Below are 61,851 nucleotides of genomic sequence, written 5' to 3' on the forward strand. Positions count from 1 at the left end.
AACCCCAGGACCCTGCAGCTGTGACAGAGACACCACGGTGCCGCCCTAAAATAATAATAATAATATAGTTTTATTTATATTTGTATTTAAAAATTAGTATTTATTTTCCATGCATAGGACAAAAATATACAGAAATTAGAGTGAATGAATGAATGAATGAATGAATGAATGTTAATTTTTGCATCATCAGGGATGATGTCTGTGTGTGTGTGTGTGTGTGTGTGTGTGTGTGTGTGTGTGTGTGTGGTGGGGTAGGGTTCCGTTTTGGCTGCCTCTCCTGTGTTGTGACTAACCGGCGGCTAATGACAGCAATTAACCAATCAGGGCGTAATTGGCAGGCGCGTGCCAATCGCCCGGTCTTCTCCGGCACGTGACACGGGATTGGGTGGCTGTCAATTCTGCCCAGTTACTACAGGCCACGCCCCCGGGTCACGCCCATCGGTGGAGGCTGTGATGTGTGTGTGTGGTTTATGAGGGGAGCGGATAGGAGAGGGAGGCGTGGACGCGCGCGCGTTCTCGCACACACACACGGACCTGAGAGGCTTGCCTCGGTGTGTGTTCTGCATGAAGCCCTCGGCCTGAAGGCGGGCTCCGGTTCTGAGCTGCTGTCGCCGCTCGAGGCGAGTCTGAGAGGCGTCATGAGGAGCACGAGTTCCCATTGAAGACTTGGAGGCACTCGGCTCTGCTCGGATCGGTTCGGATCAGTTCGGCTCGGTTCTGGATCTGTTTGTTCGCTCAGAGAGGAGCAGCATGGCCAACACGACCAAGTTCAAGAAGGAGAAGGAGATTCTGACGGAGTACGAGAGCCAGGTGAAAGGTGAGGGAGCGGTGTCCGGCCACGAGCTGGCTCCTCGTGCGGTCATCGGCGCACACCTGAGCGCTACCTGAGCTCGTGCTCAGCCGGAGGAAGAGGGAGGGGGTGGTGTCTCCACGGTTGCTCTGATCTGCTGCTGGTGTGTGGATCACAGCTCAGTAACGAGGTTTGTAAGGGTCCGTGTGTCTCGTGCCGTGGATGCTGCGCGCGCCTTCAGCCAGAAAAGCGCAGGGCGGCGCGTTATTTTATCCTCAAAAGCCTTAGCAGCCCCCCCCCAGACAGGTGTGAAAGGGTGTGCAATCGCAGCTGTGTCTATGTGTGTGTGGGTGTGTACCAAGGATATATCACCTCGTGGGGACCAAAACCAGGTGCCACACTAACATTGTGGGGACTTGTCCTCCTTGTGGGGACCCCAGTCAGTCTGAAGGTGAAGGTGTGTGTGAAGGTAAGGCTCAGTGTGAGGTGAGTGGTGATGGTTAAATTGAGATTAATTTCCCACGAAATGAATGGATGTCTATGTAATGTCCCCACAATTCACAGAAACATGCGTGTGTGTGTTTGTTCAGGATGGAATGTGTGCACACGTGTCTCAGTAAGAGTGTGTGAAAATGTGTGATAGTTTAAGTGTGTGTGCCTGTATTGACAATATCTGTATGAGCCAGTGTGTGTTATTGTGTTAGTGTCTATTTTTAATGTGTGTGTGTGTGCACCTCAGTGTGATGATTGTGGGTGGGTGTGTGTGTGAATGAAAGTGAACCTGCCTGCATTTGTGTATGATGAATGTAGCTGTGTGTGCCGCCCACTTGAGTGATGATTGTGTGTGTATGTGTGTGTTTATGAGAAAACATATGTACCTGTGTATTGTGTGATGAGTATCTGTGTGTGTGTGTGTTACTGTTGCAGTGAAAGTATGACGGTGTGTGTGAGCGTGTGTGGTGTGTGTTGGGGTGTGTGGGACCCCCGTTGCGTGTCCATTGTGAGCGGATGCGCCACAGTCTCAGTGTGAAGTTTGCGTGTTTACTGAGGTGCGCATCTTTATTCACAGCGCGAATGTGGAGCTGCGGTACCTGCTGTGTCAGCAGCTATTCATGGGTTTTGTCGCTTGAGCGCGTGAGGGTGGGCTCGGGGGCTCTGTGACACCACCTCACCGCTGGCGTTTAAACAGACAGCATCCCCTGTCTTTGATTGGATGTTTGTGTCCAAAACATTTGTATTATTTCTGAGAACAGTCCACCGACCAAAAACATCCAGCCGACAGCGTCCTGTGTCACTGATGAAGGACTAGAGGACGAGCGACACACACTGTGCAGCGACAGATGAGCTACTGTCTCTGACTCTACATCTACAAGGTGGACCAACGAGGGAGGAGTGTCTCACAGAGTGGACAGAGAGTGGACACAGGGTTTAAAAACTCCAGCAGCACTGCTGTGTCTGATCCACTCTACACCAGCACAACACACACTAACACACCACCACCACGTCAGTGTCACTGCAGCGCTGAGAATGATCCACCACCGCATCACACCTGCTCTGTGGGGGTCCTGAGTATGCAGAGCGACAGATGGACTACAGTCTGTAACTGTAGAACTACAAAGTGGTCAGAGGAGCTGAAAAATGGACAGTGATTGCAGGGAAAAAAGGTGGCTTTAATGTAATGGCTGATAGGGTTACAAGGCCAAATGCCATCAGATCCTCACAGCAATCTTCCAGTGTCTAGTGTAAAGCCAATCTGTATGAATGCCCCTGGTGTCTGGAGACGTGTTGGAGGAGAAGGTGTCTCCTGGGCCTGTGGTGTGTTAGTTGTCTGTAGATAACACACACACCCTGTGTCTGAAATGGCTCCCTGTTCACTATACACTGCACTGTAATAGTGAACAGAATTCAGGAGGGTAGTGAAACATTTCGGACACGACCTCATATGGGTTTTTACCAAACAGCACAGTGCATTATGGGTATACACTATGTACTCATGTGTTAGGTTGTACACAGCCTTTTGTGGTGCATTCCCTTGTGGGGAAAAGTGTACCACTAATGTTTACTAGATCACTACTATTAAGTATTTGAAGTTATATTAAGTTATACTTAATATATATGGAATGTACAAGTCATGTTATTTTGGCCTCTCTTTTAATACAATGGTGTGTTCTCCTTGTGTCTGCGTGGGTTACCTCCGGGTGACTGTCTGTGAGGAGTGTGGTGTGTTCTCTCTGTGTCTGTGTGGGTTTCCTCCGGGTGACTGTCTGTGAGGAGTGTGGTGTGTTCTCTCTGTGTCTGCGTGGGTTTCCTCCAGGTGACTGTCTGTGAGGAGTGTGGTGTGTTCTCTCTGTGTCTGCGTGGGTTTCCTCCGGGTGACTGTCTGTGAGGAGTGTGGTGTGTTCTCCCTGTGTCTGCGTGGGTTTCCTCCAGGTGACTGTCTGTGAGGAGTGTGGTGTGTTCTCCCTGTGTCTGCATGGGTTTCCTCCGGGTGACTGTCTGTGAGGAGTGTGGTGTGTTCTCCCTGTGTCTGCATGGGTTTCCTCCGGGTGCTCCGGTTTCCTCCCATGCTCCAAAAACACACGTTGGTAGGTGGATTGGAGACTCGTGAGTGTGTGTCGTCCTGCGAAGGACTGGCGCCCCCTCCAGGGTGTGTTCCTGCCTTGTGCCCAGTGATTCCGGGTAGACTCCAGACCCGGAACTGAATAAGAGTTACAGACTATGAATGAATGAATGGATGGTTGTTTGTATTAGTAAAATGTATTTTTACATTATATTTTTACAGTAATTTTCCTACACTTTAATGTGTTTTAGGGTTCAGTCGGCAGCTCAGAGAAATACACTTAAGTTGTAGAAGAAGAGTGTATTTTAAGTGAAGATTCATATCATATAAATGACATATTAATAGTGATTTAGTACATATCTCTGATTCCACAGTAACATATTTTAAGCACGTTTGTTTTCCCCATAAGGATTGTGGGATTGTTTGCGTCCACTCAGAATTGTCCGCTCTGTTTTTGGACACTACTACAATGTGGCTGAGCCCCAAGATTGTGCACTATATAGTGAATAGGGCACAGTTTCTGACACATCACTAGATTCACGTGGATTATCCTCACAGTGACACCTTTACTGTCCGCCACACGTCTGCTCGGTGTGATGGCGATGCCATTTGTTCAAGCAGGTGTCTTCCACTACTGATGTGCTTCCGATCTCGTTGTGCATTGTCCCTAACAGCGTCCTCGGCATCACCACGGTCATTAAAACTGTGCGGCGCTCGTCTGTGGAACATAAAGGGAATCTGGCCGCTCCATGTGTCCATCTGTAGTGCGGCGATTTCACTAGACGGCGTGCTCCTTTCTTATAAACGTTAGCAACAGGCTTTTGCTGCACTGTATCCGTTTCCATGGATACCTGGCCACCAGCCAGGCGGTGTGTCTGTCCACAGAGGGACGGAGGGGCTTCAGACAGCGATGTGGACGCGTGTGTGTGTGTGTTTCAGGGAGCACACAAAGAGAGGGAGAGGTTCAGGGAATCCTCTTACTGCAGAGGTAGTGCTGTTTAGTATGAGGTGCACGTTATGGATGGGGTGTGTGTGTGTGTGTGCGCGCACGCATGTCCAGGCAGTGGTGTAAGTACGAGCGGGTCTGAGAGAGATGAGTGATTTATGGTCATAAGGGCAAGCGCTGCTATTTTCAGAAACCACACACTGTCTTACTCACACACTGCAAGCACTTACTCAGTCACCGCTTCATGTGGCTCTGCACTGTTCAGTCATTTTGTGTGTGTGTGTGTGTGTGTGTGTGTGTGTGTTTTAATTTTGCTACTTAGCTGCTGTGCTGTTGACCTTTTCCTTTGTGTTTGCCTCCCTCTGTCTGAAAGCAGATGTGTGTGTGTGTGTGAGGTGAATCCTGCTGGGAGCTGTGAGGTGTTTCCTTAAAGGGAGCCGCCTGTGTCGATTTCCCAGAAGCTTTTAGCATGAAAAGCGTTAGAGAACTAACTCTAACTCTCTCTCTCTCTCTCTCTCTCTCTCTCTCTCTCTCACACACACACAGACATGCTGCCATTTTCTTGTGGTTTAGAGAACAGGAAAGACATATAACAGAGAGGAAGTGGAGAGGAAGGCAAGGAGTATGACCTCTGCACCAATTGCACACACTCACACTTGTTTTCCTGCTTTTGGGGACAATTTAATCGACTTTTGTGTTTTTGAAGACTACCCCTAACTCAGGCCGAGGAAAGCCCTTTCTGATTGGGACAGGGGTTCCCGAGCTTGTTTAAGACGGTGGACTGAACAAGAGTTCCTGGAGTATTTGATGGATCTGTAGATCTGTACATTTCCTTTACCAGTGCATTCTTTACTGGTTTTAATTTTCACTGGTTGAGAACAGCCCCCTCCAGGGTGTGTTCCTTCCCTGCGCCCAATGATTCAATGTAGGCTTCGGACCCACCACCACCCTTAAGAGGATAAGGGCTTAGAGACAATGAATGAACGAATGACTGGTTGATATTCACCCTTTAGTCTCCAGCTTGATTCAACATCAGTATTTTCAGTGTCCTGTGGAGTGGAGCAGAGACAAATATTTACTGTGCTGTGAAAACCCAATTGCAAGCACAAAATGGTTCATGGATAAACTTGTGAGGGAGCGGCCCAGTCTGAGTGTGAACAGTGCAAATCTGAGTGTGAGGGTTGGACATCTCGGTCTGGGACGTGAAAATCTGAGCTTGAGCTGTGCACATGTGAGTGTGAGTGGTGGAAATCTGAGTGTGAACAGTGCAAATCTGAACGTTTGAGGTTCCAGTCCAAGTGTGAACAGTGCTAATCTGTGTGTGAACAGTGCAAATCTGAGCGGGTGCGTTTCCAGTCCAAGTGTGAACAGTGCTAATTTGAGTGTGAACAGTGCGTGTGGTTCAAGTCCAAGTGTGGGTGGTGAAAATCCGAGTGAGAGGGGTGCAATTCTTTACTAATAATAAGGACAGTTACTTTGTGTTTAACTGTAGAAATGAAATCTTATAAAAATACAGAATTAAAAAAAGAATAACGATATTTTTTTAAGAGTTGCAGTACAGTGGGTCTGCTGCTACACCCCCCGTGCTGTAGATGGCAGTTGTTGTGGCTCTGTACCAGTTGACCCATGGCCCTGGACGCTGCCTGTGGTTGGGAACCTTTCTGTTAAGAGCCTCGTGGCCCCAGAGGCTCCACTCCCAGCGCGTTGTGATAAAGGGAAATGTGCACCATCTGTGCGCCCTGATGCTGTGTTTGAGAAGGAGATTGTACTTGTATCTGAGATCAGACCACAGCAAAGAGACCCTCCTGAAAATGTGCTCCCTTTTCTGCTTGGTTCAGCGCGGTCTCCTCCAGCTCGGTCTCGTCTGTGGAAGTGAAGAATGTGTCCGTCTTTATTTCAGAGACGAGAGGTTTTGTTACAGTGAGAAATATCACACAATTGCTGAAAGGTGCTGATTCAGGGAGGGTTCAGATTAGATACTGAAAAATACACACAAGCCCTGTGTGTGTGTGTGTGTGTGTGTGTGTGTGTGTGTGTCAGAGAGCGCTGGGTATTAATTATAAAGACACATTTTTGCCCTATCAGCTAGAAGCAGCACAACAGTGAGAAGGGTATTCAGTAAAAGTGGGGACACATGGGAGTTACTCCCACCCTCATTCTGTCCAAGGAAGTGGAGAGAGAGTCTGTTGTGTGTGTGTGTGTGTGTGTGTGTGTGTGTGTGTGTGTGTGTGTGTGTGTGTGTGTGTGTGTGTGTGTGTGTGTGTGTGTGTGTGTGTGTGTGTGTGTGTGTGTGTGTGTGTGTGTGTGTGTGTGTGTGTGTGTGTGTGTGTGTGTGTGTGTGTGTGTGTGTGTGTGTGTTAGCCAGAGAGTGGGCATGAGAATCAGACAGACTGAAAGCAGTGCGACAGCGCCTTGATGCCCTGTTTTACTGTGCTCAGTTGTATTGAAATTGAATGTTGGTTTGCAGCGCTGGACACGGGCCAGTCCAATAGAGCCACACAAATCACACGTTCCCATTCACAGCTGAGGCTTTCAGAGACACAACACAGACCAGACTGACTATTACATACAAATCCTGGTTCATTTTAAAGTCCTCTTTGTAAAGTTTTTAAGTTTAAAAGTCAGAAAACATGGGATAAAACGAGCACAAAGACGAGGTTAAATGTAGCAGAACAGACGCAACGAGCCCCACAGCAGTGTTCTCCCCCTGTGTAAACAGCCCCTGTTCAGAACGCCCGCTTTCAGCACCTGTTCCTTTAAATGATAATGAGCCGCTCGCTGTTCACCCCGACCCCGAGCGCACAGCAGTGAGGAGCGAGGAGCAGAAGCTCTGGTTTTTAGCCGTTTTCACTCTGTTCTCTTTCTTCTCCGTTTTTACTCAGTGCTCTTATTTCTCCGCGCTCGTTGTGTCTGTTTTGCTGAGTTTAACCTCGTCTTTGCGCTCTCACATAAACACGGGTCCAGCGCTGTGATTGGACAGACTCAGACGAGGGGGCGGGGCCATTCTAAAGTCTCTGCACTTGACACCAGAAGTGGAGCAGAATCAGAACGGCTCCCGTGCTTTCTGTTTTATCAGCAAAGGACGGCGGTGTTTATTCAGTAGAGTGTTCCTGTCACTGCACCCAGGCAGTGGATCCACACAATCAACTAGGACGGGTGTCTTTGGCTTTGTTGCTCATACAGAAACAAAAAGCTGAATTATAGTGTGTTTGCCACGCAATTGGAGTGATTAAAAACTCACACAGTGCATTAGTGTCCCTCAGACGAGTGGCTCTTTAGTCTGCATGTATTAAACGAGCCCCGCCAAGACCCATTAATCAAGTATAAATATTGATCTATTAATCTATTCGTGGCAGAGTGGCCTGCGGTGATCTGCGCGGGGTGTAACTGCTGTACTCGGGATGACGAAGATGAGACTGGCTACTGACCCCTGTTAGATGACTTGGCCTAAATGTGACTACAGAACACACACGTTTCACCGTCGGGTCACAGATTATGGGTCGATATTCTGGGTCGGAAAATATGTAGAAATATAATACATTTAAAAAAAATTAAATTTAAAAAATCCCCAAATGTAAATATACTTGTATAAATCCGGTGGCACGATGGCACACAGCTCCAGGGGCTTGGAGGTTGTGGGTTCGATTCCTGCTCCGGGTGACTGTCTGTAAGGAGTGTGGTGTGTTCTCTCTGTGTCTGCGTGGGTTTCCTCCGGGTGACTGTCTGTGAGGAGTGTGGTGTGTTCTCCCTGTGTCTGCGTGGGTTTCCTCCGGGTGACTGTCTGTGAGGAGTGTGGTGTGTTCTCCTTGTGTCTGCGTGGGTTTCCTCCGGGTGACTGTCTGTGAGGAGTGTGGTGTGTTCTCTCTGTGTCTGCGTGGGTTTCCTCCGGGTGCTCCAGTTTCCTCCCACAGTCCAAAAACACACGTTGGTAGGTGGATTGGCGACTCAAAAGTGTCCGTAGGTGTGAGTGAATGTGTGTGTGTGTCTGTGTTGCCCTGTGAAGGACTTGCGCCCCCTCCAGGGTGTATTCCTGCCTTGCCCCCAATGATTCCAGGTAGGCTCTGGACCCACCACGACCCTGAACTGGATAAGGGTTACAGACAATGAATGAATCCAGAGCATTGTCAAGTTGCCCAGTGCTCAGGGAAAAGTTGAGGATGATGAGGGCAGATCCTTCACACCTCCCCCTGCCCTCAGTTATTCCTGCCAGTAAAGGGCATTGAACCCGCAGTCTTTTCTCAGCCTGATCCTCTAGACCAGCCTTTCTCAACCGGGATGCTGTAGGAGCGCCCCAAAATATGTTCTGACATAAAAATGAATAAAATAGTTAAAAATCTTTCTCCAAAAATGCAGCTACGACATCAGGCCAGAAATAAAACTGCAGCTGGGACTGAATAAATTAATCTCCACAGAGTTTTTACATTAGAACATGTGGGACACGTCATAGTGGGTCCAGTGGGGGGTGGGGCTTGGTCCTGTTTGGACCTGTTAGACATGTAGCCACTCCCTTAAATCAGAAACTTCCAAAACAGAAGTTAAATATTAATTCTCAGCGTCTAAAATATCTCAAAGAAACATATTCAATCTAAATCTTTTGAGTGTGTGTGTGTGTGTGTGTGTGTGTGTGTGTGAGAGGGACCCAGAGGAACATTTAATTGCTCATCCGCTGCTTTGTAATGGAGAAATAATGGTAATTCCCTTAAAATTCCTTAGGAGTAAAATCCTGAGACAAAAAGGAGATGTGAGACATGCGAAAGATAAAGGAGACATAAAAAAAGAGTAGCATTTAGTTCATCTGTCAGATCTGAGCACAGTGTGACTCTACTGAGATCTCCACTAAAACTCCAGTGGAGGCTCGTGTGAGGTCACTGAGGTCTTTATCTCAGGAGACGCATCTGAGAAGCAGGAGACTTCAGCTCAACGCTCCCTTGTGTCTCCATCTGATCGCATTGTTTTCTAGGAGAGACTACAGAGACATGAAGGAGATCTCCTTTTTGATGTTTCTTTCCTGTGAGGTGGTGCGCCGCGTTTACGAGCGCGTGTCACAGAGAAACAACTGTGTAGGCGCAAAGTTTCGAGGGAGTGAGGGAGGGATGGATTTATTAAAACAAATGGGGATTTAAAACTGTTACCCAAAGCGTTCTGGTGTAAAAACTGGACGCAAGACTAACACCAGAGAGAAAACTACTGACTGTAAAGAGGCCTTTTCTCTCCTTCATTCCTCCTCCTTTTATTATTTCCTTTCTCCCTTTGAGTCGTTCTGTCTATTAATGAGCAGCAAGTGATTTCCTGAAGTTAACAGCATTTGTGATGAGCAGCAGTCTGTCTTATAGGCTCTCTCTCTCTTTCTCTCTCTCGCTCTCTCGCTCTCTCGCTCTCTCTCACTCACACACACACACACACTGTAAATGAGTGTATTGAGCAAGACCACTTTGACATATCATAATGATTTTTGAGACATGGGCAGAGAGAGAGAGAGAGAGAGAGAGAGAGAGAGACAGACACAGACCGTGAGAGAGAGAGACACACACACAGACAGACCGTGAGAGAGAGAGACAGAGAGAGACACACACACAGACAGAGAGAGAGAGAGAGACACAGGCCGTGTGAGAGAGAGACACACACACACACAGAGAGAGAGAGAGACACACACAGACAGAGAGGGAGACACACATACAGACCGTGAGAGAGACAGACCGTGAGAGAGAGAGACACACACACAGACAGAGACAGAGAGAGAGACACACACACAGACAGAGAGAGAGACACACATACAGACCGTGAGAGAGACAGACAGACACACACAGACAGAGAGAGAGAGAGAGAGAGACACACACAGACAGAGAGAGAGAGAGAGAGAGAGAGACACAGACCGTGAGAGAGAGAGACACACAGACAAAGAGAGAGAGAGAGAGAGAGAGATGAAGGGCGAGGCTGAGGGGTTTGAAGGAAAAAAGAGCTTCAGGGTTTAATTCACTTTTCAAAAATTGGAAAAGGGGCTCAAAGGAGCTGGAGACTAAAATAAAAACAGTGAAAGACTGATAAAAGCAGATGGAGAAAAGAGTAAATGCTGGATGTGAGAGAAGTGCACTGTTGCATTAGGAGGCGTTGTGTGTGTGTGTGTGTGTGTGTGTGTGTGTGTGTGTGTGTGGTGCAGACCCAGCAAAATATTTCAGCAGACACAACCAAGCTCTAGAAAAAATGACTGGAGCAGAACCAATCAATGATCGTAAAAAAATGGTCAGAGTCGGGGACTTCAGTTTCCAAACGGGAACCCGCCGTCTGCTGCAGTCCTGAGGTGCAGCTCGTCCAATCACGTGCCTTTATATAAATACCTGACTCCAAGGCAGTTTATCAGTGTGTGTGTGGAGCTATTTCAAGGGGGTGCATTAAGGCAAACGTATGAGACACACAGTGCACATCACTTGTGTTGTTTTGTTCAATAAAAAGGTGCAGTTTTATGTGAATTATAGTTTTTAAATTTCCAGTGGAGATTGGAAGCAAAAGAAGTGTGTGTGTGTGTGTGTGTGTGTGTTGGAGTAGGCAAAGTCAGGACCATGAATGTGAACGCTCCTCCAGACTCTTCCTGTGTTCCCTGACACTCGGTGAGACAAGCTTTGTTTAACCTTTTAGAGAGAAATGATAGAACCAAGCAAAAGCAGTGGAAACAAATGCGGAGAAATAAGAGCACTGAGTAAAAACGGAGAAGAAAGAGAACAGAGTGAAAACGGCTAAAAACCAGAGCTTCTGCTCCTCGCTCCTCACTGCTGTGCGCTCGGGGTCGGGGTGAACAGCGAGCGGCTCATTATCATTTAAAGGAACAGGTGCTGAAAGCGGGCGTTCTGAACAGGGGCTGTTTACACAGGGGGAGAACACTGCTGTGGGGCTCGTGGGGTTTGGACCAAAGCAGGTCACAGACGTTTCATTGAGAACAGAACTGTGTTCCACTGTGGAGACGAGGGAGATCCCTTTTAAGACTCACTTCCTCCTTCTTTATGTGTGTATAATATAAACACAATAGGTACATAGTAAAGGGTGAGTGTGGCTGACTGAAGCTGTCTGTGTGTAAGCATGAAATATTATGTAAATGGACCTTCACAGAATTTATTGCAGTTGGTGGTGTGTGTGTGTGTGCTAGCATTGCTGTAGCACATGCCTTCACTTCCCTCGCTCTCAGGTTGTGGAGCAGATGCCTTGTTGCCATGGCGACAGTCTGGGTCGGGCTCGTGCTCATGCCTCAGGGTAACAGACGAGCTTACACAGGTCACAAGTTCAGGGGTCAAATACGAGCAACTTGACAGTGAGTCTAAAAAAACAGGCGAGTGATTTCTGATCTGTGTCAAAGAAAGAAAAAAATCACCAATCTGATACACACTCTCCATTCTCTCAGCTCCACTGTCCACAGGGGCACTTCGTAGTTCTACAATCACAGACTGTAGTTCGCCTGTTGCTCTGCATACTTTGTTACCCCCCTTTCACCCCTGTTCCTCGGCGCTCAGGACCCCCACAGAGCAGGTGTGATGTGGTGGTGGACAGCGCTGCAGTGACACTGACGTGGTGGTGGTGTGTTAGTGTGTGTTGTGCTGGTGTAGAGTGGATCAGACACAGCAGTGCTGCTGGAGTTTTTAAACCCTGTGTCCACTCTCTGTCCACTCTGTGAGACACTCCTCCCTCGTTGGTCCCCCTTGTAGATGTAGAGTCAGAGAGAGTAGCTCATCTGTCGCTGCACAGTGTGTGTCGCTCGTCCTCTAGTCCTTCATCAGTGACACAGCACTGCAGTAACTGCACTATGTAACTTTTGGAGGAGGACAGGAAACCACCCTCCAAGTCCTATAAGAATGAATTGGGAGGAGCCTAATTACATAGTGTTCCTTTAAAAAGCGGCAGGCTACAGGACTCTGTAGTAGAGGCGAGTGTCTGTTTCACTCTTCTCCGAGAGCAACAATAATAAAAATCACAATAAAAACGTGAAGACTAGACGCCACCGAACTGAAACTCTGAGGGAAGTAAACACCGGGTCTGTCCCAATCCCAGTGAGCTACTGACTCTGTAGACAGCTGTTTAAGGAGGTAGCATTCGAACGGTCATCTGATCTCATGAGGCAGGTTACTGAGACGCTGTAATTAGAGAGTGATCGGGTCACGGCTTGTTCCCGCGACTGCACTCAATCTATGGCAAGACGTTTTTAACATTAAAGATAGTCAGACAAAAGCTATTTAATTAAATATTGAGTATCTACCACAGGTTTAACTAGTAACAGTTATATTTTGAGAAGTCAGAATGACAATTTAAGATCTGCTTTTACAATCGGAGCAGAGAGAACAGCCAGGTTATTATCTACTGTTATATTTTCACTGGTCAGAATGTTTTTAAGATCATTGCGTGCATTATTCCCCACGAAACACATAAAATACAGGAGTGACTGGGTGAGTGAGTGAGTGAGTGACTGGGTGAGTGAGTGAGTGAGTGACTGGGTGAGTGAGTGAGTGAGTGACTGGGTGAGTGAGTGAGTGAGTGAGTGACTGGGTGAGTGTGTGAGTGAGTGACTGGGTGAGTGTGTTAAACTGTCCACCTGTGCGTGAGTGACTGGGTGAGTATGTGTGTGTGAGTGAGTGACTGGGTGAGTGTGTGAGTGAGTGACTGGGTGAGTGTGTTAAACTGTCCACCTGTGCGTGAGTGACTGGGTGAGTATGTGTGTGTGAGTGAGTGACTGGGTGAGTGTGTGAGTGAGTGACTGGGTGAGTGTGTTAAACTGTCCACCTGTGCGTGAGTGACTGGGTGAGTGAGCGAGTGACTGGGTGAGTGTGTGAAACAGTCCGCAGGGGTATGAGTGTGTGAGTGACTGGGTGAGTGTGAAACTTTCCTTAGGCATGTGTGTGTGTGAGAGAGAGAGTGAGAGTGAGTGGCTGGTGAGTGTGTGAAGCCCTGTCCAGTGTGTGGTCTTGCCTTACACCCAGTGATTCTGGCTGAGGCTGAGGTTGAGGACCCACTGTGATCGTTATGAGGATGAAGCAGTTACAGAACATGAATGAGTGAGTGAAGTCAGTATTCCACACACACACATTCTGATTAACATGATCACTCTCCAACGTTCACACTCCCACCCACCAGCCCACACACACACACGGAGCGTGCACGCTGCCAGCCATTTCATCTGAGATTCAGCGCGAGTGCAGACGGAGAGCCAGGGCGACATTAAGCAGTCGGTCTGTTAGAGAACGAGGGAGCGGGAAAATGAAGGGAGAAAAGGAGTGCAGAGGAAGAGGAGAGAGGAACAATTCTGAATGCACACATGCTCCCAGACACACACACACACACACACGCAACTAATCCTCATGGGATTCTCCACTACCTGTTGTCTTGGCAACGGCAGTGAGTTGTGATGGCGGTGTGTAGCGGAGGATGAATGTCGGCAGAGTTGGGAGAGGCACAAAATCTGCCCTTTGCTGCAGAAATAGCTGAGCTTGGGTCTGACCAGAACCACCCCCTTTCCGCTCGAGACCACCCTCTTTCTGCTGCTGCGTCCTCCGTGTGTCTCCTGGGCATCACTGTCCTGTTCAGTCTCACTCTTCTTGCCGCTAATATCAATGTACAGTACCCTACATGTCCTAATGTTTGCTAACACCAAGGCCTGTGATATTAGCAATTATTTGTCAACATTGTGGCGAACCGGGACGGTGGGAAAGGCTGTGGGCTCACGGCAGAGCTCTCAGACGACTTGGCAGCTCCCCCAGGGGCTGTTTAAGGGCTTGTTTTGGGGGTTTAATGTCATTTCCTTGTGCATGTGTGTGTTGGACTAGGTGGGTAGTGAGGTGTGTGGTTATTGGGGGCTCATTGTGGCACAGAATGGTGTCTGTCTGCGTCTGATGCCTCTGCATCTTCTTATACACCGAGCCCAAATTACCGTATGCAGTAATGGCTGAGTCTCATTGCCCACCTCCAGTGATGTCACGATATATTGTTATTATTGATAAACGATAATGTTGTGATTTTATGCCAGTGATGTAATGATAATATATGACCATAATAATGCAATTACACCTGATGGAGCTAAATGGCATTGACTAAATTATTAAATATGGAAATAAACTAAGGGTGGCATGGTGGTGCAGCAGATCGTGTCCCACTCCCGGGTCCTGGAGGTTGTGGGTTGTAGTCCCGCTCTGGGTGACTGTCTGTGAGGAGTGTGGTGTGTTCTCTCTGTTTCTGCGTGGGTTTCCTCCGGGTGACTGTCTGTGAGGAGTGTGGTGTGTTCTCCCTGTGTCTGCGTGGGTTTCCTCCGGGTGACTGTCTGTGAGGAGTGTGGTGTGTTCTCTCTGTGTCTGCGTGGGTTTCCTCCGGGTGACTGTCTGTGAGGAGTGTGGTTTCCTCCCACGCTCCAATAACACACGTTGGTAGGTGGATTGACGACCCACAAGTGTCCGTAGGTGTGAGTGAATGTATGTGTGTCGCCCCGCGAAGGACTGGCGCCTCCTCCAGGGTGTATTCCCACCTTGCGCCCAGTGATTCCAGGTAGGCTCTGGACCCACTGTGACCTTGAACTGGATAAGGGTTACAGACAATGAATGAATGAATGTTGAGTAACATTCAGCAAAGTTGTGCCTTTTAAAAGCACTAAAAGACACTTGCTCATCCGACATTTCTGTGTAAATCAATGGCATTAATGGGGAGTGGGCCATACAGAGTCCACTGGCGGTTGTATTTAATAAGGTGTGGCGAGAAAAGATTATTTCATGGCCACAAGATAATATACTGAGACCACAATATTATACAGTGGCTTCACTATATTGTGGCCTCAATGTATAATTTTGTGGCCACGCCTTTTTAAAAACATCCGCCATTTTGCTTTAGGGGCTCCTTGGGCCCCTCTATTGTTGGAAACCATTTAAATTCTGGAACATTGCTGTGAGAATTTGAGTGCATTCAGCCTTGAGGGCATGACTGAAGTCAGGATGCTGGATAATCAGTTCTGGATCGCTAACACCACTCCAACTCATTCCTAAGATACCAGAGGTCCTTCATTTCAGAGAATTCATATTTCCACTGTTTCCTCACCTCATTCATCCTTGGGTTTGATTGTCTACAGGCTCATGTGCCGCTGCTCCATACTGCCTTGTTCTGTTGGACGATGCTTTTCTGTGGAGATTTTACCGTGTGAGTGTGAGAGTGTGTGAGAGTGTGTGAGAGTGTGTGAGAGTGTGTGAGAGTGTGTGTGTGTGTACCTGTGCCAGCAAAGGGAGCAGCTTAAAATAGCTGAATTCCCTCATCAGTGTCTGCTTTCCCTCGGACGTGTAGTGGATCATTAAAAAGACAGATTCAGAGCAATTATAGAGAGAGAGATTATGAACAGCAGCTAGGGGTTAATAACTGCACCATCTGCATATGAACAAGAAGCGGATTGGACATTAGCCCATCAATGTTATTATAAACAACCATTTTTGAATAAAATACTTTTGAACTGGTGCATTGTGTTCATTTAAAACGTTAATGTGATTTATTCTCAGGTGTAAAAACGTTTTAAAAGGATTTTTGTGTAACAGCATTTATTAATTTATTTATTGCTACACTTATAGCGCTTTCTAGAAACCAGAGGATGCTTTACAATTAACACTCAACACACACACACTGGCGAGAAGCAGAAGCCAAACACACACAGTATACTCTCGACCAGGAACGACCGTCCACCTGGAGGACTGCGTCGGGCACTAGGGCTTCACCAATCCATATCTGGGCACACACACATTCACTCATTCACTCACACGCTCACTCATTCACTCACTCACACACTCGCACACTCACTCACTCATTCACTCACTCGCACACTCACTCACTCATTCACTCACTCGCTCACACACACACTCATTCACTCACTCACACACACATTCACTCACTCACACACACACACACTCATTCACTCACTCACTCACACACACACACTCATTCACTCACACACACACACACTCATTCACTCACACACACACACACTCATTCACTCACTCACTCACACACACACACACACTCATTCACTCACTCACACACTCATTCACTCACTCACACACACACACACTCATTCACTCACTCACACACTCATTCACTCACTCACTCACACACACACTCATTCACTCACACTCACTCACTCATTCACTCACACACACACACACTCACTCACTCACACACACTCATTCACTCACTCACACACACACACTCATTCACTCACTCACACACACACACACACACTCATTCACTCACACACACACACACTCATTCACTCACACACACACACACACACACACTCATTCACTCACTCACTCTCACACACACACACTCATTCACTCACACACACACACACACACACACACACACTCATTCACACACACACACACACACACACTCATTCACTCACACACACACACACACACACACACTCATTCACTCACTCACACACACACACTCATTCACTCACTCACACACACACACACACTCATTCACACACACACACACACACTCATTCACTCACACACACACACACACACACACACTCATTCACTCACTCACACACACACTCATTCACTCACACACACTCATTCACTCACACACACACACATTCACACACACTCATTCACTCACACACATTCACACACACATTCATTCATTCACACACCAGGACAGTTATTAGAGAAGCCAATTCACCTACCCTCCATGTTTTTTTGGACTGTGGAAGGAAGCCAGAGACCCCTGAGGAAACCCATGCAGACACAGGGAGAACACGGAGCCCACACCCAGATGGGACTTGAACCCAAGATATTTTAATGACAATTATACGTTACGCAAAAACTTTCTTTAAATTCTGTGTTGTGTATATTGTTTACCACTCACTATCCTCTTAATCCCTGATGTGTGTGTGTGTGTGTGTGTGTGTATGCAGAGATCCGCTCTCAGCTGGTGGAGCAGCAGAAATGCCTGGAACAGCAGACGGAGATGCGTGTGCAGCTGCTGCAGGACCTGCAGGATTTTTTCCGAAAGAAAGCCGAGATCGAGAGCGAGTATTCGCGAAACCTGGAGAAGCTGGCCGAGCGCTTCATGGCCAAAACACGCAGCACCAAGGACCACCAGCAGTACAAGTGAGCAGAGCAGAGCCTGGGGGCTTACAAACAAAGCACCTACAGCACCACGACTGTCCACTCTCTGTCCACTCTGTGAGACACTCCTCCCTCGTTGGTCCACCTTGTAGATGTAGAGTCAGAGACAGTAGCTCATCTGTCGCTGCACAGTGTGTGTCGCCCGTCCTCTAGTCCTTCATCAGTGACACAGGACGCTGTCGGCTGGATGTTTTTGGTCGGTGGACTGTTCTCAGTCCAGACACTGAGGGGTTTAAAAACTCCAGCAGCACTGCTGTGTCTGATCCACTCTACACCAGCACAACACACACTAACACACCACCACCACGTCAGTGTCACTGCAGCGCTGAGAATGATCCACCACCACATCACACCTGCTCTGTGGGGGTCCTGAGCGCTGAGGAACAGGGGGAAAGGGGGAAAGGGGGGTAACAAAGTATGCAGAGCAACAGTTGGGCTACACTCTGTAACTGTAGGACTATAGAGTGCACCGACATGGTCAGTGGAGCTGAGAGAGTGGACAAGGACGTGGCTTTAATGTTGTGGCTGATGTGTGTAGACACATCTCTGCTGGAATTGTATTGAAACAGATCTAATAACCTCCATTTCTCTTTTTTTTTTGTTTTTGCAAGAAATCCATCATCTGTCTTTCTCTGTCTCTTTCTTTCTCTTGCTCCCGCTCCCTCTCTCTTCTCATCTCCCTCTCCTCTCTTTTGTTTGGTCATGTTTCTCTGTGAAAGCAAGGGCAAGACGGAGAGCGTTTTACCCATGATGCTCTGCGCTTATTGCCTGAAAAATCAGAATTGGCAGAAAGACACTAGGAGATAACGGCTCCTGCTTCCTTTATGTATTCTGCTCATCATCTCTCTCTCTCTGTGTGTGTGTGTGTTTGCAGTCAGTCTCATTAATGCAGCAAGCGTTCTCCAGTAAAAAGAAAAGAACAGAGACAGAGGAAAGGTGTTCTCTCTCTCTCTCTCTCCCTCTCTCCTCTCTCTCTTGCTCTCTCTCTCTCTCTTTCTCTCTCTCACACACACACTTCTCTCTCTCTCTCTCTCACACACACACTTCTCTCTCTCTCTCCCTTTCTCTCTCTCTCTCGCTCTTGCTCTCTCACACACATACACTTCTCTCTTGCGCTCTCTCTCTCTCTCTCTCTCTCTCTCTCTCTCTCTCTCTCTCTCTCTCTCTCTCTCTCTCCATAGTGAACAGCCGGTGCCGTTGTGTGGGTCCTCACAGGGCTGTCCCGCTGAACGCCTGCTGAGAGCTGTGCTATTAGTCAGTGACTGCTGAGCGTTTCTGCTCTGAAATGGCTCCCTATTGTCTTTTTGCTGGTTCCTCCGAATGTGCAAGACTCCCATCTCTGAAACAAAATGGAGCCCAGGCGTCTGGCTCTGCAGGCGGTCGTGTTTGATCAATATCCTCAAAGGCAAACCCTTTGGAATGAGAGACAGTCGTGCGTTCACAGCTCTGAGTTTGAGCCTCAGGGAAACATCCACGTGAAGTGACCAGTAGAACTCTGGGTGCTGTAAATGTCATTGCATTTTATTCAGAAATCACTCACTGACCATTCCTCCAGCTCCACTGTCCAACAGGAGCACTTTGTAGAGTTTCCACTTTGTGGAGTTTTTAAACCCTGTGTCCACTCTCTGTCCACTCTGTGAGACACTCCTCCCTCGTTGGTCCACCTTGTAGATGTAGAGTCAGAGACAGTAGCTCATCTGTCGCTGCACAGTGTGTGTCGCTCGTCCTCTAGTCCTTCATCAGTGACACAGGACGCTGTCGGCTGGATGTTTTTGGTCGGTGGACTGTTCTCGGTCCAGACACTGAGGGGTTTAAAAACTCCAGCAGCACTGCTGTGTCTGATCCACTCTACACCAGCACAACACACACTAACACACCACCACCACGTCAGTGTCACTGCAGCGCTGAGAATGATCCACCACCACATCACACCTGCTCTGTGGGGGTCCTGAGCGCTGAGGGACAGGGGGGGAGGTGGGTGACAAAGTATGCAGAGCATCAGATGGACCAGTGTGTAATTGTGTGGTCAGTGGGAGAATGGACAGTGAGTCAAACGTGGAGGTTGTTTTTGTTGTATTTTGGCTGATGATGTTTTTGTCACCAAACTTGTTTCCAGAGAATTCTCTGTGTGCGTGAACACGTTCAGAGGGGTTGTGCATATGGTTCCTCTGGGCTGGGATACATTTCCTCAGCTTCCTGCAGTGACTGTGTACAGTTTAGGGACATTTTCAGGAAAGACGGTCAGCTACAGCTACTACTTTTCCTCTGAAACCAGAGTCATCCTTAAATATCCTTTATTTAAAAGGTGAAAAAGACAATGGCATTCTTTTTGAGCATTGTACAACTGTACAGTGACATCTGACCTCTGCATTTAACCCTTCCATGGCACTGAACGCACTCTCACACACTCACACTAGTGATTAGGGGCACACCCTCAGAGCAGGTGGCACCCATCCTCGGTGCCCGGGGAACATTTTGGAGGTTGGGTGCCTTGCCCAAGGCTGCCTTACTTACAGAAACAGTAGGTCGAATATTCACCTCAAAATTACAACTTCTCTCATTGGGATGCTCCAGTGAGCAGTAATAGGGAGAATAAAGAAGCTACTCCTGGCTCAGCACTGCAGAAACTGCACTATGTAAACTGTGTAGCAATTAAACACTAAGGCTGCATCCCAACTGCACATTTAATACTGTTTCTAACTAATGTGTAGTGCAGATACAAGTGACAAAGTTGAGTATAATGAAAAATCCACAACTAATTAAACACTCAGACTTATAACGAATATAAATCATTTTATCTGAAGTAGAGTGCACTATTTTAATGCAGAGACTACTGTTTTATGACCTACACTGTGCACTACGCAGTGTGGAAGGTGATATTTTATATTGAGCATTTGAAAAAACAAAATGGCAGAGAGCAGTACAACTTCAACTTGGTATGACATGCATTGCCACGGCAACAGTGCAGCACTTCCTGTTAGCAGGAAATACATTACTATTCTTTGTACTAGCCTGCTGAGCTTATACTATGTGTATATACTGTGTAGTATGAGTGTTTAGTACCAAATTGGGACACAGCCTGAGTGTTTTCTGTGTAAGAGATTCCCTCTGAGTCTCTCTCCCCCACGGCTCCAGCCACAGAAGAAGCGGGTGGAGAGCGCGGTTAGCCGCAGTGAACAGTGCAGTTTGCTCACCACACTCTGTCTACTGCCCCTCTGCTTCTACCCACTATCTGAAGGCAGAGCCGAGGTGCCCAGGTCCCGCAGTCGGGGCTCAGCCCCAGCTGTCCTTGAGTAGCCTAATCCTAATTAGCATATGGCTAATATTAACTAACATGGCTAATGGCATATGGCTAATAGCGTACCCAGTAAACAAGGAACGTCCCTGGACGTTCAAAATATTTTAAACATCAATGGACGTTCAAAATCCATCTTAATAAGTTAGTCAAGTGGTGACCAATCGATGACGTCAGTGGACGTCCAAAATGTGTTTTATTCAAGTCATTTATTTCAGGACCAATTAATAACGTCAATGGACGTCCAAAATACGTCTAATAGTCGTCTTTTCAATGTCTGTGTTTGGACGTCTTTTCAACTTTCATTTTCAACCTTAAGAGAATGTTGATTAGACAACAGTCTTTACGTTATTTCAACGTTGAATCAACGGCTGAATGTTTACTGGATATGACTAATATCGACTAATATGGCATATGGCTACTAGCATATGGCTAATATGTACAACTTCTTCATAATAAAAGCAGGGCTGTTATTGCAAACCCATGTGATTAATTTGGTAATTTTAATGTGGTGACGTGTATTCAAATGAGGTATAATTTAATGTCCATATTTGCATATGTTAATAAGTGTGAGCAGTACATAATGTTTTACTATTCTGGGTTTATACATAAGATTTTTGTCTGTGTCCATTTGTATTTTTTATTTAAAAAAATACTGGCCACATATTCCTCCCTTTATTCACTAGTTTAGAGCCTAGTGACATTTAAGTAGGTGATTTATTTATTTATTTTCTTCTTGGGAGTGGCTTAATCCACACATTTCTCTCTTATAAATTAGTTGAAGCTGATTATGGAGGTGAGTTATTGTCTGAGCTCTGAGCTTCACACTGCAGTTTTCTCGAATAAAGCTTGACTCTCTCCCTGAACATTTGACTCCTCGAATGAAGAGATTCTCATTCAAATATTGTAAAACTACACTGAAATGTAATAATAAAGTAAAAATGACGGTTTCCTCCAATCAGTTTGTTGTTCATATCGCTCCAAACCTTTGCTTTATCTCCCTTCCAGAAACACAAGGAAATACTAGCATCTTAACTTGTGATTAATCAAAATTAATCACAGAATGTCATCGTGATTAACGCACGATAAAAATGTATCTTCTGCATAAACAAGGTCCTGGCTTGTTTCATCTTGACCTGCTCTTACCTTTTTCTTCCCATGTTTCCCCGTGGTGTTTGCTGCAGGAAAGACCAGAACCTGCTATCTCCTGTGAACTGCTGGTACTTACTCCTCAACCAGGTGAGGAGAGAGAGCAAGGACCACGCCACGCTCAGTGACCTCTACCTCAACAACGTCATCACACGCATCTCACACGTCAGCGAGGACAACACGCGTCTGCTGAAGAAGGTAAGGCTAACGTTCACATAAACAATAATAAGGACACATCTGTGGTCACTAGCCCTGGTATCACAGATCTACAGCCTGCGGTGTCGCCGAATAACGGAGGCTTGGCATGGTCCTAACTCTGGAATAGAGTCTTCAGGACAGTAGCTGCTCAGGAGGAGGTGGGGGGAGTCCACCTGTGCACATATTGGCAGCAGTGTATGGTTCTTTATTGGCACGCATGTGTCTGTAGTGGCATTCGAAGGCCTACCATGACTATTGTGGTTCTTTAGTGGAAGGCATTTTTCTGTACTCACTGCCATGGTTCTACTCTTAAAAATAAAGGTGCTACAGAAGGTTCTTTCAGAGATGCCATAGAGGAAACCCTTTAGGTTCCATGAAGAACCATTTTTTTCTTAATACAATTAAATGGGAAAGAACCTAAAGATGGCGTGATGTAGCATCTATTTGTAGCACCTTTATTTTTAAGAGTGTGGCAGGTCTGGAGCTATATTTGCAGGCGTTGTTCTGTAATGACTAGCATGGGTCTATAGTGCTAGGTAGGAATGGGTGGTATCCACAATTTTCATACCCTCACACCTTAAAACATAAATACGGTATATGGTATTACTGTGGTTGGGGGGGGGGTGCACTGTCAGGCTGCGTGAGCCTCATATCTGTGAGCACAAAGTCGAGTGAAGGGTTTACGGCGCTGTGCAGTTCAGTTCAGCTCGGCTTAGCCCAACAGTGTCTCCTGAATGTTCTGTTTTCAGCTTCATTCCTGTCTCTTTTAACTTAAGCTCAGCAGTGAAATCACATCTGGGGACTGGGCTTGTGTGTGTTATTCCCTCCACCCATTTTCAGCCTGACATCAGCAGTCAGTGAGCTCCTGCAGTGCCCCTTCCCTGTGGATCTTTTAAAATGCACACGAATGAATGAATTCTGGGCTTGTACTTGGATACGGAACAGAAAATTAACCCCACGTGTCATAATTTTAACATACCGTCCACAGTATACAGTATTACTGCTACACCGCCCGACCCTAGTGGCAGGCATGGTTCTGTAGTGGCAGGCGTGGATCTATAGCTGCATATTTGGGTCTAGATTTGTTGGCATTGTTCTACAGTGGCAGCTTTTGATTTATATTTGCAGACGTGGTTCTGTAGTGGCAGGCATCGTTCTGTTCAGGCCGGCGTCATACTTCATTCGATCCCCTAAAAATGGGGACAGGTACAGCTTTTTTTTCCCCTCCTTGTACATCCAGGATGTGAAAGCTGCCTGCGTAGAAGTAGAGAGCGGTCGTGTGTAAATATCTGCTGCAGCTGCAGTAAATATCTGCTGTGGATGAGGAGCGTCTACAGTAGTTTTGTTTTCATGTAGATACATAGTTCATTATTTATGTCTCCTTTCCTCGCAGAACTTTGCACAGCGCTGGTTTATTCATGGAGCGTGACGTTCCTGTCCCATACACCGAAGCTCCAGTTCTTTTATCTCTGCTGTTAGTTCAGCGCCGCATGCTGCCGAGCCCTGGCCACAGAGAGTGAAGGAGTACACGTCGGTCTGAGGATCAGAGAGCTGACTATATCCGTCTGATCAAGAGTTTTCCAAAGTGTCTATGAGAGCACTTAGAGGGTGGCGTGGGTTTAGAAGGCCCCTCCTTTCTTCCATCTCCACTTCTGTTCAGAGTAACGTCACCGCACTGACGCTCAGCTGCACGGTGTGTTGTGTTTACTCTGTACACGGCAAGATTACATTTCTTCAGGCTCTTTTTATTTGTGCCATTTTCTTTCCATCCAAATTGAGTTAGGGTGTAGCTCTCTGAGCTGGAGCAGGGCAGTGCAGGAGCGGGACGATTGCAGACGCTCTGGAGCAGTTTTTGAGGACACACTTGTTTTAATCCTCCGCTTTATGAACTCATAATCTAATGATGAATCTGAATTAGGGATGGGCGGTATCCGCTCAAAATATTAACACTGTACACTGTATTACCAGGGGAGGGACTTGCTTTTAAATCAGTAATTCAATAAATGTTTAACAGTCCGTCTCACAACAACGGTAGATGCTATTCAGCTCAGTGTCAGTGGGATTATGACCGTTTGCTGAGCTACTGATGTGTTTGGAACCATAGCTGGGTTAGATATCATCACTGTCCAGTGAAATACATTCATTCATTCATTGTCTGTAACCCTTATCCAGTTCAGGGTCGCGGTAGGTCCAGAGTCTACCTGGAATCATTGGGCGCAAGGCAGGAATAACCCTGGAGGGGGCGCCATTCCTTCACAGGGCAACACACACTCACACACTCACACCTACGGACACTTTGGAGTCACCAATCCACCTACCAACATGTGTTTTTGGAGCGTGGGAGGAACCCAGAGCACCCGGAGGAAACCCACGCAGACACAGAGAGAACACACCACACTCCTCACAGACAGTCACCCGGAGGAAACCCACGCAGACACAGAGAGAACACACCACACTCCTCACAGACAGTCACCCGGAGGAAACCCACGCAGACACAGGGAGAACACACCACACTCCTCACAGACAGTCACCCGGAGGAAACCCACGCAGACACAGGGAGAACACACCACACTCCTCACAGACAGTCACCCGGAGGAAACCCACGCAGACACAGGGAGAACACACCACACTCCTCACAGACAGTCACCCAGAGGAAACCCACACAGACACAGGGAGAACACACTACACTCCTCACAGACAGTCACCCAGAGGAAACCCACGCAGACACAGAGAGAACACACCACACTCCTCACAGACAGTCACCCAGAGGAAACCCACGCAGACACAGAGAGAACACACCACACTCCTCAGACAGTCACCCGGAGGAAACCCACGCAGACACAGAGAGAACACACCACACTCCTCACAGACAGTCACCCGGAGGAAACCCACGCAGACACAGAGAGAACACACCACACTCCTCACAGACAGTCACCCGGAGTGGGAATCGAACCCACAACCTCCAGGTCCCTGGAGCTGTGTGACTGCGACACTACTTGCTGCACCACCGTGCCAGTGAAATACATGCATCTCCAAATCTTTATAAGAGAAGGAAGCATTTCTATTGGTCCATTCGTCATGAAATATTCACACAGGACAGCAAGCGACGTTAAACACCACAGCCCAGACCCTGTTCCAGCGAACTGAGGCTCAAATCACACGCATCCAGAGGATAAAGCCTTGTTTCTGTGAGCACTTGGGGACTTCAGCTGTGCTTTTCCCTGAACTTGGCTCTAAACTCACAGCTACTGTGGGCTACTGGGCTTGTTTGTTTCTCTCGTCCAGCATCAACAGCGCCCCCTCCCTGTGGCACCCTTACATACACATGAATGTCCTCGTTTGGACACAAATACGGTCCTTATTTTGAGATGCTGTCCATATTCTTCTATATTTTGCAGTGTACAGTATCACAGTTAAACCGCACCAACCCCAGCCTTTATCTTTAAGGTGTGTGTTTTTAAAGCGGCTTTCTGGCCGTCCATGACTTGGTATTCACAGATAGCGCCGCCGTGTCGTCTCGTCCCGTCTCCAAGCCTGAATGATCTTGACAGATGAGGCAATAGAGAAGCATTTAGCAGAGCCTCCCCTCCTCAAAGTGGCTTTTTATCCATCCATCGGTTCAGTTTAGTTCAGGTGTGTCACAGGCCAGTGTTTCATTGCTTTAGATATGAGTTTGACCCAAGGCTGCCCTTCTTTATTTCTTCTCTAATATGTGCGCTGTGTTTTCCTCTCTCCCGTAGAGCAAAGAGATCACTTTCCAGCTGCAGGAGGATCTGATGAAGATTCTTAATGAGCTCTACACGGTGAGGCACTCTCTCACTTTTGTTGGTACTTTCTCTGTCGCTGTCTCTCTCTCTCTCTCTCTCTTTGTCCGTCTCTGTGTGTGTCTGCCTGTCTCTCTGTCTCTCTCTCTCCCTCTGTCTCTGTCTGTCTGTCTCTGTGTCTCTCTCTCACTCTCTCTCTGTCTGTCTCTCTGTGTGTGTGTGTGTCTCTCTCTCTCTTTGTCTGTCTCTTGCTCTCTCTCTGTCTGTCTCTGTGTCTGTCTCTCTCTGCCTCTCTCTCTCCCTCTGTCTCTGTCTGTCTGTCTCTGTCTCTCTCTCACTCTCTCTCTGTCTGTCTCTGTGTGTGTGTGTGTGTGTGTGTCTCTCTCTCTCTCTTTGTCTGTCTCTTGCTCTCTCTCTGTCTGTCTGTGTCTGTCTCTCTCTGCCTCTCTCTCTCTCTCTGTGTGTGTCTGTCTGTCTCTCTCTCACTCTCTCTCTGTCCGTCTCTGTGTGTGTCTATCTGTCTCTCTCTCTCTCTCTCACTCTCTCTCTGTCTGTCTCTCTCTGTGTGTGTGTCTCTCTCTCTTTGTCTGTCTCTTGCTCTCTCTCTGTCTGTCTCTCTGTGTGTGTGTGTGTCTCTCTCTCTCTGTCTGTCTCTGTGTGTGTGTCTCTCTGTGTCTCTCTCTTGCTCTCTCTGTCTGTCTCTCTGTGTGTGTGTGTCTCTCTCTCTCTGTCTGTCTCTGTGTGTGTGTCTCTCTCTCTCTCTGTCTCTCTGTCTGTCTGTGTGTGTGTGTGTGTGTCTCTCTCTCTCTCTGTCTTTCTGTCTCTGTGTCTCTCTTGCTCTCTCTCTGTGTGTCTGTCTGGCTCTCTCTCTGTCTGTCTCTGTGTCTGTCTCTCTCTCTCTCTCTCTCTGTCTGTCTGTCTCTCTCTGTCTCTCTCTCTCTGTCTGTCTCTCTGTGTCACTCTCTCTCTGTCTGTCTCTTTGTCTATCTGTCTCTGTCTGTCTGTCTCTCTCTCTCTCTCCCTCTGTCTGTCTGTCTGTCTCTCTGTCTGTCTCTGTCTCTGTCACTCTGTCTGTCTGTCTCTCTCTCTCTCTCTCTCTCTGTCTGTCTCTCTTTGTCACTCTCTCTCTGTCTCTCTCTGTGTCTGTCTCTCTCTCTCTACCACAAACATTCTTCTCATCATCTTCTCATTCTGTGACACCCTTCTTAAATTAGGATGTCATTCCAGCTCTACTTCACTCCCCGCACCGTACCGTTCTCCTTTTATCATTTCATCAATACGCGCATCTCCCACTCCATCACTAGCCTTCTCTCTTCCACTTGTTTCTTCGATCACTCCGTCACTTGGCTCCATCAACTTTTTCATCTCACCCTGTCGTCCCACCCTTGGTGCCAGTCCCTGCCCGTCTTCATTGTCTTTCACGCATTCCAGCCTCATTTCATCCTTCAGAGATCAGTGCTCCAGGACGTACCAGCGCTTTTCAGAAAGCCTCCCAAGCACTGCCCCAAACTCTGCCGTCCACTTGCAGTCACATGAACATTTGGCCTGACTTTAAACTCCTCTGACGGGACGTGACGCCTTAAAAGCCAGTGGCTCTTAAATAAATAAACCCTATTAAAGAACACCATGCGGTTCACATTAGCCACGGCAGCCAGGATGAAGGCATGCAGGAAGACGGCTCCACGTTCTCTTTCAAAAAAAAAAAAAACTATTTGTGGTTTCTGATGAATCCCCCCCCCCCCCTCATGTTGCAGATGGACAGAAACAAAAGCTGGCACACACACGTACGCAAATCACACACACACACAGTTATGCAGAGAGCTGTGAAGAAGCTGCATGTGTCAGAATGGCATTCGCATTATTGTGTGTGTGTGTGTGTGTGTGTGTGTGTGTGTACTTGTTACACATTAATCACAACTTCATCCCACTTCAGCCTGAGGCCAGTTTGAGCAGTGGTTATTTAAATACGGCGAATAAGACTTCCATTCACACACACTGTATACACACACATGTACATGTTCAAAGCCCACCCCCCCCCCCCCCCTCAGTGCACACACGACTGCCATTAAACACACAGATGGTCTGTGTGCGATGGATCGTGTCTTAACTGTGTGATTATCTCAGCGTGGGCATGTGAGAGCGCTGCGGATGTGGGAAAGACTGGCTTCCTTTTTAAATATTGTTTCCTAGTCATTCGCAGATGTGAGTAAAGGACCTGAGATGTGAGTAACTCGGGCTGAAGCAGATGTGCACTTCCAGGGCTCTTGTTTATTTTATTCTTTACAAGGACATAGTAAAGGGCAATGTACGGAACTCATTAATGCTCTGGTTCATAGCAAAGATACAGTAATGCAGTCGAACACTGACCTGGTCTTTGTGAATTTATTGCTGGTTCATAGTGAGGTGTGATCCACAGGAGACTCGAACATAATCGAACATAATGAGTTCATTTAATAGAAAAATTTAAGAGATTATATCATTCATTCACTCATTGTCTGTAACCCTTATTCGGTTCAGGGCGGCGGTGGGTCCGGAAACACCCTGGAGGGGGCGCCAGTTCTTCACAGGGCAACACACACTAACACCTACCGACGCGTTTGAGTCGCCAATCCACCTACCAACGTGTGTTTTTGGAGCGTGGGAGGAAACCGGAGCACCCGGAGGAAACCCACGCAGACACAGGGAGAACACACCACACTCCTCACAGACAGTCACCCGGAGGAAACCCACGCAGACACAGAGAGAACACACCACACTCCTCACAGACAGTCACCCGGAGGAAACCCACGCAGACACAGGGAGAACACACCACACTCCTCACAGACAGTCACCCGGAGGAAACCCACGCAGACACAGAGAGAACACACCACACTCCTCACAGACAGTCACCCGGAGGAAACCCATGCAGACACAGGGAGAACACACCACACTCCTCACAGACAGTCACCCGGAGGAAACCCGCGCAGACACAGGGAGAACACACTACACTCCTCACAGACACTCACCCGGAGGAAACCCGCGCAGACACAGAGAGAACACACCACACTCCTCACAGACAGTCACCCGGAGGAAACCCACACAGACACAGGGAGAACACACCACACTCCTCACAGACAGTCACCCGGAGGAAACCCGCGCAGACACAGAGAGAACACACCACACTCCTCACAGACAGTCACCCGGAGGAAACCCACACAGACACAGGGAGAACACACCACACTCCTCACAGACAGTCACCCGGAGGAAACCCGCGCAGACACAGAGAGAACACACCAAACTCCTCACAGACAGTCACCTGGAGGAAACCCACGCAGACACAGGGAGAACACACCACACAGAGTGTGAGAGTGTGTGCGAGTGTGCGAGAGAGAGTGTGTGCGTGTGTGAGAGTGAGTGTGCGTGCGTGTGTGAGTGAGACTGGTATTATAATAATTGTGAATAACGATCCGGGGTCAGAGACTAATGCTGCTACGCTCCGGCCCTCTCCAGGTGATGAAGACGTACCACATGTACCACAGTGAAACGCTGAGTGCAGAGACCAAGCTGAAGGAGGCCGAGCGTCAGGGGGAGAGACAGGGTCGCGGAGGGGAGGTGTTCGGCCTGAGAAACGAGGAGCGGCACCAGCGACGCAACGCTGCCCGCAAGATCCAGAAGATGAAGGAGAAGGTACGGAGTGTGGTCCAGGATCTCCTCCTTTATTTACCTTGGGGACTACAGCACTGGGCTTTGGCCTGTGACAATAACTACACTTTCAGCTCATCGTAAACTCTATAGAGAATAACTAAATGACCTTTACCGACCTCTGTGTGTTGGGTTAAGTTTGTTTACTTTAGAATGAATGTCTCCAGTGTTTTAGCCGCTCGTTCTGTTCCGTTTCCTGGTTCCCTCTGACGTCTTCGTTGTGGATTTGTGTAAAAGCTGTGGTCTTAGTGTATGACTTATTTATTTTATTAATAGTGTTGTTAAACATCTTTTATAGTCCATTTCCAGGGTCTGAATATGCTTCATAACTAAGTTTCTGCTCTTTATGTGTAACTTCATTATAATGTTATTAGATTATTTTATATCCGTGGCATAAAATGGCCTAAAAATGACAATAACGTCAATTATCAAAATTATTTCTGGAACAATATATGGATCACAACATGGGACTGTGCTGAACTGTGACGTCTGAGAATCCTAAACTTATTCATCTGAGCAGGAGACTCTACGCTCTAAAATAATCCTAATATTAGAATAAACCCAACCCCCTTATTCCAGTGAGTGTTTAACCCTTTCCATGTCTCTGAATACAGTGAAACCTTGACTTACGAGTGAATCAACTTACGAATTTTCTGAGATACGAGCCGACGCTCGGTCGTTATTTTTTTGCTTTAAGATGCGAGGTGAGATCTGAGTTACGAGTGACCGAGCTTACACCACTCGCCACTAGGCGGCCCAGCGAGCGTTCAGTTCTCGTGGTTTTCTTACCGAACATCTCTGTCGCATCTGTTTTTTTGTAGCATCGTAGCATTAAGTGTGTAGTGAGTAAGTGAAGTTAAGCGACAGCGCATGAAAAGAACTGCCCCTAACCACCTCCTCCTCCGCCAGCGCCTCCCTCTGATCTTCAAGGGAAATCCACTTTATAAAACCACTTTATTGGGGGAATGTCGTTTGATTTAAAAGCAAACTGAGTTACGAACTCGTCACAGAACGAATTCAACTCGTACGTCAAGGTTTTACTGTACTTTGTGTTGAATGAAGTGTGCTGTAGATTTAACAAATCCATTCGATCAGGAGAAACATCTGGAAACACACTGTTCTTCACTCGCTCACAGCACAGCGTCTACTTTTAGAACCAACATCCTTTTACTGTGTTTGTGTTTCTGTGTCACACTTATTAAATAATAATAATAATTATAATAATAACTGTAGGTGCCTAAGACCTTTGCACAGTACTCTGAGTGTAGATGGTTTTACAGTTAATATGAACATATGTGACGTGCCTGTTCCCTCATACGCTCCGGTTATGAATATAGATTATGAATCGTAGGCCTGAGTCTAATCGTGTTGTTGCTGTGAAGGCTTTATCCCGATGTTCTCTACTCTCATGTACACTCCCATGGCTCTGAAGGGACTTAATGAAAGCAGGATTTACACTTTACTGAGCAGAGCCTGGCTAAGGATGGTGCTAATAAACAGGAAATGTGCTGTAAACAGCCGACCGGGAAGCGGCTGTTTATTACAAAGGAATGAAAGGTGTTTCTGTGGTTTTTTTACAGGAATTAGAGGCATGTTTATCAATAAAAGCCCTTTTGAGTTTTGTCAGGGAGCTGTGAAGCTTTCCCCGCACCCTCCTTCAATTTCTTTCACCTCTTTCCCTTCCCCAGCGCCAGGCCAAGTACTCAGAGAACAAGCTGAAGGTCATGAAGGCTCGCAATGAGTATCTGTTGACCCTGGAAGCTGCGAACTCTGCTCTGTTTAAGTACTACATCCAGGATCTGTCACATTTGATTGACGTGAGTCTCACAACCTCAGCACAAACAGCAGTGGTACGGCTCCTCACTACACGCTGACGGGCTGTAGTCCTGATTAATGCTCCGTAATTAGGGTGGTCTCCCATGCTTTTAATTAGAGGAAGGGATGGAGCTTAAGATTTTAATTATACACACAGACACACACACAGAGACACACACACACGCACAGATGCAGTTCATACTGATATGGGGTGTTTTCAAAGCAGCATACTACAATTTTAAAACATGTGAACGTGCAGTTGTTATTTGTCATTGTAGAACGTACAACAAGATGTCTTCCGCGTTTAACCCATCTGTGGCAGTGAACACACACACACACACACACACACACACACGCACTAGTGCACTAGGGGCTTTGAAAACACACCCAGAGCGGCAGTGAGCAGTTGTGGGTTTGGAGGAAACCCACGCAGACACAGGGAGAACACACCACACTCCTCACAGACAGTCACCCGGAGGAAACCCACGCAGACACAGGGAGAACACACCACACTCCTCACAGACAGTCACCCAGAGGAAACCCACACAGACACAGAGAGAACACACCACACTCCTCACAGACAGTCACCCAGAGGAAACCCACGCAGACACAGGGAGAACACACCACACTCCTCACAGACAGTCACCCGGAGGAAACCCACGCAGACATAGAGAGAACACACCACACTCCTCACAGACAGTCACCCGGAGGAAACCCACGCAGACACAGAGAGAACACAACACACTCCTCACAGACAGTCACCCGGAGGAAACCCACACAGACACAGAGAGAACACACCACACTCCTCACAGACAGTCACCCGGAGGAAACCCACGCAGACACAGAGAGAACACACCACACTCCTCACAGACAGTCACCCGGAGGAAACCCACGCAGACACAGGGAGAACACACCACACTCCTCACAGACAGTCACCCGGAGGAAACCCACGCAGACACAGAGAGAACACACCACACTCCTCACAGACAGTCACCCAGAGGAAACCCACGCAGACACAGAGAGAACACACCACACTCCTCACAGACAGTCACCCGGAGGAAACCCACGCAGACACAGGGAGAACACACCACACTCCTCACAGACAGTCACCCGGAGGAAACCCACGCAGACACAGAGAGAACACACCACACTCCTCACAGACAGTCACCCAGAGGAAACCCACACAGACACAGAGAGAACACACCACACTCCTCACAGACAGTCACCCGGAGGAAACCCACACAGACACAGAGAGAACACACCACACTCCTCACAGACAGTCACCCGGAGGAAACCCACGCAGACACAGGGAGAACACACCACACTCCTCACAGACAGTCACCCGGAGGAAACCCACGCAGACACAGAGAGAACACACCACACTCCTCACAGACAGTCACCCAGAGGAAACCCACACAGACACAGAGAGAACACACCACACTCCTCACAGACAGTCACCCAGAGGAAACCCACACAGACACAGGGAGAACACACCACACTCCTCACAGACAGGTCCCTGGAGCTGTGACAGAGACACTACCTCCTGCTCCACTGTGACACCCATTTTATTTTATAAAACAATTAATGCAAATTTCCACAATTCCACAAAGTTTGATCTTCTCATAAAAGAGCGAAAAATGGATTAAAAACGTTCAGCTGTTTTTTATTTCTCAATATCCATCCATCCATTCATCCATCCATCCTCCAACAGAGGGTGTGTGGTGTGTACTGTGTCTTAGTGAGATGTTATTCCCAACAATATTAATATTCATCAAAGTTCAGCTCACAATAAACTGATGTCTTTAAATTAGAGCCAGAGCAATCGATGTTATCTGAGGATAAATATCTGCGCTAGATAGAGCTACACACACACACACACACTAAGCCCTGTCTGCTGCATGAGGGGTTTGCTGTGTGCAGTGTTTTCTTCATTAGAGCTAGCAGCAGGCTGAAAGTGGTCAGCAGTATTCGGCCGCGAGGAGCATAGTGCCTTACTGACATTCACAGAGGTCATCCCTGCTCACTCCTGCCTCCGAGATAAAGACAGCAGGAGCGTGTGTGTGTGTGTGTGTGTGTGTGTGAGAGAGAACGATCCTTGATGAGAAAAGCTTTGAATTAATCTTAAAGAATTTGACTGTTGAAGGACAGTGAGAGATAAAGGTTTTTAAATTAACCCCTTGTCTACTCCCCCCACAGAGATAATCAACCTCGCACCCTACAATCTTCCGTTTATGACCTTACACGTTATATTCCCTTCGTAAAACAACAGGGTACAGATTTACCTCCGTTTAATGACGTTTTAAAAGACATTTTTGAGTTAATGGCATGTTTTAGTAATAAATACCGGGAAAATAATTTAGAAAGAGTAAATATTTGCTGTGTCTGAAAACAATGGCACAATGCACCACAAATAGTGTACAACCCATGTACACCAGCAGCCAGAGAATGCCCATGATGCACTGCACTGTTTGTACATGAGGTGTGTGTAATGTAGGGGGAAGTGAGTAGGGAGCCGTTTTGGACACCGCACACGTCTCAGTTACAGTGGCGTTAGTGGCGTTAGTTTTGTTACAGCGGTGTTACAGGAGTTGCAGTGGAGCCACTAAGCGTCGTGTTGTTGGAGGATGAGGTGGCTGTGATAACTCCCACCTCCAGCCCATCGAGCACCTCCATGTCACACATCGGGGCCACTGTGGTGAGCACGTCTGCCTCTTAACGCTGGCATCTTGGCTTCAAGTCCCATCTGGGTCTCCCTTCTCCCTGTGTCTGTGTGGGTTTCCTCTGGAGTCTCTGGTTTCCTCCCACAGTCCAGAAATAAAACAGATCTGTGTGTGTGTGTGTTTGTACATGTGTGTGTACGTGTGTGTGTTTGTGTGTGTGTACGTGTTTACGTGTGTGTGTACGTGTGTGTGTTTGTGTGTGTGTACGTGTGTGTGTTTGTACACGTGTGTACGTGTGTGTGTCTGTGTCTGTGTTTTCTCCGGGTGACTGTCTGTGAGGAGTGTGGTGTGTTCTCCCTGTGTCTGCGTGGGTTTCCTCCGGGTGACTGTCTGTGAGCAGAGTGGTGTGTTCTCCCTGTGTCTGCTCACAGACAGTCACCCGGAGGAAACCCATGCAGTGTGGTGTGTTCTCCCTGTGTCTGCGTGGGTTTCCTCCGGGTGACTGTCTGTGAGGAGTGTGGTGTGTTCTCCCTGTGTCTGCGTGGGTTTCCTCCGGGTGCTCCGGTTTCCTCCCATGCTCCAAAAACACACGTTGGTAGGTGGATTGGAGACTCAAAAGTGTCCGTAGGTGTGAGTGTGTGTCGTCCTGTGAAGGACTGGCGCCCCCTCCAGGATGTGTTCCCGCCTTGCGCTCAGTGATTCTGGGTAGACTCTGGACACACCGCCGCCCTGAACTGGAGAAGGGTTACAGACAATGAATGAATGTATCAATACGTGTTGCTCAAAGGAATCAATGCTGGTGTTTGGTGTTCTATTATCTTTGCTTTCGGGTTTTTCGTTGTGGAAAATAGTCACACTACAATATAACAGAGCATTCTTGTGGAAACACTGAGGCCTGCAAAAGAGAAAGATTTAAAGGATATACGAGAATGTACAGACTGCGTAGGATTAGTCAGGCATTGATAGGTCATAGATGTGTGTGTGTGTGTGTGTGTGCGCCAGTGCTGTGACCTGGGCTACCATGCCAGCCTGAGCCGTGCATTACGTACGTATCTGTCGGCGGAGTACAGCCTGGAGACGTCCCGGCACGAGGGTTTGGACATCCTGGAGGGGGCAGTAGAGAGCCTGGACCCCCGCAGTGACCGCCAGCGCTTCATGGAAACCCACCCCACCGCCTTCACTCCTCCCGCACGCTTCAACTTCCAGTCGCACATGGGTGACCAGGTCAGACGCCGCTTGATTTACTGATTTGAATCTGTGTTTAAGGGATCTTCAGTGATGCACTGTTTTTACATTTTACTGGTTGATTACTGACTGATTCCAGTGAAAAGAGGTTTGATATTAGTGGTGTGTGTGTGTGTGTGTTGGTAGGTGAGTCAGCTCACAGCAGTGCCCCAGGTGCAGGCTGAGCTTCTGCTCCGTTACCAGCAGCTCCAGTCTCGCCTCGCCACACTGAAGATCGAGAACGAGGAGGTGAGCAACACTGTTTCTCTCTCTCTTTCACTCTTTTCTCTCTCTCTGTCTCTTTCTCTCTGTCTCTCTCTCTCTCTCTCTCTCTCTCTCTCTCTGTTGTTTCTGATTGGTAACAGACCAGCTGTTTCCTACAGTGCTCTCCCATGTGAAGGGCAGAGCTGAAGTGCTGATGAAGGTTTTATCCCTGCATTGAGTTCCTCCCGCTCACACACACCCTCTCTCTCTCTCTCACACACACACACACACACACACACACACACTCCCCTACAGCCTCTTGTCTCTGGGTAGATTCCGTTTCCAGCACCATGCACATCACACGTGTTTCAGAGCTTTAACTGCCGCAGAACTATGATCTGAACCAAGTTCTGCACAAAACAGCCGCAAATCTGACCCTGAGCCGAACGGTTAATGCTTTAAACAACATCTGAAGCGTTTATAATTCAGAGGGACTTTAGATAAAACGCTGTGAGCGTAGCGTAGACTCTATCACAGCGGGCAGAGGTAGTATTTTTATTTTAAAATAACAGCCTCAGCATCTTCGTGATCCTCCACTGAGCTGTAAAAGGGAGCACAGAGCCTCTGCTGTTGTTCATCACACTTTTCTTCTTTTTTCCTGGTTTATTTCTAATGTTTAGCACAAGCCTTAATGCTTTTAAAAAGCCGGTGGATCTCAGGTTTGATCTGACACTTCCTGTTTTAATTCTTATTTTCCTCTGTAATGGTTCCATACTCTTTTGTAAGCCGTACCCTAACGTCGCCACCTGCCAAAACCACGTAAACAGACCTGTTAATAGTCAGTGAACGTTTCCTCCTCCTCCCCAGGTGAAGAAGACATCGGAGGCCACTCTGAGCACCATCCAGGACATGCTGAACATGGAGGACTACGACGTGTCCGAGAGCTTCCAGCACAGCCGCTCAACAGAGTCGGTCAAATCCAGCGTGTCCGACACCTACCTCAGCAAACCCAGCTTAGCCAAGCGCAGGGCCAACCAGCAGGAGACGGAGCTCTTTTACTTCACCGTGAGCGTCTCGCTCTTTATCTGTTTACCTGATGTTCTAAGCTCTGGGATGTTTGACTGATAAAGCTCTGACAGTCACAGCAGGCCCAGACTTTCAGGAATTTAGTTCAGGGCAAATATGGACAATATCTCGACAAATAAACAGTGTTTTGACACATTGGCAGTTTTCTCAGCTGCTGATGATAATAACCATTATTATTATTATTATAATCTTTTAAAAATGTGATGAAATAATAGTTGTGTATTTAGAATACACACAGTAAAGGATTATTTAAGCTTTTTAGTGAATATCTGTTGATCTAATGCAGTGTTATTTGATGTGAAACCTACAAAAACTTTGAAAAACTATAAATCAATGATAGGAATATGTTTTTGCTGATGTTTCTGCCCGGAGACAGTGTGGGTTGACGTCACTTGAGTTAAAACGAAACTGAAAGTAAACACCGTGGTTCTGGTCCTGAGCAGAGTCCTCACCAGTGGTGATTGCTCTAAGACTGCTCTAAGCTCAGCTTCCCCTAAATTGTCAAAAAATAAGTGATCAAATATATACTGTTGTGTGTACATGTCATTGAATAAATATGCACTACAACGCGCTCAACTTTTGTTCAGAATCAGCTTCTTGTCACTGGTAAAGACGCGGCTTTCCTCTCAATCATTCCCGCAGCTTCACAGTGCTTTAAACAGACGCTGAGCGTCCACAGAGTTCAATAGCGAAGCAGCGAAACGAGACGAGTCATTGGATAAATGCTGGGCTTTGTCCCGCCCATCGGACGCTCAGCGTCTCTGGGGGTCTATGGGGCAGTGGGCTGGCCTCGGCCGGCCCGGACGCTCAGCTTCTGCATGATGATTGGATGATCTGTCTGAGCCTGAATCCCTTTTTGATTGACAGCGAAATGAGCGAATCAGCGATCCTTTGGTGTAAAGATCCGTGGGAGCACAGGCGGACACACTTCACATGGGCCAAGGCCGTTTAAGCCTAGCTCTGCTGGCCATTGAGAGGACACTAGTCAAGTCCCTGGAAAAGACGCCTTGTTGGTACGACAGGGTCACAGATCATTTTCTTAAAAAGGAACGGAGGGTAGAATTTACGTATAAATAAACCCACACATTTTATGATGTAGGCCGAAATTGAGCCTCCCCTCCTTGAAAGACCAGCATCCGCCACTGGTCCTCAGTTATGATCATAGTGAATATGATTAGAATCCTTCATGAGAAGAACATAACACATAGATTTTGAAGGAGCCCCTTGATTTATAGGTGTTGTTTCACACTTGATTACCCCAGAGGCTTCACAGCACCGCGATGAGAGTGCTATCTTTAGAAACGGTAGGATCTTCGGTTGCTAACGGTATACGGAGCTCACAGATGCATTAATTCTGATTCAAGAATTATAAAGATGATTATATAAGTTGTGCGTTTTACCCCGCAAACTGCGGAGTTCAGGTCCAAAGGCGTCCCAGCCTCGCTCTGTCCGTGGTTTTAGCACCTACAGGCTTTCCGGGGTCTGACTAAGGCCATAGATCTGAGGCGTAATGTGCAGTGTCAGTGTTTCTGTGTGGAGTGGTAGCAGTATTTACCTAGTAACAGACCTGTGAGTGCTAGCCCACAGTAATTAGATCTTTAATTATTGGTCTGATTACATTAATATTGACTCTGTGTGTGTGTGTGTGTGTTACACAGAAACTGCGTGAGTATCTGGAAGGCAGTAACCTCATCTCCAAGCTACAGGCCAAGCACGATCTACTGAAGAGGAGCATAGCTGAAGGTGTGTGTTGCCATAGCAGCCACAAACTAATTAAAACAACACTAGGTAATATTTTCATCTTAGAATTACAGCTTTAAAAATCCTCGTGATGCTCCACTGAGCTGTAAAATGAGAACAGAGCTTCTGTACTTTACTTCAGCACCAACCCATCCCTCCTCCTCTCTCCCTTCGTCGTGGGACAGAGCTGGAAAAGTGAATTCTATGATTCAACTGTAGGGGGAGCCCAGGAGCAAAAATACCACAGTGTACCTTGTGCTCCTTTAAAGGGAACAGGTTATCGATCACTAGTTTGTTCAGTAATTTATCTGAGGTGTGTTTTCATGCACTTTGCTCTTAATTGCATTCCATTCACTGCCTTTTTTAAAAGATGTTGCGCTCGAGGGTCCTGGTCTCTCCCTGTGTCTGTGTCTATGTCTCAGCATCTGTCACAGTGAGTGTTGTACAGAGGCCTTTACAGGGGATGTGTTTGTTCACAGGTTACAGAGCGGACATCATGACCACAAGGTAGGAGCCTCACTGTCCACCAGTCTCTTGCTTTATTTCTAAGTCTGTTCACTCAGCTTGTGTTGTTGTTGTGGTTGTGATGAACCTCTCTCTCTTTCTCTCTCTCCCTCATGCTCTCTATCTCTCTCTCCCCCTCGCTCTCTCTCTATCCCTTTCTCCCTTGCGCTCGCTCTCTCTTTTTCTCTATCCCTTTCTCTCTCTCTCTCCCTCCTCTCTTCTCTTTCTCTCACTCTCCTTATCTTTCTCTCCGTCTCTCACTCTCTCTCCCCTATCTCTCTCTCCCCTCTTCAACCTCTCTCTCTCCCCCCTCTCTCTCTCCCCCCTCTTCAACCTCTCTCTCTCTCCTATTTCTCTCTCCCCCCTCTCTTCTCTCCCCTATCTCTTCTCTCTCTCTTTCTCTCACTCTCCCAATCTCTCTCTCTCTCTCTCTCTCTCTCTCCCCCTCTCTTCAACCTCTCTCTCCCCTATCTATTCTCTCTCCCTCTCTCCCTCTCTCCCCCCTCTCTTCAACCTCTCTCTCTCCCCTATCTATTCTCTCTCCCTCTCTTCAACCTCTCTCTCTCTCTCTCTCTCTCTCTCCCCCCTCTTTTCAACCTATCTCTCTCTCTCTCCCCCATCTCCTCTCTCTCTCTCTCAGTCGTCGCCGGAACTCCCACAGCAGGCACCAGGTATGGTCTCTGTGTCTGTCTCTGTGTCTCTGAGTTTCCTGTTGCTGTAGTTTATTTGTTCCTTTCCCTCTGGCGTCTCCTGAAAACTGTCTGTTTTGTTTGTGAACAGGACGCGGCGAAGGCCATCCCACGGATTGTGGAGAGCTGCATCCGCTACATCAACCTTTACGGTGAGCTACGGTTATGAGTGAGTCGCCCACAGCAGACGATGCACACCTTAGGCCTCTTGATTCACACAAACAGAAGGTGAAGTGTGTTCTTGTCTCTCCAGGTTTACAGCACCAGGGCATTTTCAGAGTGTCCGGATCTCAGGTGGAGGTCAATGACATCAAGAACTCTTTTGAGAGAGGTTTGTAAAGTTGCACTGGGGATGGGAGACATGGCAATGAAGAGATTACCATCCAACTATACACTAGATACAGTACACATCAGCCACAAGATTAAAACCACTGACATGTGAATGCAGCACAAGCTGCTGAAATAAAATGAACACGGTGCTGATAGATTTGTGAAATCGGACCCGATGGGCTTTCCTTCACACCCCACATCAGTGAGTTGTTGGTGGTCAGCAGTCGTCCTTCCCTTGGGCACAGGGAACACCTCACAGAACCCGAGTCACACACTTATATAGGTTCGTTGGTTCCGTTGTTTACTGGACATAAGGCTAAGGACAGACGTGAGCAATTTGGACTTTATTACAAAAAGTGCAAAGTAGAAATGAGAAAAACAAGCCGAGACCAAGCCCGAGAAATACTCTGGAGCTCAGAGGGACTCAATCGAGAGGCAATAACAGAGAAAAAAGAGTGTGAGGACAAACTAGAAGAAAACGTTCATCTGAAAGAAAACACCATGGTCGTTCTTCGTATTATTACAGCCCTAACATGCGGTTAAACACAGCGCTGTTCCTCCTTCACAAACTGCTACAAGCGCCGAGAGCCGCCGTGACCTGCTCCCGGCGCCACCGTTTTCAGCTGTAGCCTGTTAAACACACAACTGATTTCTCAAAAATGTGTGTTCTCAGAAATGTATAAATTATATAATTGTGTTTAAAACGTTCTGTTTCTAGTTATTTGTATTCACTCTGTGATTTTTAGTAATTATTTTAGAATAATTTAAGTAAATATGCAAATTTCAATAAAACAAAAAATTAAAAAATTCAAGCCAGACTTTGCCTTATGCCTCGGAAAAGAGGAAGAACCCGGAGCCACATGTTTCTGTCGTACGACCCATAGGTGGCACTGGGAGGTTTTGGGTTAATAATGAGTGGTACCACTGTTTTAAACAAGTTCACATCACAGCTTTAACACTGAGAAAATAAAGCGCAGAAAAACAGAGAACAGAAGAGAGTGATTGGCTAAAATACAGAGGATGTTCCTTTTATTTAAACACAGAGGGCGATATTGAGGTCAGCAATAATTTTGGAAGAAATGATTATGTATTATACGATAAATCAATAATGTAATAATTCTCCTGCTTCCAGCATCGATTTCGAGAACTCACTGTTCACTCACTCACCCCCAGTCACCACTGACAGGGGGCGCTGTAACCAGATCATCCCTGTAATTCACTTCACACAGCAGTGTTTTTTTATCTTGTTATTATACTGTAAGATAATGTGGTTCCTACTCGACACTTGCTCCTCCACCAGGTGAATCAGGTCCTGGTTCTGGAAGCGGGTTCTAGTTTAGTGGCTGTTCTCTCGTGGTTCAGAGTGAGTCGAGTAGGGACTAAACCGTGGCGTGTAAACCTTGCAGAGCGCTGATCGTCCAGAGAGAGTCGTCACTCTACGCCACGCAACGCAGACGACCAGCACCAACTCTCCATCTGTAAAATCTCCAGCTGCAGCAGAGATCACGTTTGTTTTTATCCGACTCACGACGGCAGCTCGTAAAATGACGCCGTGGTCTTTTGAAGAGGTTCAAACGCTCCTTGGATCGGTGGCTGACGAAAGAATCCAGCGAGAGCTGGTGTTTGAGACGACACCCGATACATTTTGGTGGTGGTGGGGGGGCCTGTGAGTGGAAAACGCAGCCGATACCAGGGACCAAACAGAGAGTAGAGTCGAGTAGAGTAGGTTGCATGCGGTGTAGTAGCTTGCTGTTGTTTTCTGCCCTCATCGCTGTGGTGTAAAAGCAGTGCTTTAGTGTCTGGATTGCACTTCCACGCCCGAGAAGCAGGAGGCGGAATAAAGGCCCGCTCAGAAAGTGTCTGCTGTTCCAGTAAATACTCGTTCAAAGGAAATTCACCCAGAACACAACACAGAATTTTCTTCAACACACCAAGCTGCTTTGGCAGCAGTGTGAGAAACACAGATCTGTGCAATTACAAGGTTTTTAGCCGTCGTTCTGTCTGTTTCCAAGGCAACGACCCTCTGACGGATGAGGAGAACAACCACGACATCAACTCCGTGGCGGGAGTGTTGAAGATGTACTTCCGCAACCTGGACAACTCGCTCTTCCCTAAAGAGAAGTTCAATGACCTCATCGCCTGCATCCGTGAGTGTGTGTGTGTGTGTGTGTGTGTGTGTGTGTGTGTGTGTGTGTGTGGGAAGGAAAGGGAATAGAGTATGAAAGGAAAAGAATTCAGGAGATGAGAGGGTGCTAAATGCTTCACTTTCCTTGGTAGCTTGGAGTGTGTGTGAGCAACATATCACATTGTGGGGACCAATACCAGTTTACAAACACACAATATGAGGATTTGTCTTTGTGGGGACCCTGATGTAAATCATTAGATTTTAAGGTGAAGATTAAAGTTAGGGTTTAGCAGGTAGTGCATATGGAAATGTTAATGGTAGGTCCCCACATAGTGAGTGGATGTCCATGTAAGGTCCCCACGAGTCTCCAGCACAGGATTGTGTGTCTGTGGGTTGAAAAACAAACATATTCTTCTTTAGGAACAGAGAGTTTACTGAGTATTAACGGACTGCGTAATGAATCCTGTTTTTATTGTTTCAGCAATTTGAGTTCCAGTTGTTATTCTCAAATCCAGCTGCTTTAATTAAGCTTCGTGTTTGATCTCCTCGACTCTGTGTGTGTTCTATCGCCCCCCACAGGCACTGAGAATCTGTACGAGAGGGCCCTGTCTATTCGGAAGATCCTGATGTCATCACCACGTCCCACACTCGTTATCATGAGATACCTGTTTGCATTCCTGAACCAGTGAGTGTGTATATACACACACACACACACTTGTTTCTACACTCCCAGTCCATTCTCTCAGCTCCACTGTCCACACAGGAGCACTTTGTAGTTCTACAATCACAGACTGTAGTCCACCTGTTGCTCTGCATACTTTGTTATCCCCCTTTCCCCCTGTTCCTCAGCGCTCAAGACCAGTCAGAGACAGTAGCTCATCTGTCGCTGCACAGTGTGTGTCGCTCGTCCTCTAGTCCTTCATCAGTGACACAGGACGCTGTCGGCTGGATGTTTTTGGCCGGTGGACTGTTCTCGGTCCAGACACTGAGGGGTTTAAAAACTCCAGCAGCACTGCTGTGTCTGATCCACTCTACACCAGCACAACACACAGAGCAACAGATGGAGTACAGTGTGTAATTTTTAGAACTATGAAGTGCTCCTGTGTGGACAGTGGAGCTGATAATTGTACAGTGAGTGTCGAAATAAGGAAGTGGTTTGTATGTAATGGCGAACACACACACGGTACCATCATCATCAGCTGAAAAACAATGTCTCTTCAGCAGAGTGCTGCAGCTAAACTGAGTGCCAGCTTTCGCACCGGAAATTAAATCCACTGTCTGCTCTGTGCCAGGAGAGTCAGAGAGAGAGAGAGAGAGAGAGAGAGAGAGAGAGTGTCAAAGACAGTGGGAGAGCAAAAGAGAGTGAGGGGGCGTGTGTGAAAAGAGGGGTAGAGGTGAAAAGAGAAAAGGTGTGATTTGCCGCTCTGTGATCTCACCATCGGCCTGTTTCTCTGTCTCTTTCTCTCCTCTCTCTCTCTCTCTCTCTCTTGCTGTCTCTCTCTCTCTCTCTCTCTCTCTCTCTCTCTCTTGCTCTCTCTCTCTCTCTCTCTCTCTCTTGCTCTCTCTCTCTCTCCCCCTTCTCTCTCTTGCTGTCTCTCTCCCCTTCTCTGTCTCTCTCTCTCTCTCGCTCTCTTGTGCTCTCTCTCTCTCTCTCGCTCTCTTGCTCTCTCTCTCTCTCTCCCCTTCTCTCTCTCTCTCGCTCTCTTGCTCTCCCTCTCTCTTGCTGTCTTTCTCTCTGTCTCTCTCCCCTTCTCTCTCTCTCTCTCTGAAAGCACACAGATCTGCTCATCCGGGAGAAATGAAAAGCCAGCCAATGCAAAATAATAACACCCTGTTTATGAATATTTTACTCGATATGAAAGATTTCCACAGATATATGTGTGTGTGTGTGCGCGCAGAGGTTTCTCATGAGCAGCACATACACATCACACAAATCTATCTGTGTTGGGCTGATATCATCCACAGCGCTCTGTAGTTCCTCTGCTGTAACTTTCCTCTCTGTCTCCAGTCTGTCTCAGTACAGTGACGAGAACATGATGGACCCTGGAAACCTGGCCATCTGTTTCGGGCCGACCTTGATGCCCACGCCGGACCTGCTGGACCAGGTCTCCTGCCAGGCTCACGTCAACGAGGTCGTCAAGACCATCATCATCCACCACGAGACCATCTTCCCTGACACCAAAGAGCTGGAGGGGCCCGTCTACGAGAAGTGCATGAGCAGCACAGAGTACTGGTGAGAATGTGACCTGAAGCAGCAGTGATTTTTTTTATTTATCGTGGTCTTTTGAAGAGGTTCAAACGCTCCTTGGATCGGTGGCGGACGAAAGAATCCAGCGAGAGCTGGACGCTGCAACAAGGAAGGAACAAACTCTACTGATCTGTCTGAACTGATGACGGAGCTGTGTTCAGTCCCAAACAACAACAACACGCCGATACACCATGAGTAAACACCGCTTAACGTTACCACCGCCGTTGTTGTGGTTTCCAAAGCCCACTGTTCCCCTTAGAGACGGGGGTTAGAGACGACACCGGATACATTTCGTGGGGGTGTAGAAAACCAACAAGCGAGCAGGAACCAAAACAGAGAGTAGTGTCGGTACCATAATTGGCATTGTCCTAAACATGTACAGCTACGACAAAAAGGGTTAAAGAGGAGCAGGATGGTGCAGCGTAGTCCCCAGGTGTGGTCAGAGTCTCAGACGCAAAATCAAAGGGCAGCAGAGACTACAGTTAATTTTCATGACCCCAGAGGAAACGCCCATGCGGCCAGCAGTGCCATGCCACGTGGTGGAAATATACCATTGCTATTCTTCAACACTTTATGAATTGCCTGTTCCCTTCAGGAGCACCAGGTTTCCCATCCCCATGGCAACTCAAATACTCAAACACTAAAGATGAAATGGATAAGAAAGCTGTTGGTGAAATCACTTTAGCACTCATTTTATGGTCAGGTTTAGCTTCAAACTGCTGTAATGCAGCATGTGTTTGTTGGACCATGAACAAAAAAGAAACTCATTCAGACATGACTTTAAATGGATTAAGATTGTGATGCTGTGATGAAGTAAATGTGAAAGGTAAGAAGGTAAAGGCTCTTTTAGTCATTGATGACAGGGGACAGTTGATGGGAGGTGTGTTTGCGTTTGTAGGAGGATCTCATAGGTATTGTATTTCAAAGGTACAGAGAACTTATTTCCAAACAATACGTTTTGAGAGCTGTGTCTTTATCAGTGACGTGTTCTCTCTCTGTCTGTGTGTGTGTCTGTCTGTGTGTCTGTCTGTGTGTCTGTCTGTGTGTCTGTGTGTGTGTGTCTGTGTGTGTGTGTCTGTGTGTGTGTGTCTGTGTGTGTGTGTGTGTGTGTGTCAGTGAGAGCCCCTACAGCGAGCCAGGAGCGTTTGAGGAGGGAGAGCAGGACGGTGGCACGGAGACACAGACCAGCGAAGAAGGTAAAGCATCGTCAGTGTGGTTTGTACTTACATTATCAGTAATATTTCCCCGTGCAGCACTTGGGGATCGTGAGATTCTGGAGCTGTGTGGCAGCGCTACCTTTAAATTCGTGTTAAAGTCATGTATGCACAGGTTTTACAGGTTGTAGCGAAAGCTGTGGTGGTACCTTCATAATTCTACCATTTTTTCTGTTTTAGAACTTAAATTTTATTAGATTTTGATCAATAACATCTCAGAGCGCATCTCAGATCTATACAACGAAAGGTAGTTTTGCACGTTCCCGCCGTGGCCTGAAAATCCCGTCCTTTGGGAACACACACACACAAACTTGATGTATTTTTCATTGCAAAAATTTTAATTAAGTTCATGAACAACTCTTTCTTTTTCTCTTTCCTTCTCTCTCCCTCTCTATCTTTTTCCTTCTTTCTTTCTCTCTTTATCTCTCTCTCTCTCTTTCTTTTTCTCTTTCCTTCTCTCTCTCTCTCTCTCTCTTTCTTTTTTTCTTCTTTCTTTCTCTTTCTCTCTCTCTCTTGCTCTCTATCTTTTTCCTTCTTTCTCTCTCCCTCCCTCTCTTTCTTTTTCCTTCTTTCTTTCTCTCTTTCTTTCTCTATCTTGCTCTTTCTTTTTCCTTCTTTCTTTTTCCTTCTTTCTTTCTCTCTTTCTTTCTCTATCTTGCTCTTTCTTTTTCCTTCTTTCTTTCTCTCTCCCTCCCTCTCTTTCTTTTTCCTTTTCTTTCTCCCTCTCTCTCCTCCTCCCTCTCTCGCTCTTTCTTTTTCCGTCTTTTTTTTTCTCTCTCTCTTTTTTTTTCTCTCTCTCTTTTTCTTTCTCTCTCTCCCGTCCTTTGGAGTCTTAATGAGTACGTTATCTTTTCCGTTTGGAACAGTTCGCCTACTTTTTGGACCCACACTTTGTAGGAGAGTGGCTCTAATTGTGTCCACTTAATATTAATGCATTTGAAAGCTGCTGCAAACAGGATATACGTTTAAAATATATGATGTGCCCCTTCCTTGTACTGGAACGATACCGAGCACTGAGACTGTGACATCCTTTGGGTATAACGTCCTGATAGATCTGGTTTATAGCTCTGTACACTTCGTCCCAAAAGACCTGCAGTTTAGGGCATGTCCAGAAGGTTTTGCTGTGCCACAGTTTTTTTCCATAATAATCGTACATTTGATTTCACACGCCCAGGACTTTTATTGTGTTATTTTATTCTCCACAGTTGTATAATGAAAGATTACAGAGATCCCCCTCTCCTTCTGGAGAAGAGAATGTAATGAACCTTTAGGAAACACAACTGGACTCTAACACCACTGCTGCACCTTTAAAGATACACTACACTGTTTGTGTCTGTGTCTGTGTGTGTGTGTGAACCAGAGGGAGAGCCGGTGGAGGCCTTGGCCAAGTTTGACTACGTGGGGCGCTCGGGTCGGGAGCTCTCCTTTAAGAAAGGGGCGACTCTGCTGTTGTTTCAGAGAGCCTCCGAGGACTGGTGGGAGGGACGACACAATGGCACTGATGGACTCATACCGCATCAATACATCACCCTGCAGGAGTGAGTGAATATAATATTAATAATGTTAATGTACAGAGTGAGTCAAATGTCTCAGGACACCATTTTATTTCAGAAAAAATGACATCTGAACACCTCAGTGAGTGCTGGGGGAGGGGCCTGTCTTTTAGACTATGTTCGGAACATGGCCGCCATCTTGAAAGCCACCATATTGGATCAAGCGAGAGTTTTTTTTCCAATGGGAAGGTGGTCATGTAGCATATCAGTGAAGAACTGAACTGTATCGGAAATCGATTGCCGCACTCAGATTTACCGTATCACAGACTCGACCCGACCCTAAATGCTCGGCGCCATCTTCGGTCCGAATAGATGGGAACATTGTGTCCTGTCGCACTGTCAGTTAGCGCTGAGCATTTAGGATTGTTGAACTTTCTGTGTTGATAACTTTTGAAACACAAAAGAGATCGCAATTATGAACGCAGCATTCAGTTTCTGGGATAATTCTGGTCTTCTTTGATGTGCTACATGACCACCTTCCCATTGAGAAAACTAGCCCTTGATCCAATATGGCGGCTTTCAAGATGGCGGCCATGTTCCGGACATAACCTAAAAGACAGGCCCCTCCCCCCATTACGTTCTGGGGTATTCAGATATGTCACTTTCCTTTTCGTTTCTGAAATAAAAGCGTGTCCTGTGAGTTTCGACCTCTTAAAAATATGCACATGTTTCTTTAAGGAAAACTAGATAAGAACAGTGTGTTTGCTCCTGGGCTCCCCCTACAGTTGCGGAGTATAATTCACTTTCACAACACTGGCCTGAAATCAAGGAGGAGGGGGAGGTAGATACAGAAGCACTGTTACAGCTCAGTGGAGCACCACAATGATTTTGAAGCTGTAATTTTAAGAAGAAATACTACTTGGTGTTGCTTTAAAACCATTGAATGTGTAGGGCATAGAATTAGGGGGTGTTACAGAAGGCGTTAATATCTCTGGTGAACATCACACAATTTTAATAACAATAATTTGTTGATGAATTAATTCTTCGGTGACGGGCGACTCGTGACAGTCGTCTTCACTTCAGTCGGGTCAGCGATGTCGGACGGGAGTTGTTGTTATTGAGGTGATTTAGGTATTGATTGAATTGACCTGGTCATTGGACAGATGGAGAGGTAAAATAAGGAACTGTGGTTTCTCTCAGGGAGGAGGCCATGTCGGACACTCTGAGTCAGAAGACAGACAGTGAGGTCAGCACCACTCCCACAGAAGAAGTCAGCTCCAGGAGGTCCCTGACCTCCCCCACTGAACCCAGACTGCCAGAAACCTTCATCAGCCGGTACACACACACACACACACACACACACACACACAAATAAACTCGATGTATTTTTCATTGCAAAAAATTTAAATTAAGTTCATGAACAACTCTCCCTCTCTTTCTTTTTCTTTCTTTCCTTCTCTCTCCCTGTCTCTCTCTTTCTTTTTCTTTCTTTCCTTCTCTCTCCCTCTCTCTCTCTATCTTTTTCCTTTTTTCTTTCTCTGTCTCTTTCTTTTTCTCTCTCTCTCTCTTTCTTTTTCTTTCTTTCTTTCTCTCTCCGTCTCTCTCTTTCTTTTTCTTTCTTTCTTTTTCTTTCTCTCTCTCTCTCGCTTTCTTTCTCTCTCCCTTTTTTCTTTCTTTCCTTCTCTCTCCCTCTCTCTCTTTCTTTTTCTTTTTCCTTCTTTCTCTCTCTCTCTTTTTCCTTTCTTTCTCCCTCTCTCTATCTTTTTCCTTCTTTCTTTCTCTCTCTCTCTCTCTCTCTCTCTCTCTCTCTCTCACTTACACACAGATACATATTTTGTCTAATTTAAGTGCACGAGTTTAAGGAAATTCCACACCTACACTGTCCTTTGCTTAAAAAGCAACCCACTCATGTTTTCTGCCAATAAGCAAAGACATACACACACACACACACACACACACACACACAGAGTATCCTCACTATAAAACACACACAATGCATTTAGCAGGATTTTCCCCAAACCCTTCTTTCTCTGATTGAACTAGTGCCCATTTGTTTCACGTTTCTGTGGTGAACTCTTTACCTCCGACAGTGAGGTGTGTTTCATCACTTCACTCAGATCAGTTTACACTGAGGCTTCTGATCTGTAAAATATTAACAGCCAACTGCATGAAAATGTGGGACCGTTAAATGGCATCTTAATGCACACATTCAATGAACGAACTTTCTGTACGTTACACAACAAACACTGAAGTGTATCTGTACGCCTAATATTTAGAGCTAAGATCAGTTTTTCCTTCAGTGATCGTCTCCTTCTTTGCTGTCCTCAGTCACAGGAAGAGGACGGAGGCTCTTCTCCGACGTGTGCCGGGTCGCCTCAGTGATGGTCACTGCCATGGTAACGGCCTGGAGCGCAGCTCCCCGCCAGTGACGGTCACGGTGACCGGTCACTTCAGCCCCCGGGAGCTGCTGCGCGGTCACACCGGACCTCAGGACAGCCCAGAGCAGCTGCGCCGGCGCGGGGTACACCCGACCGCCACGACACCCACCTCCACCACCACCAACGGCACACTGAGCTCCAGCATCAGCCGCCACGAGTCTCTACGCCGAGAGAGAGAGAGGGAGAGCCCCCCGATCCGCCAGTCTCCGTCCACTCTACACTGCAGCCTCCCCGAGCAGAGGGCCCGTACACTCAACCCACACACCATGGCACAGGTCAGTCACAGCCTCCGCACTGTCCATTTCGCATTGCATTGTGGGAGCAAGAGAATATGGCAAAACTAAACTCACAAACCGAGCAGTTCAAAATGGGCAGAGGAGATATTTAAGTACACTCCACTTTTAAATATGCTACACACTAATGGCGCTTATTCACTGCCTGGTACCTACTCTACTCTACTCAGTTCTACTAAAGTGATACCGTTTCCACTACAACAGCTGTACTGTACTGGTATCATCTCAAAACTCCCGTCTCTAAGGGGGACAACGGCGGTGGTAACGTTAAGCGGTGTTTACTCATGGTGTATCGGCGTGTTGTTGTTGTTTGGGACTGAACACAGCTCCGTCATCAGTTCAGACAGATCAGTAGAGTTTGTTCCTTCCTTGTTGCAGCGTCCAGCTCTCGCTGGATTCTTTCGTCGGCCACCGATCCGAGGAGCGTTTGAACCTCTTCAAAAGACCACGGCGTCATTTTACGAGCTGCCGTCGTGAGTCGGATAAAAACAAACGTGATCTCTGCTGCAGCTGGAGATTTTACAGATGGAGAGTTGGTGCTGGTCGTCTGCGTGGCGTGGTGTAGAGTGACGACTCTCTCTGGACGATCAGCGCTCTGCAAGGTTTACACGCCACGGTTTAGTCCCTACTCGACTCGCTCTGAACCACGAGAGAACAGCCACTAAACAAGAACCCGCTTCCAGAACCAGGACCTGATTCACCTGGTGTAAAATAAAAAAGCCAAGTAGATTCAAGTAGGTACCATGCATTGGAAAGGTGCCATACAAGAACAGGCTAGTATTAGTGTGCGTTCTGCACAACGGATGCACCATTTGTGTAAAAAGAACCAGTAGTTCATACTGTGTGTGTGTGTGTGTGTTTGTGCTCCTACAGGACATTGAGGAGACCATGAGCCTGGCCCTGAATGAGCTGCGTGAGCTGGAGAGACAGAGCGGGAAGCCAGCCGCTCCAGACCTGGTGCTAGACACTCTGGAGCAGGTGAAGAGCAGCCCCTCGCTGCCCTCCGGCTCCACCCCGTCCACCCTGTCCAGCCCGAGCGACTCCCCGAGCCCGCTGAGCCCCCACAGCCCTCTCCCTCCTCTGCCGCCACTGCCCGGACCCTCCTCTCGCCGCTGTCCCAACGACGGTCCAGCCTCCTTCCTGCCGGCCGCCTCGCCTCGCATGGGGGTGACGCTGCGCCCCCCGGCCCTGCGCCCCAAGCCCCCGGTGCTCCCCAAAGCCAACCCCCCGCCCACACAGCAGCCTCCCACTCCGCCCCAGATCTACCCCCCGGCCGACAAGTCCGGCACCATGTAAGTCCCCGCAAGGGGGCCCCGATCGGAGGAAACAGGGTCCTGAAGAGAGAATCAGCTGCAGAGGGTTAGACAGGGTGAATCTGTTAATACATGAATACAAGGTATGTCCGATAGCTAGCGTAACTGCGAGAGCGGTCCGATAGAGTTAGACTACGATATTATAATCATTTACTGTGTCGTCAGGGTGACGTGTGCGTGTGTGTGCGTATTCTCTAAAGTGACTAGGACTTTAACTGTGTCTGTGTGTAGATACATTTATAAGGAACGCGTTCAGAGACGGAGGAGGAGAGGAGGAGAGGAGGAGAGACTGCCTGAGACTGCGTTCACGTACCGTTTTTGCAGGAGTCTGGCTGTGGGATTTGTACCGACTTTGTTCAGAGTCCTCCTTCGGTGCAATGTGTTTTTCAGTGCTTTGGTTTGTTAGGCCTTATCACCACTGAGGGATGTGTTCTCCCTGAAAAAACAGGGCCATTCTCAAACGCTGCTGCTGCTTTCTTTTCTCTTGATGTTTTTGGGGACTTTGTTGTTGTTGTTGTTGTTTTTGCGGTTACCTGAGCTGAGGAAGAGACACAGGTGCCTCATGGGAAAAGGGTTTCAATATCACACACGGGATGTTAGGTGTGTTGATGGTGAATGTAGTCTTTAAACCACGCAGTGCACCTACAGCCTCCCGGAGAGGGACGAGGCGACTAACACCGAATGTATTAAAGGAGCAGTAAGTGGAGTTGTGTTTTAAAACCTAGCGTGAGATTCAGTATCGTCCGACGTGTATCGTAGGGACATGCCTTTGTTTCTGAGCATGCTCAGAACGCTTCCCACAACAAACACAACTTTTAAAAAAATAAATAAATAAAAAATACGCTGCTTAGTGCTCCTTTAACTGAATGTTCCACGTATTTTTTGCTTTTTATCACTGACGCCACACCGAGCCTTTATCACCAGACGAACCTCCCTCTTTACCGTGGTACGCAACCCGAGGCCTGATTGGACGCCGCGGGACACGCAGGGCAGAGATCGGACATTCTGAGGGCACTTATAGCTTTAAAGAGATGTTACATGGCACTTGCTGCGGATGTGGGACTACAGTCCCCCGGGGTCCTGGGAAAACGGAAACGGCGGTGGGGGCGGTGCGTCGGACCCTGGGACAGTACAACCTCAGCCATCAGGCCACGCCCTCCCTCAGGTTGTCATGGTAACGCTTCCATTCTGCCACTGCTACTCTTTTAGAGGTCCAGTAGTGATTGCCATTCTGATTTTTTCAGCCTGTACTTCCAGTGTGTGTGTGTTTGAGCGTGTGTGTGTGTGTGTGTGTGTGTGTGTGTGCAGGTATGCGTGGCAGACTCTCTTTTGAAACACACTTTAATAGTTCATGTTTAGCGGGCTCTCCTGTGTGTTAGCATGCTTGTACGTTTGGTGTTTCCACGTGCGCTCGTGTTCAGGGCTCGGTTCTGAGCGCTGAAAGAGCGATGGATTATTCATGTCTGCCATGAGAGCAAGAGTAAGAAGAGTGAACTGAGCGCGTGCAGAAGGCAGTTACTGTTTGTAAAAGACAATATAGAGAATGTGAATACTAGTACTTAATATATAAGCCTGACTCACTGTTCATATATGTGTGTGTGTGCGTGTGTGCGCGTGTTTGAGTGTGACTAACCCACGTGTGTAGATGTGTTTGAAGGCAGATGGAGGACATTTTGTTGGAGCGATTCAAACACAGTGCGTCTACCAAACAGCCATGTTTCACTTTTTTATGCACAAACGAAATGATTGTTTATCACTTTCCAGAATATTTCTTTTCTACCTGCAATATTTTATACTTATTTATTGATCCTGGTTCGTAGTGGGTGTAGATGTTTTTTTTTCTCCTTTTTTGTTTTTTTTTGTTTTTTAAAGGTCCTTGTTTCTACTGGTGCTCTCTCGCGTGACGGCGTGTGTGTGCGTCCCTGCGTTTGCTGCCTTTCCAAACTGTCCCTTCCTTCCCCCCCACCCCCTTACCACCTCCAACAACACACACACACACGCTCTCACACCCACATACACGCTGTGTGTTCACGCGAAAGTGCCTTTCAGGACGTGTGTTGAGCGGAGGAGCCTGCTCTGTTAGGGATGTGTGCTCCTGTCTTTCTCTGAAGCGTCGTTCCAAGAATGAAATGATCCTACGACTAGAGCTCCTTCCGAACGTTTAACCACTTTTGAATGAGTCCGAGACGATGTACATTTAACCCATTGTGATGTTGCACTTTTCATGTATAGGACTGTATTTGGCATGTAGCATTATATCATGTTCCAGTGCATTTTAAAAAAGGTGTCGAGAACTGAATGTCTTTGAAATAAAGTAAGTTCACATGTCTCACTGCAGGGCCCACTGCTCTCTTTCCTCATCGGCTCATACACAGGCGATCTAACAGTTACCGCACTGAAGGGAACATGGGCTCAGATCAAAACCACTGATTGGTGAACGGTGAGTTCTTGATGTTGAGGTTGGAGGCAGGAGAAATGGTAATTAATGGAATGGCAATTAATCAAATTTCTGAGTATACTGATTTGTGTTAGTTCTGTGAATACGTCCCCACTGTGTGTTCATGCACTGTCCCTTTAAACCCACACCACCGTGCTGTAGTCATGTGACTTAGCCCCGTCCAACCGGCCACATGGAGGCACCACGTAGGAGAACCTAAACACGGAGGCGGACCGAGCGACTGGAGCGGCTCGTACCAAAGAGAAACGCTGCGTCTGTGGTTTGGACGTGTTCTGACATTAGTGAAGACCACACCGTTTCAGACCAAAGTGAATCCCCCGCTCTGTTTCACACTGAACACAATCACACACCGAATACGAACAGAGCACGGCTCAGACGCAGAGACGGAGCTCCCAGCCGCATCAGAAACACACACCCCACCTGACCGTAATCTAGATGAAATGTCGATTAATCGTGGTATTGATTCGCGGGTGTTCCCTGGTGTACAGGGGTTAGTAGGTCCTCCCATCATCCACTTTGGCAGGTACTAACCCCTGCACAACCTGCAAAATCAGAGAGTTGATGGTGCTCTGCTGTAACCAAAACCTTGAGTGACATCAGCATTAATATGAGTTGAATCAGGTTGAAAAACACAAGTGACACTCCACAAAAGCTGTTCTGATAGAAGTTCACCAAGGGAGGCCAACTCCTTCATATCAGTCTGATACCCCCACCCCCTACTACAGTTTCATATTAAATGTTCCCTGCACTAACACACCTGTATCAACTCCTCCGTTAATTACGAGCCCTTAATGAGTCGAATCAAGAGCAGGGAAAACACAAATATCAACAACTAGAGCAGGAGCTGAAGCTCTGTGGATTCACGTTCACGAATAACATCACACATGCTCTTCTTCCACAGCATCAGAGCTGGCGTTAAATATGCACAAGGGCTGTCGATGCTTTTAGAACTCACATGTTCTTCAGAGAAAAGGATGCACACGTGCGCAGGACGTAGGACTCAACATCTCCCTCGCCATGCGTGCCCTTATAGAGAAGTCAAACAGACACGACATAACAGTGGAGCCCAAGAATCTTCACAGTGGCTGCAGATGCTTTTAAAGGTAAAATTCACGATTTTCCTTTAAAAAAACAAAAAATACTAATTCATTCATTGTCTTTAACCCTTATCCAGTTCCGGAGCCTACCAGGAATCACTGGGCACAAGTCTGGAACACACCGTGGAGGTGGCGCTAGTCCTTCACAGGGCGACAAACACTCACACCTACGGACACTTTTGAGTCTCCAATCCACCTACCAACGTGTGTTTTTGGAGCATGGGAGGAAACCGGAGCACCCAGAGGAAATCCACGCAGACACAGGGAGAACACACCACACACCTCACAGACAGTCACTCGGAGGAAACCCACACAGACACGGAGAACACACCACACTCTTCACAGACAGTCACCCGGAGGAAACCCACACAGACACGGAGAACACACCACACTCCTCACAGACAGTCACCCGGAGGAAACCCACGCAGACACAGGGAGAACACACCACACTCCTCACAGACAGTCACCCGGAGGAAACCCACGCAGACACAGGGAGAACACACCACACTCCTCACAGACAGTCACCCGGAGGAAACCCACGCAGACACAGGGAGAACACACCACACTCCTCACAGACAGTCACCCAGAGGAAACCCACGCAGACACAGAGAGAACACACCACACTCCTCACAGACAGTCACCCGGAGGAAACCCACGCAGACACAGGGAGAACACACCACACTCCTCACAGACAGTCACCCGGAGGAAACCCACGCAGACACAGAGAGAACACACCACACTCCTCACAGACAGTCACCCAGAGGAAACCCACGCAGACACAGAGAGAACACACCACACTCCTCACAGACAGTCACCCGGAGGAAACCTACGCAGACACAGAGAGAACACACCACACTCCTCACAGACAGTCACCCGGAGGAAACCCACGCAGACACAGAGAGAACACACCACACTCCACACACACAAAGACCACCCTAAAATCCGGATCTTTTGTGATGGTCGGGGGGAGCAAACCTGCCTCAAAATGGTCCCCATTATCTGGTACACTGGGCCAGGCGTAAGTGAATAAATAAGAGATGTTATAAGCCGTTCTAATTTTGTACTTCTCCTTATGCAGTGTGCAGACACATTAGAACGACACGCACCCACCACCTCTGAGCACCTCCAATAATAGCTGAGGAGCCGTGTGAAAGGGCGGAGTTAAACTGTGTAAAACTGACATGACCAGAGCGTGAGATACGAGAACACAGAGCCAAAAAAAACACAACTGAGAAATGGGTGAAAACAGAGGAGAAGGAAGAAAAACGAGCCGTTAGAGCCTCTGTCGTTGCTACTCCAGCTTCAGCACTGCAGAAACTGCACTGTGTAACTTTTGGAAGAAGCGCTGGAGGTCCAGCAACGTCCAGAAGGAAATTCTACTGTAACGCTCGGTTCCTCCTTGTGCTCACACCTGTCCAAACCTACAGCAGAGAGGAGGCTAAAATGGCTGAGAAGACTCAACACAAAATGGACGACAGGAACGGCGTTCCATCAAACGGAGTGAGCTAATCAGCGAGAGAATCAAGCCAACACCTCTTTGTGGTCCCTGAAATGCACATGTGGTGCTTGTGAGGGGCTGAGGTTGTGATGGCAGCATGCGTCTCTGGGCTCATTAGCGCTGGGGACTGCAGTCATGAATAGTGCAGGCTTCCAGCTCATTACATCACCTCTGTATTCAGCGGCGGCGTGTGAATTTTTCACCCCTGACTGAACATTAATTACACGTCTTAGCAGGCAGCGCGAGAGTGCGAGAGCGAGGATGAGCACAGGAGAGAAAAGAGAAGGTAGAATAGAGGTGGGAGAAACGGAGAGTCTCAAATATATATGTAATGGAAAAGGAGAGAGAGAGAGAGAGAGAGTGGGAGAAAGACACAAAGGGAGTGAGAGTCAGAAAAAGAGAGACAAAGATATAGTAAGAGAAGGAGACCGAGACAAAAAGACAGAGTCAGAGAAAAATAGAATGAGAGTGAGTCGCAGAAAGAGAGAGAAAAAAGAAAGACAGGCTGAGAGAAAGAGACAGAAGTGAGAGAAAGACAGGCAAACAGAGAGAGAGACGGGGACACAGGTAAAAAAATAAAAGTATGAAAGATAGAAATGGAAAGGCAGAGAAAGAGAGAGGGAGTAAGAGCGATTTTAACACACTAGCAGAGGTTAGCGTGCTGTCTCCCGTCTGCAGGTCAGTGGAGGTTTAATCAAAGCGCCCTCTCTCTCCACGTTTCAAGGTCATGCTCCTCCAAACAGCCCTCGATGCCATTTCTGCACCACGCTGCTGCTGTCAAACAGCCGAGCCCAGCCTTCCCTGATTAACTGATCAGATAACGCGCTAAAGATCAAGCCTCTCTCCCTCTGTCTTCCTCCAGTGATTACTCAGGGCCTGGCATCTATCTTCGCCATCTCTCTCCCATCATTCCTCCCTGCTTCCCTCTCTGTCTCACTCTATCCATTGCTGCCTCCCTTCAGCAGAGTTCACCTTGAGCAGGCGGTGGGAGAGCTCCACGCTGCAGAAGCCATTTATCAGGTAGCGCACTCGTGCACAGCTGTGCTGCAATGCTCCTCCGAGCTCTGCACACGCAGCACTTCTCCGCTCTGGACTCTTTTCACGACGTTGACAGGTGCAGTTTTTTAAACATGGCTTTACTGTGTGTTACTGCAGAGCTACAAACCAATGAGCAGCATTTTCAGTGCGAACCGTGAGCACGTCCATGGGCGAGACGAGATAAAGAAGCTCCAGAAAGAGCACAGAGCCTCAAATAAAGTATAAGGGCACAGAGGAGCTGGACCGGAGTCTTATATTTTTACTTGGTGGTGTTGTGGGTAAAGACCCAAAACCCCAGATGAGTCTGTGAACTTTTTCCTTCTGAAAAGGGAAGCGACCTGTTTTCTGATTCTGATTTGGAAAGAATATTGTGAGGAAAAATAAACAGGAAAACGCTGCATCTATGTGTTTTTGGGTCTGTGCTCAGTGTGCCTCTAGACGGAATCACTGGGTGCAAGGCAGGAACATACACTGGAGGGGGTGCCAGTCCTTCACAAGGCGAAACACACTCACACCTATGGACACTTCTGAGTCTTCAATCCACCTACCAACATCTACCATCCGGAGGAAACCCACGCAGACACAGAGAGAACACAACACACTCCTCACAGACAGTCACCCGGAGGAAACCCACGCAGACACAGAGAGAACACACCACACTCCTCACACACAGTCACCCGGACGAAACCCACACAGACACAGAGAGAACACACCACACTCCTCACAGACAGTCACCCGGAGGAAACCCACGCAGACACAGAGAGAACACACCACACTCCTCACAGACAGTCACCCGGAGGAAACCCACGCAGACACAGGGAGAACACACCACACTCCTCACACACATTCACTCGGAGGAAACCCACGCAGACACAGGGAGAACACACCACACTCCTCACACACATTCACTCGGAGGAAACCCACGCAGACACAGAGAGAACACACCACACTCCTCACACACAGTCACTCGGAGGAAACCCACGCAGACACAGAGAGAACACACCACACTCCTCACAGACAGTCACCCGGAGGAAACCCACGCAGACACAGAGAGAACACACCACACTCCTCACAGACAGTCACCCGGAGGAAACCCACGCAGACACAGGGAGAACACACCACACTCCTCACAGACAGTCACTCGGAGGAAACCCACGCAGGCACAGAGAGAACACACCACACTCCTCACAGACAGTCACCCGGAGGAAACCCACGCAGACACAGGGAGAACACACCACACTCCTCACACACAGTCACTCGGAGGAAACCCACGCAGACACAGAGAGAACACACCACACTCCTCACAGACAGTCACCCGGAGGAAACCCACGCAGACACAGAGAGAACACACCACACTCCTCACAGACAGTCACTCGGAGGAAACCCACGCAGGCACAGAGAGAACACACTACACTCCTCACACACAGTCACCCGGAGGAAACCCACGTAGACACAGAGAGAACACACCACACTCCTCACAGACAGTCACTCGGAGGAAACCCACGCAGACACAGGGAGAACACACCACACTCCTCACAGACAGTCACTCGGAGGAAACCCACGCAGGCACAGAGAGAACACACCACACTCCTCACAGACAGTCACCCGGAGGAAACCCACGCAGACACAGGGAGAACACACCACACTCCTCACACACAGTCACTCGGAGGAAACCCACGCAGACACAGAGAGAACACACCACACTCCTCACAGACAGTCACCCGGAGGAAACCCACGCAGACACAGAGAGAACACACCACACTCCTCACAGACAGTCACTCGGAGGAAACCCACGCAGGCACAGAGAGAACACACTACACTCCTCACACACAGTCACCCGGAGGAAACCCACACAGACACAGAGAGAACACACCACACTCCTCACAGACAGTCACCCGGAGGAAACCCACGCAGGCACAGAGAGAACACACCACACTCCTCACACACAGTCACTCGGAGGAAACCCACGCAGACACAGAGAGAACACACCACACTCCTCACACACAGTCACTCGGAGGAAACCCACGCAGACACAGAGAGAACACACCACACTCCTCACACACAGTCACTCGGAGGAAGCCCACGCAGACACAGAGAGAACACACCACACTCCTCACAGACAGTCACCCGGAGGAAACCCACGCAGACACAGAGAGAACACACCACACTCCTCACAGACAGTCACTCGGAGGAAACCCACGCAGGCACAGAGAGAACACACCACACTCCTCACACACAGTCACTCGGAGGAAACCCACGCAGACACAGAGAGAACACACCACACTCCTCACAGACAGTCACCCGGAGGAAACCCACGCAGACACAGAGAGAACACACCACACTCCTCACAGACAGTCACTCGGAGGAAACCCACGCAGGCACAGAGAGAACACACCACACTCCTCACACACAGTCACCCGGAGGAAACCCACACAGACACAGAGAGAACACACCACACTCCTCACACACAGTCACCCGGAGGAAACCCACACAGACACAGAGAGAACACACCACACTCCTCACAGACAGTCACTCGGAGGAAACCCACGCAGGCACAGAGAGAACACACTACACTCCTCACACACAGTCACCCGGAGGAAACCCACGCAGACACAGAGAGAACACACCACACTCCTCACAGACAGTCACCCGGAGGAAACCCACGCAGGCACAGAGAGAACACACCACACTCCTCACACACAGTCACTCGGAGGAAACCCACGCAGACACAGAGAGAACACACCACACTCCTCACACACAGTCACTCGGAGGAAACCCACGCAGACACAGAGAGAACACACCACACTCCTCACACACAGTCACTCGGAGGAAGCCCACGCAGACACAGAGAGAACACACCACACTCCTCACAGACAGTCACCCGGAGGAAACCCACGCAGACACAGAGAGAACACACCACACTCCTCACAGACAGTCACTCGGAGGAAACCCACGCAGGCACAGAGAGAACACACCACACTCCTCACACACAGTCACTCGGAGGAAACCCACGCAGACACAGAGAGAACACACCACACTCCTCACAGACAGTCACTCGGAGGAAACCCACGCAGGCACAGAGAGAACACACCACACTCCTCACACACAGTCACCCGGAGGAAACCCACACAGACACAGAGAGAACACACCACACTCCTCACACACAGTCACCCGGAGGAAACCCACACAGACACAGAGAGAACACACCACACTCCTCACAGACAGTCACCCGGAGGAAACCCACGCAGACACAGGGAGAACACACCACACTCCTCACACAAGGTCACTCGGAGGAAACCCACACAGACACAGAGAGAACACACCACACTCCTCACACACAGTCACTTGGAGGAAACCCACGCAGACACAGAAAGAACACACCACACTCCTCACACACAGTCATTCGGAGGAAACCCACGCAGACACAGAGAGAACACACCACACTCCTCACAGACAGTCACCCGGAGGAAACCCACGTAGACACAGAGAGAACACACCACACTCCTCACAGACAGTCACTCGGAGGAAACCCACGCAGGCACAGAGAGAACACACCACACTCCTCACACACAGTCACCCGGAGGAAACCCACACAGGCACAGAGAGAACACACCACACTCCTCACAGACAGTCACCCGGAGGAAACCCACACAGACACAGAGAGAACACACCACACTCCTCACAGACAGTCACCCGGAGGAAACCCACGCAGACACAGGGAGAACACACCACACTCCTCACACACAGTCACTCGGAGGAAACCCACGCAGACACAGAGAGAACACACCACACTCCTCACACACAGTCACTCGGCGGAAACCCACGCAGACACAGAGAGAACACACCACACTCCTCAAAGACAGTCACCTGGAGCGGGACTGAAACCCACAACCTCCAGGTCCCTGGGGCTGTGACAGAGACACTACCTGCTGGGTGAAAGAAAGAGGGGAAGGACAGAAATGCTGGACAGAGGCAGAAGAAAACCCGAGAGAGAGACTCCCCCAAGAAAAGTGTGTGTCTCTGGTGAATTACAGACTGTAGTCCAGCTGTTGCTCTGCATTCTTAGTTAACCCTCATTTCATCCTGTTCTTCAATGCTCACGAACTCCATTGCAGCATTGATGTGTCTGATCCACTTGCACCAGCACAACACACACTACAACAGGGGCAGTGTCCTGGTGGTGAGGAACTGGGCGTGTAACCGGAAGGTTGGCGGTTTGATCCCCAGAGCCGGCAGGTCATGACTGAAGTGCCCTTGAGCAAGGCAACTAACCCCCAACTGTTCCCCGTGCGTTGCGTGGGGGGAGGGCTGCCCACTGCTCACTGCCCCCTAGTGTTCATTAGTGTGTATGTAAATGTGTGTTTCACTGCACGGATTGGGTTAAATGCGGAGAACAAAAACCTCTGTGTTCAAGCATTATTCTAGTTCTAATTCTAACACACCACCACCACCACCACGTCAGTGTCACTACAGTGCTGAGTATGATCCACCACCACATCACACCTGCTCTGTGGGGGCCCTGAGTAATGAACAAGATGAAAATATGGAGATGTATTTCTGCAGGATACTCTCCAGCGTGCTCACCAGCTCCTCAGAGTTGACCGTTTTCTGAGAGCTGAGAGAGTGCACCTTCTCGTACAGGTCGGCGATCTCCATTCAGGCCTGTGTGAAGTGGCACAGCTGCTCCGAGAGGTGGGACAGAAGCTCTTCCAGGTAAGGGCTGGGGCCCCCGGGCGGGTGACGGCTCATGGACACCACCTTCTTCAGTTCGTTGTGTAAGGACGTGTAAATGGTCCTGATGGAGTCTTTCCTGCTGAAGAACGACTGACCTCCTGGAAACAAACACAGAGAAACATGAATCC

General features: G+C 48.0%; 1 protein-coding gene across 1 annotated transcript; it reads left to right on the forward strand.

The window, feature by feature from the left end:
• The first annotated feature begins 460 nt into the window (after nucleotides 1-460).
• On the forward strand, nucleotides 461-53,187 carry srgap1b (SLIT-ROBO Rho GTPase activating protein 1b). Its single transcript, XM_066668060.1, has 22 exons — nucleotides 461-817; nucleotides 17,222-17,417; nucleotides 21,915-22,077; nucleotides 25,818-25,880; nucleotides 29,331-29,507; nucleotides 31,211-31,339; nucleotides 35,000-35,221; nucleotides 35,369-35,470; nucleotides 36,293-36,490; nucleotides 38,170-38,254; nucleotides 38,731-38,758; nucleotides 39,396-39,426; nucleotides 39,536-39,596; nucleotides 39,698-39,775; nucleotides 41,787-41,921; nucleotides 42,479-42,584; nucleotides 43,908-44,132; nucleotides 45,264-45,343; nucleotides 46,722-46,899; nucleotides 48,055-48,189; nucleotides 49,183-49,567; nucleotides 50,459-53,187. The coding sequence occupies exons 1-22, from the start codon at nucleotides 751-753 to the stop codon at nucleotides 50,879-50,881; spliced, it is 3,267 nt and encodes a 1,088-aa protein (XP_066524157.1). The 5' UTR covers nucleotides 461-750; the 3' UTR covers nucleotides 50,882-53,187.
• The last annotated feature ends 8,664 nt before the right edge of the window (nucleotides 53,188-61,851 follow it).

Source organism: Hoplias malabaricus, chromosome 4, assembly GCF_029633855.1.
Source record: "Hoplias malabaricus isolate fHopMal1 chromosome 4, fHopMal1.hap1, whole genome shotgun sequence".
NCBI classification, from domain to species: Eukaryota; Metazoa; Chordata; class Actinopteri; order Characiformes; family Erythrinidae; genus Hoplias; species Hoplias malabaricus.

Excerpts from the sequence above, each read along its gene's own strand:
- srgap1b (XM_066668060.1), top strand. The coding sequence starts at position 751 with ATGGCCAACACGACCAAGTTCAAGAAGGAGAAGGAGATTCTGACGGAG. Across the intron at positions 36,491-38,169 it reads CGGAGCTCTTTTACTTCACC|AAACTGCGTGAGTATCTGGA; the intron begins GTGAGCGTCTCG and ends TGTGTTACACAG. Across the intron at positions 45,344-46,721 it reads GACACAGACCAGCGAAGAAG|AGGGAGAGCCGGTGGAGGCC; the intron begins GTAAAGCATCGT and ends TGTGTGAACCAG.